The 61,544-nt window shown below is 29.0% G+C and overlaps 3 protein-coding genes across 3 annotated transcripts; 1 reads left to right on the forward strand and 2 right to left on the reverse strand.

Moving 5' to 3' along the window:
* Positions 1-1,387: 1,387 nt before the first annotated feature.
* On the reverse strand, positions 1,388-23,394 carry LOC107438835 (iron-sulfur clusters transporter ABCB7, mitochondrial). The gene is made up of 15 exons (XM_016051222.4): positions 23,059-23,394; positions 21,818-21,874; positions 20,640-20,843; positions 19,631-19,763; positions 18,917-19,103; positions 18,120-18,201; positions 15,269-15,357; positions 13,264-13,351; positions 12,995-13,169; positions 10,779-10,936; positions 8,275-8,435; positions 5,955-6,084; positions 5,708-5,879; positions 3,898-4,001; positions 1,388-1,896 (listed from the first exon to the last, which is right to left on the reverse strand). The coding sequence occupies exons 1-15, from the start codon at positions 23,233-23,235 to the stop codon at positions 1,678-1,680; spliced, it is 2,136 nt and encodes a 711-aa protein (XP_015906708.2). The 5' UTR covers positions 23,236-23,394; the 3' UTR covers positions 1,388-1,677.
* A 9,071-nt stretch (positions 23,395-32,465) lies between these two features.
* Positions 32,466-53,037, forward strand: LOC107438822 (uncharacterized). Its single transcript, XM_071181663.2, has 6 exons — positions 32,466-33,385; positions 44,557-44,693; positions 45,885-46,033; positions 47,405-47,506; positions 49,145-49,205; positions 50,992-53,037. The coding sequence occupies exons 1-6, from the start codon at positions 33,187-33,189 to the stop codon at positions 51,100-51,102; spliced, it is 759 nt and encodes a 252-aa protein (XP_071037764.2). The 5' UTR covers positions 32,466-33,186; the 3' UTR covers positions 51,103-53,037.
* Positions 53,038-55,907: 2,870 nt separating this feature from the next.
* Cluap1 (clusterin associated protein 1) lies at positions 55,908-57,813 on the reverse strand. Its single transcript, XM_016051192.4, has one exon. The coding sequence runs from the start codon at positions 57,661-57,663 to the stop codon at positions 56,440-56,442; it is 1,224 nt and encodes a 407-aa protein (XP_015906678.1). The 5' UTR covers positions 57,664-57,813; the 3' UTR covers positions 55,908-56,439.
* Positions 57,814-61,544: the final 3,731 nt, after the last annotated feature.

Consider the following 61,544-nt stretch of genomic DNA (forward strand, 5'->3'; position numbering starts at 1 on the left):
ATCACTAAAAGTACAATTGGAATACTAAAAATTCTTATTTCATAGGTCGAAAAGCACAATGTGTTAATTAAAAAAAATGTTCTTTTTAAAATTGCTCCTTTTTGAGAAATGTGTAATTTTCTCCTGCTCAAACAATGGAAGACATATATAAGCAATAGATATTTTTAAGGTAAATTCAAATTCCCGTTAAATTAATGATGGATTGACTTCGTGAATTTTAGCAAAAGTCCCTGTTATAAGATCAATCGCTAAATAATAGATTAAACAAAGTTATTGATAGAAAAAGAAATTAAGAGATGCGACTGGTTGTTAGGTGCAGTTCTGAATAAGATGTTTGAATGGAATGATCTTATGCTACCCAGAATCATAATTAGAAACAAAGTTAGTTTTTAATGCAGCAAAAGCGATTAATTCAACTTTATTAAATGCTAATATTTCACAGTTATGTCACAAGAAATTTTTCGTAAAGGTTTGAATAAGATGAAAAAATTTAGTATGCTGTATTGGATATGGAATTCGTTAAAATATAATTCTTTTTTGTCGACATCTTATATTCAATCTAGATTTATAATTTGTTTATGTATTCCAATGTAACCGTGATTATTTTGATTTAGTGTATCTCGCAACTTAGTTGCGTAATTAGCTTGTTTATGTTCAGCATGGTTTCGTCCCCATCATCCAAGTAGGAAACAAAATCTTGTCATATTTGATGGGCTAGGCTTACTCGAATTAGAAAGGAAATAACAATTGCTAATATAAACACCATGTTCCAACAAAAAAGCAGGATCATACCCTCTGATAACTTAGATGGCAGGTTTTCAATTGGATGTTTAGTATTTTGAATCAGCAATTTTTTCTTTGAGCAACAATTTGTAGAATTCTGAAGCAATTTTAAGCAAGAAAAATTACTCTTAACTGGAATTTTCATAAAAATGTAGAATATTTTTTTAATGCAGTACAATTAATTAATTAAAAAAATGAAACCTTTTTTTAGTACCCTATTTTTAACCCTATTTTCTAAACTTAACTAAAAGATACCAATAACATTCATGAAAAGGTTAATTTAGCTATTAAAATTAATTTTGTATAAAATGGTAGTTTTGAAGCAGATTTAGTACAACATTCTGTCATAAATAGTAAAAGATTAATTACACTATAATAATAACAGAACCTTTTTAATCAGTCTTGCCTCTTTTTTTTATATTAATAAAATATTTATATAGTAATAAAGTATACAAAAAATTTAATGTATTGAGTACAGTTACTATCACACATAATATTAAACTATTATATGTATGTTAAAATATTTTAAATAATTGATTAAAAAATATAGCTGCTATATTAAGTAAAATATTGAAAAACATTAGTGTAGAAAGGCATACATTTCTGGGACAAAATCAAGTTAAATTTAGTGTTTAGCAATATACAAAATTAAAATGCATACACAGCTACAACAGTCATCTAAATTATGCACACAAAAGTCACTAAACATTTTCGTCACTTTGTTTGAAAATTACTGTTATTTTACATTATAACTATTTTTTTTTAATTTGTTGAATTATAGCTGATGATGTTTATTTTTAAAATAAATATTTATATTGGGATACCCTGGTAATTTTATAAAGTTAAATTTACAGTGTTTTAACAATGTACAATGAAATAAATAACCAGAATAAATTAAAGACTAGATTGTGGAGGCAGCTGGTGTTGCTTCTGCCAAAGTTTAAAATAGAGGCTGTTTGGATTGGCAATTAAAGTCTTGTGTGTTCCTCGCTCAACCACTTTCCCTTTATCGAGTACAAATATTTCGTCTGCATTCATCACTGTTGAAAGTCTGTGAGCTATACAAATGGTTGTGCGACCCTCAGCAGCCCTCTGAAGTGCAGCAAGTATTTTCTAAAAAGAAACAATAAGAACAATCAAACAATGTCTGTCTAAACTAAGAACTCTCCCCATGCCATTCGTCTGGACCCGTAGCGGTAGCACGACGACATGGTAGCAGAAGGTTACAGAGTTCTTTCAAAAAGATGTTTATCTTGAAAAGTAAAAAAAATAATAATTCTTTTCTACAGAAATTTAGACATAATATTTGAATTACGCATTAAGATAATGACTTTTTGACGTGCTCAATTTACGCCGATAGTATTGTACATCGATGTAGTGTTTCGATTGTATTTTCGGCAGTTATTGATATTGATTTTCATGCGGATTTTAAATATCCTGATATATGTCAATTGATATAGAAAATTCAAATCTTAAATAAAAATATATTAGCCTGAAATATTGAAATTGCGAATAAGAATAAGACATAATCTGAGACACAAATTCATGTACAGTGAAACCTCGGTTAAGCGGACATTCTTGGTTCCGAAAAAATTGTACGTTTATGGGAAGGGTACCCTAATAACGAAGTTTAACACAATAAATTTTATTTTGAATATTTTCAAAGGTACATAAATAATTAAATAATCTTCAATAACTACCTACAAGGATATTTATTTAAACTTTAGAAAGTACTTTTTTCTGTGCAAAAAGAATATATGAAAAAGTTTAATATAAATACATTATTCTAGATGCAGCTACAGAAAAATGAATATAATTTTCCTATTAAAACACAGATATTCAAGTTAGTCATATGATACTGATCAGGAGCTTTAGTCGGTTTTGATTATTGGGTTTGCACCCCTAACACCTATCCATCATTTGATAGGAAACATGGTTAATACCTCCTTGAAAGTTAACCTCCCTCGATTCTCAGATAAAAAAGGAATGTATATCTGTAAGGCATGAAGACCTATGGAGCAGACACTTGATCAGCTATCAAGTGTCTGAATAAATGTTTCATTTATATGAACAATTCAAAGATTATATTTCTGTTCTCTTATTTTATCCAGCTGTGTTAAATACAGCCTTCAAATTGATAAGAAAATAAAAGAAATTTTCAGTGGGGAAGAAGCATTGCGAGCATTTAAGACTTCGTTTCAACTTGAGGAGTCTTATAAACCTGCATTGTCCAGATGAAAAGATCAAAAGATGCCAATGTCCGAATAATTTCACAAGAGCAGAGCAGTATCATTTCTCAACTTTCTTTGCAAAGAAAAGGCATGGTGACAGGAGAAAGATTGATTCTTTAGTAGTGAAATAGCTTAATATTTTTAGTTATGCATAAGGCAAAAAATTTATATGCTTTGAAAATGGTGAAAAGTTGAATTTTTTTCTTTTTGTAATTTAAAGCAGAAGTAGTTTTTTTTTTTTCAAATTTAGAAAAAGTAGAGTCCAGTTTGAAGAGATAAAAAATAACATTTCAGGGCAAAAATGACAGTCGGGTTACGTGATCGTCAGTTTTGCGGAGAATATACATAATGGTTTATTCATAGAATTAAAAATATGTCCATATTGAGAGGCACCCGTTTTGCAGAAATGTCCATAAACAGGAGGTTGATATTATAATCATAACAAGAAATGTTGCTTACATAATATTCATGAATTAGAAACAATTACAAATATGATGTATATTAATTAGCATATTTCAGTTAATTAATTTTATAAATGAGTTTAAAAAAATGGTTTTAGAATACATGCACTTTTTCAATGAGTTAAAAAATGCTCAATTAAATTTGTTATAAATTAAATGTCTATAATTTATTTTAGTAATATTTTTGTTCACATAATGATTATAAGTATTTGTTGAAACTATTTTTAAAAAATCTAACTTCTTTTACTACTTACACTATCTAGCATTTAACCAGTCAAGCAAATTTTTCCAACTTTGATATTATAGTTTTATGTTCAAAATCTTAGAGACAAATTGTGCATCCAAAATAACGTCTGATAGAAATAATTTATTTTATTTGAATTGGAAATTCAAAGCAACTGATAAGAAAGTCTTAAACATACCTCTTCTGTAATGGAATCTAAAGCTGAAGTTGCTTCATCGAAAATCAAAATGGGAGAATTTTTCAAAATAGCTCGAGCTATAGCTACTCTTTGTTTCTCACCCCCTATAAATAATAATATTATGATTATGTTTCTATTAATATTCCGTTTCTTAAATTTATATATCACACATAAGTACAGTTAGCAAAAGAAAACACCAGAATAACTTTTGGGTTAACTATTACAGGGCAAAATCAGGAAATTGTGCTACTGGTCAGATGTAGTTCCTTTCAAAAGCGATCACTCTTTAAAAAGTATCCATTTCAAAAAGTGAAAGTTTTAAACAATTAAAAAAAAAAATTTGATATAATGTATGTACATTTCACAAAATATAGTAAATATTGCAAGGTATATTTCTAAAATGGAAAAAAAATTAAGAAATAAGCATGGCATAAGTTAATTTTCAGAATATTTTAAAACATTTATAATAATGCCACATACATTTTATTTTGTTTTATAACCGTCGTTGAACAGCCAACTCAATTTTTTGGGTTTGCGACTAACAATGTTCAACTTCGTAGACTTGTAATTTTGAACCCAATCCAGAAGACAAGGGAACTCCTGCATCAGGGTGCGTAGCCAGATTTTTCATCAAAAAATAAGCAACTTTAAAGTACTTTTTAAGCACACCAAGAATATTTTTAATCACTTTCCGAAAAAAAAATCATAACTAGGATCTGTGCAGTAACAAATATTATTTTTTTTCTATCCTTTTAAAGTTCTTATTTTATAAACACAAAATCAATAAAATTCAAAAACTTTACATAATGATGAAAAAATAATTAGTTTCTGATAAATATTACAGAGAAAATTATAAAAATCATGAATTTTTTGTAATTTAGAACAACAAAGAAAAAATCACTTCTTAAAAGATAAAAAATTAAGCACTTTTTACAAACACCAAATAAAAAAGCACCTTTAAGGGCTTTTAAAAGACGTAAATCAAAAATAAGCACTTTTTAAAAATGCTACGCACCCTGTGCATCAAGCATTGGGTGGAATTCGCCTTCAAGGAGGACTTTTTGATACTAACCCACATTTGCGTGACATGGATAGGAAAACCGCAACAACTCTCCATGATTAGCTTCACAGTAGGGGTACTCCAACCCATGATCCGTCTACTACTGGGAATATTTTACTTCACATTATGGTCTGTGCGAGTCGAGTGCGAAATTCACATCAACCAGCTATTGCTGGGATTTTAACCTGGTTCACCTCATTGGAAGGCGAACGCTCTATTCCCTGAACCATCACAGCTCCAAGATATTATTGTAGTATACAATATGTCATTCTTGTAATTTTGAACCACTCCAGAAGACAACGGAAGTTTTGGGTGAAATTTGCCTTTGGATTCTGTGGAGGAAGTTGTTATGGAACTAGCCGCATTCGCATAGCATGGAGAGGAAAACCTTCCACAGTTAGCCTGACTTCAAGGAGACTAACCCATGATCTGTCTACCTCTGAGTATATTTTTAAGTCAACACTGTGGCCAGTGCAAGCCGGATGCTGAATTCATATCGATCAGCCACCGATGGGATTCGAACCCGGTTCACCTCATTGGAAGGCAAATGCTCTATCCCCTGAGCCACTACGACTCCAATTTAATATTCATTTTATAAAAGATAACAATTTTATGATATTTTTGTGCACTCACAACATATTAACAAATTTTGGCAGCTGAACCATGAGGATCATTATATTGAGTGTTGATTGTAATGTGCCCGAAAACTCTTATTGTAAAATCCATAATAACAGTAAAATAAAACAGTACCAGACAATTTGAGTCCCCGTTCCCCGACTTGTGTGTCATACTGATAAGGCCACTTTAAAATTGAATCGTGTAGCTCCGCCATTTTAGCAGCTTCAAAAACATCCTCTTCTGATCTGCTAAAGTCTCCGTAGTGAAGATTGTATTTTATTGTATTATGAAATAAAACAGCATCCTGTAAGGTCAACACACATAAATAAAGATGCATAAAATGATGCAGAAGAAAAAAGCAGAGAAAATGTATGTCTACCTGAGGTACGATAGCAATTGCCTTGCGAAGAACGTTGACATCCATTTCATTGATGTTTTGCCCTGCTACGTATATTTTGCCATTTTGAGGCTCAAAGAACTTGTATAATAATCTCACAATTGTCGATTTCCTGTGACAGGGAATTTAATACATTAATTATAATCTCTTTCAATCTAATAATATATTGATATTGCCTTTTTATTCATTAATAATTATAATTACTTCATACAAGATTTTGTGAATTTTACAGTATCCATTTATGTATTTTACTATCAGTAATTGAAAAACAGAGACAGAGAATTTATACATTAATTATCTGTGACAGAGAATTCAATACATTAATAATTATTACTACTTCATACAAGATTTTATGAATTTTACAGTATCTATTTATGTATTTTACTATCAGTAATTAAAAAACACAGACAGAAAATTTATTCATTAATTATCTGTTACAGAGAATTTAATACATTAATTATAATCTGTTTCAATCTAAGAATGTATGTATATTTCTTTTTTATGAATTAATATTCATTAATAATTATGATTACTTAATACAAGATTTATGAGTTTTACAGTATCCATTCATGTATTTTACTACCAGTAATACTAAACAATTTTCATTCTACATTAGATTACTTTCTATTAAAAGTAGCTAAAAGTATTTCATACTCATACATTTTTATTATGCATTAATGTTTATTTATATATATTAATATATATTATCTCAATATTATTGTCCATTGCTTTTTATCCAAAATCACAAAAACGCATTTTACATTCTTAATTTTTTTTACGCATTTTTATTTATTATTAATTATTATCATTATATTATTTCCTGAAATTTACAGCATTTATTAATGCATTTTACTAATAGTAATGATGGACAGTTTTTTACTCAATGTAGCATAACTTTAAATCAATGTTGTAAGAAGCATTTTTTTCCCCTCTTAAAATTCTTCAATTACATATTCTACTTTAAAAATGATCATTTAGGCATTTCTACAAACAGATTTATTTGGTATGTTGAAGCCACATAATTCAAGGAACTTTTAATATTAAGAATGTAATAATTGTTACAAAATATTATGGGCTCAATAAAACTTTATGCTTTTGCATACTCATTTAAATAAGAAAAGAAAGGTCCTCCAAAACTAAGGTAAGTATCCAATTCTGCGCCATTTGTGCTATAAAATGCCACCAAAATGTGAAAACTGATAGTTTGGGGTTACTAAAAATGGAGCACAGCATAAAACAACACATTATTACAGTAAAATAACGTTGTTTTATTCTTGTGATCATGAACAGTGATCATGATCAAAAATTTTGATCAATAAGACTATGATTGCTTTGAAAGATGAAATTTAGTGCAGCTGAATGACCATTAAAAAAGTGCTTGCGTAAAAAAAAGCTCACATTGTTGTTCCCTACTAAATCCAGTACTGTATACATCTTTGTACTAGAAATAATCACATTTTAAGTACTTATTAAGCACTCTCTGCATTAACAAAATAATTTTCACACGTTATATGATCATAATAAAATAACTAGTTTCTGACAAAGAACTCTTTTCTTGATTACATTAGCCCCCATAAAAAGATAGATTTTTCGGTTCAATTTCAGAAAGTGGAAAATGAAGCCTGAAATTGAGAATCTCTTGAAAAATACAGCAGTATTGCACATAAGTGGTCAAGAGTAATTCCCACTTAATGTAGCTCAGTATACGCAGATGCGGCCCCGCAAGTATTTCATGTAAAATTATTGTAGCTGTCATAGGCTATGGAACGACGGTCCGCCGAAATGCTTTGTGTCTGAGTGAATTGTGAAAACGTTGAATCAAACAATGTGAAGACCACGCTTTTGCATAATACTTGGCGAAAATTGACATGGTAAAAGGTAAAGAAAAAAAATCTCATTTTTGAAAAGGGAAAATTTAGCACTGTTTAAAAAAACTTAATAAAAAAAGCGCCTGTAAGCACTTTTTAAAAATGCTATGCACCCTGTGTATATGTTGTATACTTAATTAATCAATAAAAAACTAACAATTTGAAAAAAAGAGCAAGTTTTAAAAAAAAAATTACTTCTTGCCTTAATTCTGTGTTAGAAACATTTATTACGTTAGAACAAAAAAAAACATATTTGAAATTAATCAAATAAATTTTAATTTAAAAAATTTTTTACTTCATTGAATCTGTTTTTCTCTCTTAACTGAAATGTGAGCATAACAATATGATAAAAGGTCTGCGTGGGTCTCAAAGCATTAGTATTCAAACTACAGCATAGTCTATTATCCCTATAACTAAATAAATAGAACACTCACCCAGAGCCACTGCCGCCAACTAAGGCAATTTTCTTTCCAGCAGTTACTCTGAAACTCAAGTCGGATAAAATATTTTGCCCTTTAACATACTGAAAGCCAACATTCTCAAACACAACCTCTGCTTGCTTTGGTGAAATTTGAAAGAAATTTTCTGATGACTTCTGAAAATTTAAATACAAGCACATTTTAGAGATATTGCATGATTACAAACACTGAACTATTATTTAAATAGACCTCACTAAAATAATAATAATATCAAATACAGTAAAACCAGAGTACCTGGAATTCACCTAACAGGAAAGCTCGAGTTACCGGAGCTTTCAGAAATTTATGAAAAGATATCTTTAAACTCATTTATTAATTAGATAAATATTCATTTGAATTTATTTACACATCATATTTATCATTTTTCTACAATCAATGATTCTTGAAAAACTTTGGTTTTTATTATGGATGGCAGCAATTTTTACCATGTAAATATTGTAATATGAAAAACCAAATATTTTTGCATTAAATAATTGTAATTATATTTCTTATCTTAGGTTTCGTTTTCATTTTGAAATTTAAATTTTTATTTCGTCATTGACAACTCTAAATTTTATGAGCAATTATTTTTGTAATTTATTTCTATTTTGCAATTTTATTTTTCCCACAGATAACTTTAATAATTTTTTTGAACAATTGGATACCAGCAAACAACATATCTAATTATTCAGATATCAAACCTGAATGGCTACTGAATTGTGACATTCATTTATGCCCCGATTCCAAAGGCAAAGTCAGTTTCGACACCTGATGCAGCATTTGTTTTTGATTGAATTAAATTTTATCAAAAAATTGATTTGGCATGATAATAAACCAAAACTTAACCTTACAGTTATGAATAACTTTTACAAACTCTTAACAATTGTGAAAATATCAGGTTACAGCAAATCTTTTCATAACAAGCAATAATTTAATGAGATCCTAAATTTATTATGAAAAATTTTAAAACAGAGAATCTGAGAGTGATGGGAAAAAAATAATTAGACCACCGCATCTCATAGTGTGGAGTTTGCAAGAGTAAAGTTTTAAAATTTTTTCTAAAAATCAATAAGCATTAGTGATAATTAAACAATTACCATGGTTCAACCACCAGAAAAACTAAAATGCCAATGCAATCAGCGTAAAAAAAATAAATTTAAATGTAAGTTGTTTTATTAAATTTTTTTCGTATGTTATAGATAATTTGATCTATGCAAATATAATGTAATAGGGCAGAGTGAATTATGGTTGTTGAAAAAGTGGGCAATGCTTACCTAAGGCGCAAATCTTCTTAGTTCCATTTTTTTAAAATGTATTGAAAAAATAAAACAAAATTGAAAAATAAAATTACCCTTCTGAAAATTTTATATTTAAAATGAAATTTAAATTTGAGAAAAGGAAGAGTTGGAAAAAATTTCTTCAAGGACTTAATAAAATGAATCAAAACACAAATTTTCAATTTACGCAAAGTTAAATTTTTTTTTAAAAATTTAATTTGAAAATGCTACAGTAAGTTACAGTAAAAAACAATCCTTTTTTATTAAAAAAAAAGCATAGGTGGGTGTTGACAATAATTAAATTGCTAAAAACATCTTAAAAGTAGTCTCTTTATATGACCACAGGTGCTTCAAAAAAATATATATACAGTCAGACCTCCATATAAGGTCACCCTAAGGGACATTGAAAAAGTGACCTTATAAGCGGAGTGACCTTTTAACCGATTCATTAGCAGTTCGTAACTAAGCACGTAAATAGTACACATTATAACTCTTTAAAAATGGTAATACAAATGAAAACGATCGACCATAAATTAAATATTTAAGTCAATAAATTTTAACAGAATTAGTAAAGAATTAAAGAAAGTTAGATTTTTAGAAAATCTCTTAATTTAAAATAAAGCTGTTTACAAATTTCCTCAGAGTGTACATACATACATTACATCTTACCTTATTTAAAATAATCATTTATGTAGGTCTGTCTCGTTTTTGGTTTCATTTTTTGAACAATGTTTTCTAGATTTTGTAACTTCTCGAAATGTTCCTCAGCTCCCTCATGGTTTGTAAAAAAAAATTTCATAAGACATTTATTGCATTGAAGGCTTCCACTTGGGTTACAGCTACAGTCTCAGGATCACTGTCCACAGCTTGTGAAACAATTTCAGAAATTGCAGCTTGTTCATTGGCTGCAACATTTTCCTAGAACTCGAGAGGGGTAACATATCGAGAGGGGTAACTCGACATTTTCCTAGAACTCGAGAGGCCTTGTAAGGAAGTTAAATAGTATTTTGTTCGAAGCCTCGGATAAAAATGACCTTATAAGCGATAAGGATTTTTAAAACCTGACCCTATATCCGATAATCTGTAACAAAGAATTTCTATTCAGTGAGCCGGGACTTTGGAAAAGTGACCTTATATGCGGATGACCTTATATCGAGGTCGGACTGTATTATAATAATAAAATAAGGTAAGAAATTGCATTACCTGAACTGGAACCTGTAAACTGAGAATGGCAAACATGGTTTGCATATCAATGAGTGACTGTCTGATTTCTCTGTAAACAGATCCTAAGAAGTTGAGGGGGAGGGACAACTGGAAAATGAGACCATTCACCATCACTAAATCACCAACAGTCATTGTACCTGAACACAGAATAAAATGACTCAGTCATTAATAATATAATCCAAAAATAATTGAAATAAAGTGTTCTATCTCACAAAAATAATTAATAAGCAACATTTTTTATTCATTCATTTAAAACATTAAGGGTGCAGCTACCTGCCAACATTGGAGAAATAAAATAACGGAGATTTTACTAGCGATATTTTTCAGGGTACGAGTAAAGTTTTGATGCATCATGCATAATCTTGTAAGACAAAAAGAGAAATTTAAAATTGGTAATAATATAAGCACTTACAATTAGCAAAGTAAAAAATATGTATATAAATTTTAATCTGAAGAAGATTATTTTTAAACCATTATTTATAATTACTTAAACTATTTAATTTTATAACCGTTGTTGAACAGCCGACCTAATTCAAGCTTTAGGACTACTAATGTTCAGTTCCGTAGTCTTGTAATTTTAAACCCAATCAAGAAGACAAGGGTATTTCTGGATCAAGTATTGGGAGAAATTTGCCTTCGTGGAGGACTTTTTTATGGAACTAACCCAGATTTGTGTTACACGGAGAGGAAAACCACGAAGGCCTCCCATGGTTAGCCTGACGGCTATGGGACTCTAAACCAATCCTAAATTTGTATCGACCAGCCATCGCTAGGATTAGAACCTGGTTCACCTCATTGGCAAATACTCTATCCCCTCAGACACCACTCAACATACTGCAGTACTGGCAATAGTCCCATCTGTTGAGGAATAAGAGAAGTATTTTTGTCATCAGCGGCTATTTTATTACCTTTTTTTTTTTAATTCTTCAACAATTACGGAGAAATTTGAAAATATACAATTAAACAGGAGATAGTTGTAAAATACAGGAACCTACATTAAAAAACAGGAGACTTGGCAGGTACGGGATAATGTACCGAGGACAGGGGCTCATTTTGATTGAAGATGAATAAAACAGTCCTTAAGACGCCAAACATTTATTAGCAGAATCTTCCAGAAAATATAGCTATTTCTAGCACTCAATTCGGGGTATCTACTAAATCTAAAGTTTTTAAATCCATGACTTCTACCAAACATTTTCCATGACTTGAATGGGTAAATACATTATTATTCAACAAAGTCAAAAGAAGATCTAAACGAGTTTAAATTTTCCTCTTAAAAACAATATTGTTTTATCTTTGCACACTTTTTTAATAAGCCTATCTACTGTACAAGTCACACTCCTATATATATATAGACTTCACCATTAAACCCAAAAACTTTATAGACGATTCTTGCCTAACTCCGTAAATTTCCATACTATTGCTCTGAAACTCGAATTTTTCAGAACTATCATTTTATTGCACACATTATCTCCAAGTCAACAAAAATGTCGCCAAACTGAGTCTTACGTAAGTAATACACGAGGCATTATTTTCTCTCTAAATTATGTTAGAACTACGTGACTTTATTACAAATTTTTTAATTCAACTGTTTATTCATGGTCTGTCTGAGATATTTAGCCTCACGACAAAAGAATGTTCCTAAAATTATGCACACATTTACCAATTCGTAACACTATGAAACTTTGTCTTAGCGAACTCTCCGCACTACTGACAACAATATTTGCACATATACTTCTGACAAATTTAACAGCTAAGATAAAAGCAATTAAAAAAATAAAATACCTTAGATGAATTTAAAATCAAATGAAGTAGGCATAATTTTAATAGACATATTTAAAATTTAATTAAATTGAAATATTAATATAATAAAAACAACTAAATTTCCCATTCGAAATAAATATTGACTAGAACTTATTTCAATAAGCACATCCAAAAACAAAAATTTTTATACTATAAGCTGCAATATACTGAGAGCTGAAATAATAAAAATAAAATTGCCAATTATATGCTGAATTTTGTTGATTGCATATTCAACAAACATAATTTAAGTAAACAGTGTTTAAATATAGAAAAATCTGTTATAACACATTAATCTAAAAATTCAACACAAAAACATTAATATAAAATATGATCTGACATTAATATTATCAGACATATAGCTGCTTTGATTCAATGGACAAGCATGAACTCACCATCTATAATGCCATTGCTGGCCATGACCATGATGACTGTTAAGGCTGTGCTAAATATAGCATTCTGTCCAAAATTTAACATGGCCAGACTTGTAGTTGTCTTTAGAGAAGCCGCTTCAAATTTTGCCAAAGCTTTATCATACTGCTCAGCTTCATAAAGCTCATTGTTAAAGTACTGCAATAAAGGTACAAATTGAATTCTTTTTGCTAAAAAACAATTAAAAATATCATAATAATACACTTTTTGGAAGAAGTTTTTATAAAAATACCTTCACAGTTTCATAATTAATCAAAGAATCAATAGCCTTGTTACCAGCTTCATTTTCTGCTTTGTTCATGGTAATTCGGAAATGTGTTCTGAAAGTGCAAAAAAAAAAAAAAAAAAAATAATGATTGCTTAGCTAGGAAGTGTTTAATTTGATATATATTTCTGCAAGAAACCAACAAGTTAAATTTATAATCCAGTAAACTGACAAACTCAATTTCAATCTAAGTCTTGACCAAATTTTTCTAATTGTAGAAATTTTTTTTATCCAGAAACACAATTTTTTCTGTCATATGTAACAAAATCTTAACTTTTGAGATAGAATTGTAAAATATTTTTAGAATTAAACATAAAAAAAGAAACATTTTATATGCTTTGCAGTGCATATAGAAGCATAATATTATATATGTTCGACAATTAAAAATTTAACACTTAATATTATTAGCTATAATTTAAATATTACACCAAATTTTAGAACATGAATCTGAGTTCTGACTGCTCTCAGCCACTATAGCAAAGAATCATATTTAAAAACAATAACAAGCTTTGTATATATGCAAAATACAAAATAATATTTCACAATGTGCTATCCTTCTTGAAAAAGAATTTTTCCATTATTCTCCAAATAACATCCTTCAAACATAAATTAATTCTGACAAGTATGACAAAAACATATGTGTATATCTAAGTATATAGTACTTATACATATGTTTATGTGCATGTTTATATGCATTTCAAATAAAAGTACTTTTAATTAAAATACATAATACCTATATTACAACTAGCTATCATATATCTTGAATTTTAAAAACAAATTTAATCTGTATAGAGTAGCTTTATTTGCAAAAAAGAATAGTCATGCTTTACAATTTTATTGACATGGCCACTTAGAATACCATATGTTTCATATTTATTGTAGGATTTTTTTTCAGGTTTTGGAAAAAGTAAAAAACACATCCTTTACTTTCTTTCACTCATATTTAACTGAATGCAAGTTCCCAGACAATTACAGGTCTTTTCTGCCATTTCTGAGTAGTGAAAACTGAGAAAGAGAAGGAAAAACCTGCAATTTTAAGTAAGAAAATTTGGCACCTTAAGTAAGAAAACCTATAACCTTAAATAAATTGTAAGTAAAAAATCTACAGCCTTAATAAAGAAAACCTGTAACGTTAAGTAAGAAAACCTATAACCTTAAATAAATCTTAAGTAAGAAATTTTATAGCCTTAATGAAGAAAACCTGTAACCTTAAGAAAACCTATAACCTTAAATAAATCTTAAGTAAGAAAATGTATAGCCTTAATAAAGAAAACCTGTAATGTTAAGTAAGAAAACTCATAACCTTAAGTAATATAAATTTTAAAAAATGTATATTACTTAAGGTATATAATAAAAACATATGGTATATAATATAAACATATGGTATTCTAAGTGGCTGCATAGCCACTTAGAATACCATATGTTTCATATTTATTGTAGGATTTTTTTTCAGGTTTTGGAAAAAGTAAAAAACACATCCTTTACTTTCTTTCACTCCACTCATATTTAACTGAATGCAAGTTCCCAGACAATTACAGGTCTTTTCTGCTATTTCTGAGTAGTGAAAACTGAGAAAGAGAAGGAAAAACCTGCAATTTTAAGTAAGAAAATTTGGCACCTTAAGTAAGAAAACCTATAACCTTAAATAAATTGTAAGTAAAAAATCTACAGCCTTAATAAAGAAAACCTGTAACGTTAAGTAAGAAAACCTATAACCTTAAATAAATCTTAAGTAAGAAATTTTATAGCCTTAATGAAGAAAACCTGTAACCTTAAGAAAACCTATAACCTTAAATAAATCTTAAGTAAGAAATTTTATAGCCTTAATGAAGAAAACCTGTAACCTTAAGAAAACCTATAACCTTAAATAAATCTTAAGTAAGAAAATTTATAGCCTTAATAAAGAAAACCTGTAATGTTAAGTAAGAAAACTCATAACCTTAAGTAATATAAATTTAAAAAAATGTCTTACCTCCACTGAGTAACTGCCAAAGTGAAGGCTGCATAGCCACCAATACACCCAAGTGTAACAAGAGCAAATTTGCCGCCACATTTATAATACTAAAACACACATAAATAAATAAAAAATCAAAATGAAAAATCTCCATCAAAACACTTAAAACGCTCTTTTGCTAACATATTTAATCATTTATTGAAACTTAAGATGAGTTCAGGCCAGTGGTCGGAAAAAACTATATTTTCTTTGTAGCTAACTACAACTACTTTATTTTGATGCAGTAATATAATGAATATTGTAATTTGGTGTAAGGTAGTAAATGTAACTTGATCCTCGAATGTAAGTAAATTTTCTTTAATTTTGTTTCCAAAATTTGTAAAATTTTGTTTCCATTTATTTAAATATTGATTGAATTTTATGTTTCGATAATTTGAGGTAGGCTTGGTCCGGTTCAACTTTAAATTAACGAGACTCTTCTGAACAAGGTTTAAGAGGATGCCATACTGCGGAAGAAATTTTTCCTCGTAAATTCTCTTTCTCCTTCATTACTAATTTAAAAGAAAGAAAAATTGAGTTCAGGCAAACCTAGAGTATGTCATGAAGTTTCAATTGCTGAAAAAAATATTTCAAAATATTAAAATGCAAACAAGTTATTATAAGAGAACCTCTCTGTTGCGTAATCCTTAGTTATCATCTCATAATTTTTTTTTTATTTGTATATTTTAAAATTTTCTTTTCAGTATTTGAAACTTCATGGCTTACTCTAGGTTTGTCTGAACTCACTTTTTCTACATTTTAAATTAGTAATGAAGGAGAAAAAGAATTTGCAAGGAAAATTTTCTTCTGTTATATGGCGTCCTCTTAAGCTTACCCAAGAAAGTACTCACAATAATGTTTTTTTTTTTTTACTTTCACAAATTCAACTTGAAAGTAGCTAATAACACTGTTTAAAAAATGTTTTGTTTGTTTTATAAATTTAACTGCTCTTGGCAGATTTTTTATTCGATACAATTGTAATGATACTTTCTCTCTTGAATATTAAAATACAAAACATTATTAATTCGAATTTTTATTAATACATTGTTTAATCTAATAAATTAATTCATGGTCTTTCAAATAAGATACTTTAGCAATACTCTAAGCTCTTGATAAGATTGTTATACATATTCATGGGATACTTTTCTTATTACAGCATGCATTCACAACCGTAGTTAAATATAAGAAATATATTTATATAATTATATATATATATATTATGTCTTACCTGCAAACAAATTCCATAGCTTAGTTAAAAATAAAAGAGAACACCAATTTTGTGAAGAACTGCAATTTATGACACAAATAAAAAAAATAAAAAACTACTGGCAATGAGAAATTTAAATATTTAGCTATATAATTAAAGTAGAGTAAAATGAAAGCAATATTTTTCTAAAGAGCAAAGAAAACAGTTAGCATGAAAATAATACATACTATATAATACGAAAATCAAAAATATTACGTCTAAAAAGAAGATATTAAAAGAAAACTATATAATCGGTAGTAAAAACATTATCTGCATAACATTTTGTTCAGGTAAAAATTGATTTTCAAATTTTAATCATAAAAGTGTAAATCAGTCACTTAAATATAATTAGCTCAAGCTCTTATGAATCTTCCACTAAATCAAAACTGTTGTCACATAAATGTAATCCAACATTTTAAATATATATTTCAAAGATCATACTTGCTAGTTGCAATATTTGAATATTTTTTTAGCATTCTTTAACGCTTAAAAAAAAATTGAATTTTAAAAGCAAAATCTTCTAGGTTTCCCAAATTAATTGTCAATCTCAAAAATTCAAGGAGAAGAAATTCATTTCACTAATTAATTACAACCAATAATTAAGCTACAAAATTAGACCTAAAGATATTTTCCTTTATATATTCCAATATTTGAGCCTCCAGTTATGTAGAAAAACAAAAAATTACAAAATTTCTGAAAAAATGCAAATAATATTAAATATATAAATTATAATTACCAAAACTTTCAGAGTTTATTTATTGATGATAAAAAGCAATGAACCCCTCAAATCTAAAGATCCTGATTATCCCAAAACAGGTCTGGTTCTAATAACTTAAATTCCCATATATTTGTGCTAAATCTATTGTTGTAAATCATAAACAGATATATTATAACATAAGAGTTACTTTTCTTTGTTACTACACTTGAAGATATATCACAATATTTGAAGTTTTGTATTTACCATCTATTTTAAAATATTGAAATCAATCTTGAAATATGGTAAAAAGATGTACAATAAGATAGTAAATTTCATACAATATTGTTTAGAAGGAATTGTTTGAGACTTTTTGTGAGAAGTTTTTTTCAAGAAGTGGAGAAAAATTTACTCATAATTTTGTGAATAAGTGGAAATAAGTTGGTTTTTTTTTGGGGGGGGAAGGAACACAACAACAAATAACTTCAAGAAGTTTTAATTTTTAAATCATGAATTAGAGCCGTCATTAGAATTTTTTAAAGGAGCTGTTTTTGTAATAAAAATTTTACGAAGATTTTGTAATAAATTTTTTTTTATATTTTGTGAAGAGTTCTGCTTCACAATAAAAAGTTTTGGGAAGGATCCAAGTAGACAACCATTACCATGTACATTTAAATTGAATTTGTATATTCCTCAAAGTTAAATAGCTAAAAATGATGAGTTGATCTGAATATCAACACATAGAAAAATTTGTGCTATCAATAATAAATAAAAAGTAAAAATAACTTAAAACAAAAGTCTTAAACAAACTTGTTATCAAATGGCAAAAAGTCAAGAACAAAAAATGAAATGTAATAGATGAAATAAATTTTTAAAAGAGAAAAACTTACCAAAATACTGCTAACAAGAGCAACTTCAAAAGCTGTAGGAACAACGTTAAAAACTAAAGCTGACAGGACGAAGTTAATCCCTCTAAACAAAATTAAACATTGAATATATATATATATATATATATATAGCACAATAAACAAATACAAAAAGGACAAAAAAGGATTTTTTTTTGTGCTCCTCACACTATTGTATTGATATACTATTGATACAATATTAGAAAGCACACCTTTTTGCAGATATAATTGTGTGAGCTGATGAAGAGATTATATCTTTTCCCCCCTGGTTTTTTATATTTATTTTAACAATAATTTTTTTTATTCTCATTTCATTATTCTGTAATTTTTTGCATGTTTTCTAGAAATTTTGAACTTATATATAGATACACATAAAATAAATCACAATTTATGACAAAAAGTGCAATTTTAAAACAACAATAAATTTAATATATTTTTAACAAAATACATTTGATAGTATTTAGTTTTTTCTACGACAAAGTCTGAAAAAATAAATTAAATCTATCAGGTACAATTATAGCTAGAAAGCGAATTTTTTTTAACCCTGATCTACATACATTACTCCAGTGAACTCTACTTCAATTTTATAAATTTTATATACAATAGATTTCTGTCAGCTGTGATAAAAAGCGTTAAAGTCACTTACAAATAAATATATAAAAGTAGAAACATGAATATAATATACAGGCATTAAATCCATTGATAGGTATAATCTTTTCTAATATTCCTAATGTTTCAAACCCTTAAACATTATGAAACAACCGCCATCTCTTATGGCATACCTTGTGCCTCTATCAATAGCTTTAGACAAAGCACCAGTTTGACGTGACAGATGAAAACTCAAATCTAAATTATGAAGATGAAGAAAAACACTTTTAGCAACCCTTCTTATTGAGTCGTGAGCTACTTTGGCAAAAACTGCATTCCTTAATTCATTAAATAATGAAGATCCTGCTCTTGCTACTCCATCTAAAATAATAATAATACATAGTTTGAGTAACAATTTATGTAACGGTTTACAATAAATAAAACTAAAAACAGTTTCAAACACATGTTTGTTCTTCAGTGATGACAATTGTGATCATTTTTCTAGAGTGAGAATTCCTTTCACACTAGAAAAACGATCCCATGATTAAAAATACGATTTCAAATTTTTGCAAAGTTCATTAGTCAAATCAGCTTTTTGTTATCTTTATTACTGATAGTTAGTGTCTATAGATCTGAAATACATAATTAAAATATCTGCAACTTTACAAACATATGAGAATTTTCATTTGAAAAATCTGTTCCTCTTTATGTTTAAAAACACAGGCACAATGCAAAGTACTTTATAAAGCGAATAAAATAATAATAATAAAAAAAATATGAGAGCTTTAATTTGAAAAATCTGTTTCCTTCTAGGTTTTAAAACGCAGGCATAATGAAAAATACTTCATAAATCAAAGAAAAGAATTTTTTTGAACTAAGAATTTAGGAAGTAAGATGACTAAACTTACAGCCAAGAATAATAGCTGTGGCAACAGTGATAATGGTGGATGAAGGTGTATCAATATTGAGCCCTTGCCCAGCATGCAAGTTTAAGTAATCAACAGCGTATTTGAAAAGAAATGGCACTTCAATATTGAGAAGCTAAAATAAAAAACAAATACTATTAGTCAAATATCATTACAAATAGATGTACAATTTTAAAAAAATGGAAATTAGATGTTTAAATAATTAATATATATATATATATATATATATATATATATATATATATATATATTAGGGGTGCACAACCTATGGCCTGAGGGCCACATGCAGCCCGCCAACTGTTAATGCGCAGTTTGCGGGGACTTCTAAAAGCAATAAAAAATTTCCTTTCATTTGGTTTTTGTTTAAACATTATAAATTTTCTTTTACTAAAATATTTAATTCAAATTTATTTTACTCTATAAAATGCGTTTTTTTTTTTTTTTTGCACTTTTATTTTCAAATAAATTCAAATATAAAAGTATATAATTATTTACAAATATGTTAAATTTACTGATAAAAATATTTGGTGCTTAGAACACTAACGTTTAGATAAAAATTATCATATTTGTCGCTAACATGACTAAATATGCCTGCGGCCCTTCATTAATCTATGTACTGTGCAAGTTGCCCCTCACTCAAAAAAGTTGTGCACCTCTAATATATATATATATATATATATATATATAATTCAATAAATAATTAATAAATAATATAATTTAATAAATAGCGTAATTTACTTCTGTTATAAAAAATTAAAACACACTTCATTATTAAACAACAGTAAAATTTTGCTTAAAATAATAACCAGGGGGCCCATGACAGCTCAATGCTTAGGGCCCCTGAATTTGAAAAATATGTTAAAAGTCTTTCTCCTATTTATTGCTTATATATCAAGTGTATTTAAAAGATATAAACATGCCTTCGAAAATCAAATTTAAGAAAAAGAGATGTCAACAAGTAAAGAAGATATAAAGAGCAGAGATTGAATACCTTTGCCCCCACTAAGAGTCCTAAAGCGAGAACAACTCTTCTCCTTATTTCTGGTTTATCTTTTGGCCAGATGTAGTTGAACATCTTTTTGACAATCGTCCACCCTTGCATCTCTTTCGAGGGAATACCAACTTGTGATACAAGAAGAGTGGACGCTCCGGGATGGAAGCAAGGTCGAGCATCGTTTCTTGTTACTGATTTCAGCTGCAACAAAAATACTCTATTTATACTAAGTTTTGACAGAAGAAATTTTTTTTATATATATTTTACATTGTCCCTTCTTTATATACCTCAGTTTTATTACTCTCACCATCTTCAAACAGTTAAAGTTAAGAACAACACTTAAACCTTTGCTAATGTCACCTAAAATCAATTCACACAAATCCCTCACAACAAACTTGAAATGTCTGAACAACGTTCATATCTTTTTGATTCCGAAATTAATATTTTTCTTTGTCAGTTGCTTAATAAAATGCAATTCACTGTAATTTAAAAATATAGAAATACAAGGTGTTATTTATCCAGGGTGTGGTATAGCCAAAGCATTCAACAAACAATAAGCACCATTTAAGTACTTTTTAAGCACTCAAAAATATTTTTAAGCACCATATACATTAACAAAATGCAAAATAATTTTTTAAGACTTTACATGATCATGATAAAAGAGCAAGTTTCTGACATAGAAATCTTTCGCTTGATTATATATGACACCATAAAAAGATAGAGATATTTTTTGGTTCGATATCAGAGGGTGGAAAATGAAGCCCGAAATTGAGAATATCTTGCAAAATGCAGCAGAGTTGCACACGAGAGTGCAAGAATCTCACCGTATCCATCTCTGTAGATACACATGCGAATATTTACAATTATTGGCGCTATTATATGTTATAGAACGAGATCTGTCAGTTTCAGGAAAAATGAACACGTGACATACATTTATTAAGATCATGGCGTTTATCATTCAATGGCTAAAAAATTTAGTCGTTTAGCAGTTTTAATACTTATTATTTAGGAAATTTATTTTTAATGTGCACAGTTAGGAACCAATTAAGTGTTTTGATATAAAAATTTAACGAAACTCAGAAAATGGAGTGAATTGATTTAGCAAGTGAAGTATTCAATCAAACAAATACTTTAAAAAAATGAATTCATTTATTTTATTCAATATAAAAACATACCTTACTAAACAAAGAAGATTTTGAAGCTCCATTATTTCTATAACTGTAATGTCGTACCTATTTAAAAATAAAAAATTTATTTCAGATTTATTTTAAATCCACATACATAAATATACTTTACTTCAAGGTTTCCTTTCCTATTTTCTAAAAATAATATTTTATATAATTATTATTCAGTCAGGGGTACCCACAGGGAGGTAAAAAGGGAGCAAGGCTTCATAGGAATTTTCGGGAAGATACCTTTTCTTTTTTAAATATTTTATGCAATTTTTCAGTTTTAAAACTGTGAATTAGATATTTAAGACCATTTTGATTCCTTAACGGGTCATTTTTAATTAAATAAGCCTACTAAATAAGTAAAATTTCAAGTATTTTGAAATTTATAATCATATAGTTAAACATCAACATTGAAATTATAAACTCATAACTGTAACTTACAGTTAATTTAATTTTGGCCTCTCATTATTAATTTTTTGTACTTTCCTTAATTTTTGCACTTTCAAATCTTAGTCATTTTGAGAAATTTTGACAAAATTGGGTATCATGGGGAATTTTTTATTAAAATGTTCATTACAGCATACGCTAACACTTTAAATAAAACGAACAAGCTAATCAGTTCAATGCCACTTTTGATAGATAATATATATTAGCAACTTTGTTATGGTTGTCTTTGCAATTAAAACGGTCTATTGTGAGTCTATACATATAATTAGTTGAACTGTAGAATTTATTTGCACACAGGTAACAAAAAAGTACCTAAATTTAAAAATAGGACTTTTTACTTTTTTCGCCTCTTAAAATAATGACAAACTCACAATGATGAAATATCTGTTCCAGTGATTTTACATATTTTGATAAATTCTGAAGAAAAAAAATATATTTTTCTCTGAGACATATGAGAGAACTGTAAAATCAGCAATTTTAAATCAATGATTTATTTCAAAGAAATTTATTAATTAAATATTTATTAATTAAACATCATATATAGATACTTTTAATACATTTTGATCAATTTTAATAACTTCAAATTTAGTAACTTTTTTAGCACAATGGAAACCAAAAATTAGATTTAATTCATTAACAAGAGAATAATTCTGTTGTAAATATTGTAGAATAGAATTCACATGAAATATTCTAATTACAATGGTAATAGACGTTTGTAAAAGCCTATACCAAATAAATTATATTTTAAAAAAAATCGCAGATATATAAGATTCATATACAGATATATATTTAGAGACCTGATTAAAACGTAAATCTCGATAATTTGATCTTCTAGATAAATACAACAAAGATTTGTGAAATAGTTTACTACAGTTTTTACTCTTAAAAAGATTGTAACATAGAACTGAATTTGTGCAGTATAACTTTGAAAATTCTGTTCTCAATTTAATATAACAAGTGATAGAGGCAGCCATAATTCTGTATGAATGTCAATAAGTAAACATCCATCGTTCTTAAAGAAAACACTTTAAAATGTTTGCGTTCTGTTCAAAAAATCGATAATTTTTGGCACACTTAAAATAAGTAACTGAAAATACAGTTTAAATGCTTTGATCTCATAAATCAGTAGGTATGATAGTCTGAACAAAGTTTGATAATTTTTTTTATGAAAAAAACAAGCTTTTAGCTTTATTTGCAAAAATATGATAAAATCACTCTTAACTGTAGTTTTGGCAACACGAAAACGAAAGTAATTTTTATGTTTTTGTTTTCATGTGTTGTCGTAAGCAGATCGGTGTGTTCTTATTGTTGATCTTGTGAGCAAGCTGATTCTATTTCCTTAAAATTCTTTACGAAAAAAATTAGTGTTTCTTGAATTTTATCTTGATAAGTATAATTTGAGAAAATGTCCTCCATTGGAAATAAAGGTATTTCTTAACATATTCTTAAATTTAACACATACAGGCTCTGCTGAAATTTTTGAAGCTCGTTTTAAATTGTAATAATATTTTTGTACTTAATTTCACCTTTATTTTTTAAATGAGTTTTATAAAATTTACCAAGCTACTAATTTACTAATGAACTTTTATTGTAGTTGATACTTACTTTAACTCCTATGATTTATTGCTGTTATTTTATGATTTGTGGAGGAACAATTGACAAATATAAAATGTTTATTTGCGAATGTAGTTTAAATGTTTACGAGAATGAGACAATTTATTGTAAATAAAAATCTTATAATCAAAGTTCAAAATACTTTCCTTCATTAAACGAAGATTAATTAAAAATTAAAAGAAAATTATGATGCCTTGCAATTAGTCAGAATTTCTTAAATTTTGTTTTGTTTTATCACTGTTATTGAGAGTTCAATAACAAATGCACAGCTCATATGTATGCATAGATGCCAACTCTACTGGATTTTCCAGTGGACTACTGGAATTTGCCAGTTTCTCCTGGTCTAATTTAATAAATTTAATAAAATAATTTACTAATTTAATAAAAATTCCTGGTTTTTGTACATTCTAGAAATTTCCCTAAAATTGAAGATTCCTTAAAAAATACCTATTGAAATAGAATTTTTGTTCAGATTGCTTGCTTGAATATTTAAATAAGTGTCACTAATACATAATGAAGCAAGCCTTATTCATAAAGTTCAGATAAGTATCTTAATGAATTAAATGCCTATTCCTATTCATAGTTATGAATAAAAATTGTACATAGCATTTCAAGTTCATTTAATGTGAAATGATAACTGGAAAGTATTGCAGTTTTTCTATTTTGATAATTGTAAAAATCCCTAAAATTCTCTATGTGTAAAATATTTAGTATATTTTGCAACTATTACCATGAAATTTGGATTTTTTCATAAAATCTACTGGATTTTTTCCTATCCATGTTGGCAGCTATGTGTATGTATTCGAGATTTTATTTTATTTCTGAAGAAAGAATTCAGTAAAAAAGTAAGTTGTCTCTATATTAGAAAACAAATACTTTTGTTGGGTATCCTACTGTCCTGTCCATGCAGATGTTTAGTAAGACAATTTAGTACTTATACAATAAAGGAACTGTGTGATTTCCAGCTAATGATATGCTGCTTTGTGATATTGCATTAGGTACGGTATAATTGGTTTTTCTATTGAATCAGATAGCTGCCAAAAGGAAAATTTTACAATATACAAATGAAAATAAATTATCAGGGTGCGTAGCGTTTTTAAAAAGTGCTAAAAGGTGCTTATTTTTTATTTTTAAAAGCCCATAAAGGTACTTTTTTGTTAGGTGTTTTTAAAAAGTGCTTAATTTTCCCCTTTTCAAAATCAGATTTTTCCTTTACTGTGTTGATTTTCACTTCAAAATATGTAAAAAGACATAGTTCACATTGTTCTTTCAACCTTTTTCATAATTAATTCAACCCCAATCTATTTTAGCTTATAGTCAGTCCGTAGCGTATGAAAAAGCCATTCGTTTTACATGATTCAAAATTTCATGATTTTTGACATTTGTCAGAAACCAAGAGATTTTTTTTTGACATGACGGTTAAAACAAGTTAAAACCGATATTATTTTTTTAAAGTGCTTAAAAATATTTTTTTAATGCTTAAAAGGTGCTTATTTTTTGTTAAATAATTTGACTTGTTTATGAATTGATTATGAGAAGATAACTTAGGATTCAGCAACTGTGAAGTTCTCTTCTAATAATTTGTTTTGCATTTTAATATTTTGAAGTATATTTTTCAGCAACTGAAACTTCATGCCGTACTCTAGATTTGCCTGAACTTATTTTTGCTTTCTTTTAAATTTTGAATTAGTAATGAGGGAGAAAGAGAATTTGCAATGGAAATATTCTCCTGCGGTACGGCGTCTTCTTAAGCATAACATAAGCGGAGGGATACACCGAAAGTTTTCTAAATCTCTTCCGGTTTTAGAAAGTTTATTATTGTTTACATTCAGTCAACCATCCTTGGCGAGAAAAAAAATCCATTAAACCGAGTGCAAAGTGCAGACGTATATCAAATCAGTTCCTAATGTACTTTCAAAAATTGAACTTTATTGAATTTCTATTAATATATCATAATCATGTTTTCTTCCTTATTCATTAACCAAGTAACAAATTTAATGTTAAATTTTACTTTTCTTAATTTGAGGCACTATCAATAACATAAATTGATATTAATATCATAGTAATTCATAACAATATGAATTTAATAAAGCTACTCATAATTATATTATTATGAGTAATTTATTATTATTTTTTCTATTTACAACTATGGCATCTAAACCTTTGAATTGTAATTTTAGCAATGTTTCACTATGTTGAAACAGCTCCTATGATACAAAAGAGATAAAAAAAAATTTATATTGAACGGTGAATAAGATTAAAATCATTTTAGAACTGGTACTCTTAAAATATTTCCAGTATTTCTTAGTAAAAAAGTAATGATTATAGAACACAAGTATAATTATAGAATAATTATAATCGGGGTACCAGAGCAGTGGAGCCGTCATCTCTGCAGAGGATCAAAATTGGTATGGTATGTCGTCAGATCCTCCTAAAGGATGTTTTCCTGACCATCGCCAATAGCCCACTGTGCAGCTCTAGTGCAATGTATATGAAGTACCTACCTTTTTTAGTTCTTATTTATGTCTGATGAGGAACACGTTGTTCAATTTTGAGACTTATTAGTTAGTAGTGTGTCAAAGGATTACCATCAATTAGGCTAATTACTCCAATAATTTTAAAATATCAAAATGAATCTTTCTTATTTAGGATTATTATCAATTAGGCTGATTGATAGTAAAGCTAAAGAATCACTCGATAAATACAAAATATCGAAATGAAACTTTTTTAGTTTTTTTTAATGATCGTAATATAAATAATTAAAGAAAAAAAACACATATTCGAAATTTTAGCTTTTCTACCTTCATGGAAAGTAGAAAAATTAGTGAGTAAATGAGCGCTTTTCATTTTATGTATATATACTGATTATTTATTTTTTTTTTTTTGTAAAAAAATCATTTTCGAAAATTTTAATTATTAGAAATTACACTATTGTAAACTCTTTTCTTTTAGTAATGGTGCATTTGCTTTGTGCAGTGCGTCTTAAATTAAGGATGAAAATTTAAATGAACAACAACATAGTACAAATTAAATTTGAATTATGTCATTTAAAAGAAAAAATTACTTTAAGGTGTGGCTCATATTTGTAAGTATAATTTGAAATTTAAAGATTTTTCACTATTAAAATAAATAAAAAATTATAAAGAAAATACGTTTTCTTAAAAAGTGCTTTATTTTAATAAAAAATATTTTTGAATTACAAAAAAAAGAAGGGAAAAAAATTTAGATCTATTTTTAAGCAAATTTTATTAGTGCAGCATTTTTTTCTTAAATTGTTCTAGAGACATGACGAAATATATAAAAAGTGAAATTACATTAAAGTGGCCGAATTTTCAACCTCTTTCCTGTTTATAGTTAAGATATTTAAAAAGTGCAGCTGTCTTCCATATTTTGAGAGTCTTGTGTCTGATTTGGTAAATTAAAAGTGTTTGCCCAAAATTATTAGAATACTTAAAAATAGCACCTTGAAGCTTAAGATAGCGCAAAAAATCAAATTAACATTAAAGGGTCCAAACTTTGAAGCACTCTCCTGACCAAACTATTGGAACCGTATTTCCCGTATCGCTGCTATCCTCTATATATTGGGGGTCACAAATCCAAATCTGTCGAAAAAAAGGTATGTTAATTCAGAGAAAACAGGTTTATTTGTCTGATTTCGTAACTTGCAATATCGTCTGAACTTATTAATTTACATAATTGAGATTCCCCTCTAGTCAGTAAGATTTAGTCCCAGGACGTGAAAATCCGATCATTAGATCAAAAGTTATTCAAATTTGTCCTTTTTTTTCTGGCACACTGTACATGAATATTTCTAATAAATCTGGACTCTAATATGTTCCCTGATTAGTAAAATAATTACAATTTACAAAAAATATAAATGTTTGTTTGAACCAGTTAATAATTTTTTCAATCAGACAATTCAAGGGTTTAATTTTACTATAAATATTTAGAACAGTTATTAGAATACATTTCTTAGTTACATGCTATTTTATTATTTTATAATAGTTTTAGTTCGTCTACTTTAAAATGGTAGTAAATAAAAATTGATTTTACATATAATGAATAAGATGATTGTTTTTGTATCTTTATTTTCAAAAATTTTGCAAATTAACGGATTGGATAAATTGCAATTTTACACATTTTTATTTATAATTATTCAATATTTTCTCCACCTCTCCATGAATAAATTTGGGTTTTGGACAGTAATTTCCAAAAAAAAAAAAAGTTTTTTTTATGTCAAAATAATTCAAGAACATAATTGATTGATCACCTGTAATGTTTTTATGTATGTTCATTTATAAATACTTTTTATTTATAACAGCTGATAATTATTCTTACACCAAAAGTTTGGGTTTTTGACATATGTCAAAAAGTTATTTTTGACATGACCAAAAAAACCATGGTTCAAACCCGGTAAAACCGTTAATTGTCAAAAACTTACCAACCTTGTTTTCTGCTCTTGCCTTTTACCCATATCTAAGCATTTTTTTTTATAAGTATATATTAGCAAACCTTTTATAAATGAAGTAATAACTGGAAAACTTTAAATTCAAATAAAGGGGAAATATAGAAGAATTGACAAAGTTATGTTCCTAAGAACAAGCATTGAAATGGGATTTAACGTACTAATGAAGTCTTTTTAATTACTATTTGTGTACCTATATGAAATTTAAAAAAACTGTTAATAAAAAATTACAAAATTTGTTTTATTGCGAAGAGTTAAAAATCCCTAAATGTTTGTATTTAAGTCTGTCACAAAACTTTCAAAATCTGAAAAGCTTTATCTTTCGATTAATATTCAGTATATTAATTGTTAAATATAGGTGAATTACTAAGCTTTTACTCTTCTCATTGACTTTCGCAATTTTGTTTTAAAATTTAAAAAAAAAAAAAAAAAAAACTTATTACCGAACTTTTCTTCAATGAAATTTAAAAGAAATCCTGATGAATTATTTCTGTGATAGATGTTAAAAAGTATTTTCCTTTTAATCTTATTTACGATAGGCAGTAATAGAATCAATGAATAGTCTGAAAAGGAAGAATTTGACTCAAATGTGCTTTAAATGATATTCAAGGTATGGTAAATAACTGTTGATGGTAAAAATTTATGGTAAATATCTGTTGAGTCTATAACTCTTCACTCAAAGGATGCTAATTATGAACAAAAAATTATTGATATTCACTCAAATTCAAGTTAAAATCCTGCACTCAAATGATCCTAATAGTCTATTAAAAAGTGATTGATATTCTCTCAAGTTCGAGTTAAAGTGAAATACTTGAAAAATGATGATTATTAATCAAAAATGATTGAAATTCACTCAAGTTTGAGTTAAAATTATGCACTCAACTTGAATTATAATAGTTGTCTCTTTGACTCGAGTAAATTAAACTAAAGTTGAGAAGGATCCTTTTTTCCAGACTCACGAGTGAAATTCAACTCAAGTTGAGTTATTTTAACGCGTTCATTTTAAGTGAGTACAGGTGCCCAATTGTGCGAAAAGTGTATTAATGCTCTGAAATATTTGGACCTAGGCATTGTATTAATATAATAGGAGGTACCCTATTTTCTGAATTGCAGCTTCTCCTTATAGTCAAGATTCTAAGACCATAGACAAGAATAAGTATTTTTTTTCAGCGGGAGAACGCTTTGTGTTCTTTTCCTCTACTTAAAAAATCTGTACAAACGAAAATTAAGATGTTCCGATTTTTTTTTCTTTTACACTGAACACTAAAAAAAAAAAAGAATGTTTAAAAATCTAAGCTTTTCTTCTTTCCTTCTCTGATTTGTGCTTATTAAGATACATTTGAAATCAACTATGTATCATATTAGATATTTGAGTTAACATTTGCACTGAAAATATAAGTAGCCGTCCATGATTAATCAAAGTTGTTATCAGAGATTGCTTTGTACTTCGACGAATTCTGATTACTCTTCCATTGTGTTCTTCCTCCTTTCTTTTTCTTTTTGTTCTTGTCAATCTCATTAAGTTTTCATTCCAATACCCATACCCTTGTAAATCTTGGTAATTTCCTGTTTCAAAACATATAAAGTGTGTGAGCGTGTGTGCGTTTTTTCCTCCAGTAGTTTTTTTATAATTCATCTTGGGATACATTCGAAAATAATTTTGATTATTTTCCATTAAAAGAAATTAAGTTGATTTCTTTTTACTTTCTGAGAAACTTTTTCAGAAGTGAGTAAATTTTACTCTGGCTCTTTTTATTTTCATTACATTTTATTGATGTTGAAAATTACTGATATATCTTCGTTTCTTAATAAGACATTCAATTTATGTTCAAATAAGAAGTATTTTTTGGTATTTATAACAATAATCGATTTATTGAAATTAAAAATTCTAATTCATGATTTGTTTGAAAATCCAAGCAATTTTTTTCAGACTATTTATGAAACTATTTGATTGTCTTAAAATTATTTTTTTATTCAGAATTTTATGCTATGTTAAAAATTTTTTTTTTTTTTTTTTTTTTACTGGAAACTTGCTTTTTCTTTTACACATATTTCAATAAATGCTGTTCAAATCTTAAGACATTTTAGAGATTGAATTCTTTTTTTTATTCAGAAAAGTCGTCCCTCTTTTTATGCGGATTTTTACTATGTTTTGCTCAGATTTTAATCTTTGTTAGAAAAAAAAATTTTTAATTACAAGAAGCGCTTTTTTATTTCATTTATTTATTATTTTTTTTAGCTATTTTAATACGTCCAGCTCGTTCTTCTAATGCATTTTGCCTAGATTGCAAAATTTATTGAAGGAGCAAATAATAAATATTTTCAGATTTTTCACACGTTCTTCTAATATACAGGATACTTCTAGTATACGCAGACGATTTTTGCTTAAATCAAAACATTTAGCTTAAATTTAAAGATGGAATCGAAAAGGTTGTTGGTTTAACAGCTTTTCGATCGCGGATTTTCTGCAGCTAGTATCTTTAAGCACTTAAAATCTCTTGAGTTTAATAGAACATTTATTTATAGAAATATAAATCGATTATCGGATACTAATAGCTATAAAGATTGACCCAGGTCTGGTTGCCCACGCTCAGTTCTTACAAAAAAGAGCATTAAAAGAATTCGTGAAAAGATCGAAAAATCCACAACGCTCTGCTAATAAAATGGCTGCAGAAGAGAACAAGAGTCGAAAAAGTATGCAAGTTATATTAAATGAAGACCTTGGTTTTCGCCTTTATCGCCAAAGGTTTGACAACTGCACAAAAATTAAAAAAGTTACCAAGATGTAAGAAACTGCTGAACCTGCACGGTAGCATAAGTGTTGACAGAATAATCTTTTTCTGATGAGAACAAAGATGAGATTTTGCACAGAACAAAGTTATAATGCTAAAAATAATGTTGTATGTTCAGCAACCTTCGATAACATACCTGAAAGAGTAAGAACTGTGCAATGTTTTAAGAACAAGAATTTTGTAATTGCTGCAGTTTCAAATAACGGAAAATTTCGTCTGAAATTCATTGATAAAGGGGTAAAAATCAATGCAGAATATTACAAAAAGGAAGTATTGGCTATACATTTATTGCCAGATGCTGACAGATAGTTATCTAAAAAAGAATGAATAGTTCAGCTCGATTCTGCACCGTCACACCGAGCCGAGTTCCCGAGTCCGAAATTTGCTAAGCAAGAAGATTGGCCCCCTTCTTCATGAGATCTAAATTCTTTAGACTAATGTGTTTGGGGTATTCTAAAGTGTAAGCAACACAGAAGCTTGGACTCCCATAATGCCTCTTTATTGCGTGAATGGGACAAATTAAGTCTTAAAATGATTCGTGCCGCCATCGGATACATCATATTTGTGTATTTATCATTTTCTATTTAAAATCTATACAGCAAAATGATTCGATATTTCTAACAGTATTTTGTAGCCACCTTGTTGATCGTCCAGACTTTATTTGTAAGATTTTTTTTAAATTAAGAGAAACGACTTTTAATATCTGTTAAAGATAACCTTAAGTTTTTTTTTTCTAATGTTAACACGCGTCAACTTTTTTTCTTCTTCTTCTTCATTATGACAAACTTAGTTTTTATCGGTTTTGTTTTATCATAATTTTACGTGATAATAATCTGAATTTTTTTTTTTTTTTTTTTTTTTTTTTTTTTGTCTTCTTGTTCTGGAAGATAAACCAATTTTTACATTTTAAACTAAGTTATTTTAAATGAATATCAGACTAATTTTTAATTCTCGGCTTATAAATTGACCCATACTTTTGATTATGAAGCAGCAAATTTTTGCTGTGTTGGGTGTTATAAATTGACATCTAAAAAAAAATCTAACATGTAAATTTTTAAAATTAAAAAACATATTAAATGTTAAGTCTACAAAATTTTTCAAGTTAAAAATATTTTAAGAGGACGCCATACCGGGAAGAAAATTTTCGTCACAAATTCTCTTTCGCCTTAATTACTACATTAAAACTTCAAGTGTAGGCGTCCTCTTAAGTAGCCCTTATGTACCAGGGGATTAGGCGAATCTTGTCTGTAAATCTCTTTCATTTTTATCCATCCAAAGGTCCGTTTCTTTCTTTTCCTTCTAACGCTCCAATTACAATGTTTTTTCCTTCTAGTGACGACACCTTGCTCTCTACCTTCTGTTCAAACATGAAAGATAAAAATTCGGCGTGACGGTATTTCATCTCTTTCTACCCAAGAGAGAAAAACACGGTCATTGTTCACCGGCTAATGATGACTCACAAGCAAAACAGGTTTACTAAATAATAAGTTGCATTTTCTGCGTGATCTCCTTCCTGATTCAAATTTTTTTGACACTTTGCTGCGTTGGCGATTTTGTTTACTTTCCATTTGGTTACTAGCAATGCTCCACTCATAAATTTTTTTTTATATTTTCTTCTCGGTATTGACGGCTCTTTGCATACAATATCTATGTTGGATTATAAATCTTCTTTGCTAAGACTTTTACTAAAGTGACCTAGTTTTGAGTGTAAAGGAAAAGTAGAATTTTCAACTCGTGAATATTATTTTCTTAGTGATATTAACATATTGATGATGTGAGTGATATTGGCTCCTAACATACAATATATGTGTTATAGGTATGCAATATATGTAACATACAATATATGTTGACTCTTAACATGCAATATATATATATACAATAGCTGGATTATGAATAACTTGTGCTGTTCTTATCATAAGTAACCCATATCTGAAAAACACTTTTTGTTTTGATATTATCGCCGTTGTGGACAAAATGTGCTTCTCAAAGTTACCTGTGATTTAATCATCAGGAGATGGATTAAAAATAATTATCACGTGATGATTGTTTAAGTAATGAATGGTCTGAAAATGCGGAGCAGAAGTGCTAGCTTAGAAGAGGATCTCTACGCACCTGATGTGGAGTTCGCTGACCACGTTGTCAAAGACTGTAACGGTACTGTACTGAGCGGTATTTTGTACGGAAATGATAAGCAAAATGCTGATTTCCAGAGATTTTGCAGGATTGCTTCAGGTCATGAGTTGGAGTCTTTTGGTATGCACGTATACGCGATTTATTGATTTTTCATTTTAATTGTGTGACAATTTTATTTGATAGTTATAATTAATTGATTTACTTTGGATAATTTAGAAAATTGCACAAATGATTCATTTGAAATGCGAGCATAATTGTATCATCATCATGCAGGATGTTAGTGACCTAAAAAAAATTTAAAAAGTGAAAAACCATTGAAAATTGCAAAAAAAATTTTGAAAGCGTCTTTTATTTTCGATTTAAAAATAGATCGTAACTTGAATTAGTAAATTTAATAAAAAATATGTTACTCTATTTTTAATTTTTACAATTTTAATTGGTAGTTATAATTTATTGATTTAGCACTTTGGATGATTTTGAAAATTGCTCAAATGATTCAGTTAAAATGCGTGCATAATTGTATCATCATCCTGCATCATGCAGGATGTTATTTATCTAAAAAAAAATTTAAAAGTGCAAAACTATCGAAAATGACAAACTTTTGAAAGCGTGTTTTATTTTTGAGCTAAAAATAAATATAAATCGTAAGTTGAATTTGTAAATTTAATAAAAAATATGTTAATAATTTAAATAAATTTGGAATAAAATAAAATATAAGTAAATACTGATAGATATAAATAAATTACAATCTTCATGAATATGAGAATTCCATTTTGTTGTCAATTGGTTTTTGATATTTTTAAAAATGAAAATTTGCTTACTGTCCAAAGGTAATTTCAAACACATATTTTAAAAGAAAACTTTATTCGGCTTCAGCACTTGTTTTCGAGTAATATTTCAATAACAAGATGGAACTCAAAATTTACTTTTATTTACTCTTTTGAAAAAATTTAATGATCTAGGCTCTAGAAATGAAAAACATCATTCAAAGATTCATTAAAAAATTATGTAAAATTGGAAGAAAAAAAATCAAGACAAGACAAAAAATTAACCCCAAAAAATGACTTATGATATATTTACAAGGTTATTAACAGTTGTGCAAATTGGTAACTTTTCTGAAACTGAATTTCGGCTCAAAACTGCTGTAAAATGCTCCAAAACTTTTGCAATGTTCAATGAGCAAAATATGTTATCCTAGACCACTTAGACGCAGAGTTTCCGCACAAAAATTTGTTTTATTGCTCCAAAACAGCAAGCAATTTTCATTTGGACTGATGTACCGTGCTAGTGGGAGGGTTGACCTTCGGCCAGTTCAAGTCTGGGTCCAAATATTAATTTAATAATGTGGTAGAAATTTTAAATTTGTCTGGAAAATAATGAAATGGTGAAAGAAACTAATAATTTTCAGTCTGTTTCTTACCACCCTAACCTCATTAATCGACTAATACCCTCTGTTGCAACAGTTAAAGGTTTATTTCATTAGGCTGAGAACAAAAGCCAGGGAATTAGTTCTGACTGGCATGCTCTTCCCCTACTGCCAGGATCCGACTTAGCTTAATTGGGACCCCCTCTACTTTACTGTTTCAGTAATGAAGAACCAAACTTTCTGGAGGTATTTAAATTTTTCACCTCATTATACATATAAAACGAGAAAATTGAGTAGAACCTCCAATGGTCACCCACCCCCTCGATTGGTCAGACGAAATATCGTTCTGTCTATTTTATTAATTTTCTGACGATTCTATGTCCGTGCAGAATGCAGTTTTCTGATTGTTAACTTTGTCATCTAGCTACGTTGCTGTCATCTGCTTTGTCAAAAAATTCTTATCTTTGCGGGTCCTTGCTGACATTAGGGTGGAATTTAGCTAAATTTTCGCAAATACGATGGCTCAATTAAGGCAATCAGAAGCCTGTATTTTTGTAAACATATCGCATTTGGCGATGTTGAAAAATACAGGCTTTTGATTGGCCAAATTTGTCCATCGTAATTGCGAAAATTTAGTTGAATTCCGCACTAGAGAGCCATGGATTTACAAAATATAGATTTTTTGTGTTCATACGATAGATTAATGATGAAGCTAACATAAAACTGACGGATTTTACATTGTACTGATATTTTGTTTAAGAAAAGTGCATTAAAGAAGGAAACCTAAAATAAACTTTCTATTCGAATTTGGGACCTCCTCTGATGTGGGACCCAGGGCAACTGACACGTATGCCCCTCCCTTTCTCAGGCTCTGCCTACTACTCAAACTCATCTTTATCATTGAATTCACTAATTTCAAAGACTTGTGCTTACAACCCCATGAAAAATTTTATGACATCTTCTCAAAAACACTATATATATATATATATATATATATATATATATATATATACACACACACATATATATATATATATATATATATATATATATATATATATATATATATATATATATATATATATATATATATATATATATATACACACACACACACATATATATATATATATATATATATATATATATATATATATATATATATATATACACACACACATATATATATATATATATATATATATATATACACACACACATATATATATATATATATATATATATATATATATATATATATATATATATATATATGTGTATATATATCCTACTTATAATAAATTTTTTACAAAAATAAGTACGATTTTAAAAGTTCTATAGTACTTTCTTTAAATTTTTATTTCATGAATACGAAAAAATTATTTTTCAAAAAATTGGATGTAGTATTAACTAAATAATCAGATCTCACAACAACCAAATAATTAAACAGTATCGACTAAATTATTTTGTTAATTTTTATTATACTGTTTAGCAATGATTGGAGATAGAAACTGTTTGAATTATAAGGTTTAAAAAAGTTAACATCGTGTTAAACGAAATCCAATGTTTCAACGAAATCTAATGAAACCTTCTGAGGGATAAATATTTAAAAGAACGACTTTAATTTTTTGTTTCTCATGAACCACTCAACTGATTTGATTCGAATCAAATTTTTCATGTCGCTATTTGAAATTGCATAACGTGATGTGAAAATTATGTTATCATTCAAAAAAAATTTTAGCGTTATTAAACGAAATAATAAAAATTATGATTGTTAAATAATTTTTACACTATTTTTTTTTTCTTCAGTTAAATGATTTTAATAGCTATATTAAAAATATTTTAAGAGGCGAAATTAGTTTCAGGAACCAATTAATTTGTGCTGAAGATCATTATGGAATCAAAATAACAATAGATTTTGTCTGAATGAACATAGTTTTTTTTACAATAGATTTTGAATCTTGACTCTTTAATTATGGTAATTAAGGGATGTGACAAATATTCGGCAAAGTATTTTTTGGAAAAGTATTTTTCGACTAAGTTCTCTTTTTTGGGGGAGGATTTGAATGGATTTAATAAGGAATAATTTAAAATCGTGTTTTTTTACAACACATTATTAGAAATAGTTTTTACGCAAATTTGTCAAATTCTAAAATTTATTAATTTATGTTCTTAAAGACGTAAGGAAAAGCGTAAGTTGGAAAAATTGAAACTAGATTACTTTATTTTGATCCATAAGTTATGTACTGCTGATTTTTTTATAAAAATTATAATCAATGGAGTCTATTTCGTCATTTTTTCAACACTTTTTTCTTCTTCAAGAATTGAGATTTTTTTTTTTTTTTTAAATTTGTTTCGTTTTTGCTGTTTTTCTATTCTTATTTACAGCGCAGCATTATAACGGAGCGTTTTTTATAGACTTAATATTTTATTGTCACTTTTTTCCTGTTTGGTAAGACAGATAACAGTTTAATCCAGGGAAGTGTGATTTTCAACGTTAAGTTAAATTTCAGAAATTCATAAATTTTTTTCTGTTTTTTCTATCGTTCTAAGATTTTTGATTTTTTTTTCTGTTTTTCTATTTTTTTTTTTTTTTTTTTAAAACATATGACAATGTGAATAATAAAAAATTAAGATTTTTAATGTCAAAATTTTTTTTTTGGTTTCTATCTAGTTTTTTTTTTTTTTTTTTTTTTTTTTTTTGAAAAACATTTGTTTTTCTTTTTTAAAACATTTGTTTTTTCTTTTATAAAGTTTTTTTATTATGACTTGGCAATTAAGAGGGTTTCTATTAAACTTCATTCTTCAAATTTTTTTTGAAAGTTCGATAAGTGGAAAACTGAGTTGTTCGGCTTAAAAATTTTCTTTTAAAAATTAAAATCGATTTTTATTTTTTACTGTTTTCCTTATATATATATAATCTTCTTTTATGGGCGTTTTTGTGATGGCACTGTATTTTTATAGATTATATCTTTTTTAACGTTTTGAGGATATTTTTTTTTTCGATTTCCTTTTTTTCAACTTTACCACTTTACTTTTTTAAATAGTACTCAGTTTTTTTATTTATCTTAAATATTTCTAATTATCTTTATTATCTTAAATATTTTTTTATAGTTTTGTTTTCTTTTACTTCATACCAATAACATAGCTAAGTTGTGATTATTTTTCAATGAGACTAAATTTATTTATGTACATAAAACTATTTATACTTATTTATATATATACAAAAAAAAAAAAAATCATTAATAATATTTATTAATGATTTTTTTAAAACGAAAAAAGATGCCGTTCTGCCACCGGATGTTCCTTTTCTTCTTCTTTTATATGTATATGTAACGTAAAAAGCTTCAATTAATCCTTTTCTGAATATCCTTTTCTTATCTAATTATTCAAAACGAAATGCTTTCTCACACTTTTAAATTCACATCCTGTCCTTTAATCTATTTTTGGCTGAAGTATGCATATATTCAGTGCCGTAACTTCACCCCTCGGGGCACTGGGGCAAAAATTTTTGGCGGAGGCCCTTTCAAAAACTTTCACTACTCCATCTCTAATCGTGCTTTAGCTATTTATGTATCATGTTAGCAAATATGTTTATGAAAACAAGTTATTTGTTCGCATATAAATTGGATAACAAAACATTGTAAGTTTTCCACATGGCAAAATACAAAATTTCAGCCAAATCGATTAATCCTGAGAAATTAAATTTTAAAGAAGTCGTACTTATAAAACTCAATTTCTCAAGAACTAATCAACCAATTTCGCTCAAATTTTGTATTTTCCATGTGGAATTAGATACTTTAAAATGATTAAAAAAAAAAAAATTAAAAAAAAATATGCCTTGCGATTTAAAAGTTTTCAGATTATTATTGTCCCGCAGTGGACTGATCGTTAAGACACGGTTCCCAGTAGATCACCGAAGTCAAGCCTCACTGGCTGCTGTCAGTGTGCAGGTGTGTGACCACTTGGATCAGTCTGCGTAGGGACCGAGGGTGTGCGGTATTGGTCCTCGTTAAACTGTTCTAACATAAAATGCTCGACTTCACGTGCAGGTCGCCAGGCTACCGAAGCGGGGGTGCCATCCCCTCTGCAGAGGATAAAACCTCAAGGGATGTTTCCCAGACCGTCACCAATAGCCTATTGTGTAGCACTAGTGCAACGTAAATGATCAACAACATCAGACTATTATTAAATAAAAAATACTAAATATTTACTAAAAGTTATTTTTTGCATGGCTCTTATCTAAAGATCCATGCTCCATGCAAAAATTAGATAAAAGAATTTTATAATAGTGTGCAAAAATTTTTCAATCCCCTTAACATTTGGGGGTCCAAACTTTGGGTAGCTCACCCGACCCAACTATTGGGACCATATTTCCCAGATTACAGCTACCTATATTACGGGGGTTAGAAAATCGAATCTGTTGAACAAAAGTTATGTTTATTCAGGGAAAGTATGTTTTTGTGTCTGATTGCGTAACTTAAAATAAAATATCGTGCACTAATTAATTTGCATATTTGAAGTCACACCCTCGAATTATTAAGATGGAGTCCTAGAACGTGAAGATCCGATCATCAAATTAAAAGTTATTCAGGATGGTACGTTTTTGGTTCACTGCACGTTAATGTTACCAATTTGCGGCACCTCACCGAGGAAATATGACTACGGGGGAAAAAGGCTATTCATGTTGTCTCCTCTTGTCTGTCCCCCATGCCCACAGTAGCCTCCTTTTCCTCTAAATATAATGCTAATCATAAAATACCAATTTTATAAACCTGTTGAATCCGGTTACTATACCGGATTCAACAGGTTTAGGAAGGTCTTTTCAAGACAAAATCATTATAATAATTAAAATTATTTTTTAATTTCAAATCTAAAATTTTTTGATCGCGTTATGGAAACTGAAGGAAATTATAGACTTTTTTTTCTATCGGCACATATATCCACATTTTAAGAAGTCCTAATTGAAAAAATAAACAGAAATTTTTTCTCTATATACATCGATTGACAAAAAACAAAGTTGCTTTACTCCAATATGGACAGGTCCCTAGAAAATATAGCTATATTTTGAAAAGAATTCGTTCTTGAATATTTGGCCTATGTATTCATGACGCCATGTAATCATATCTCTGGTTCAAAACTAAAACGACACTTCTGCACTCACTTCTCATTCAAATAACATGAGTGCAGAAGTGTCGTTTTAGTTTTGAACCAACGATATGTGGCAAAATTATGACAAAGAGTAATAGTTTTTTTTTTTTTTTTTTAATGAAAGAAAAATGAGAAAAAAATCAAAGCATATTTGCTAATTAAAAAAAAAATACTTTTTAATGGTTTGTCATGGCAATGAATTTTAATTGCTACGGATTTCTAAGCTGATGTTCATAGCTTTTTTATTAAATTAAATATGATTTTTTTTTATATAAAATAAAGATTGCATTTCATTTTTTAATGAAAACAAAGTTGTTAAAAACCCTAAAAATTCGAAGTTCCAATTTAAAAAATATAAAATCAGAACAAAATCCATGCACACAATAAACAGTAAAATTATCAATTAAAGTACTATACAAATCAAATTTTATATACGAACATAAAAAAAAGCAATTTTTATGTTACCATTCTTATAAAAGAATTCTAACAGTATATAAATATAAAATTTAAATGTATTAAATGAGTTAATGCAAACATTCACTTACCTCCTTATAAATAAATTTACATTTGGTTTTCTTGTTTTCCAAAGAAAATTTTTATTAAGAATGGGAATTATTGATATCACGATTTATGTTTGAAAAAATGAAGTTGCAAATAATTTAAAAAACTCTTAATTGAAGTTAAATTTTAATTTCAAAAATTGAACAAAACAAAAGGTAACAGAAAATTTATATCTCAATTAAAAATGGTTAATTTAAATGACGCAATTAAATGAGTTAAAAACTGGAATTTAACTGCAACGTTTTACGTTTGTCTCAGAAAAAATCTCTTGACAAAATGACCTAAGTAAATGTTAACAAGAGTCATCCCCTTGGATCCCTTAAAAACTTACATCTGTTTTCCTAGAACATCGAGATAATTTCTAGTTTAAGACAACTTAAGGGACATATAGATGGTACTGTAAATATATGACATTTTATAAAAGCACAAAAGAGCCCAGGGTCATAAAAATGATTAAGGCAATTTAAAGAAGGAAAAGGTCATTTTCCCATGGTGTAAAAAGAGATGGCTATTTTTTGAGGAGTCAGATAACTGTGGGTCAACTCTGTGGGGGGGGGGGGGGGTATGAAGGTTTTAACACCTTCATACCACCCACAGTCAAAAGATGCTTTCGTATATCTATTAGTCTCAGTGTAGAATGCATTTTTCAGGATGCAAAACAGTGGTGCTTATTTTAGTTTTCTAAACACTTGTTATGTTTTTTTATGATGTGCTCCTCTTCTCTTTTAGTGATTTTGCTTTGAATTTTTTTAATAAATTAAAAGTTGTAATATGTAGAAAAAAATTTAAACAAAACCGAAGCATTTTTCTTGGGGGGCGATTTCTATTTCAATTTGAAAAATAGCTATCAAATTGGGAAAAAAAGTAATTTCTTTTTCTGAAATTCTCAATTCTGTTTTACTTTATTATTGCGAATGTCAAATTTTCGGAAGGGGAGGCTAAAGTTTTCGATTTTGGAAAATAGCTTTAAAGTCGAAAATAAGAGTTAAATATAAATTTCACTCGACTTCATTCTTGCGAATGTCTGAAATTCAGAAGGGGTGAAGTATATTCTTCACCTCCTCACTTTAAGAAGAAAATAAAATTTTCTTTTTGAAAAATAGCTTCAAAGTTTTATTTAAAAAAAAAAAAAAAAACAATTTTACTGGACTTTATTATTTCAAATGTCTAAATTTCTGAAGATACAAAATGTTTTTAGCCCCCCTTACCTTATATCAGAAGAAATTAAAGTTTTATATACTATAATTTAAAAGGAAACTATACTACTTACTATAATTTAACTACTTACTATATACTTTACTATATACTACTTACTATAATTTAAGAGGAAATTTTTATTTGGAAAATATCGTCGAAGTTGTGAAAGAAAACAATTTTTTTCTTCTAAAATTTTCAACTTTACTTGATTTTATTCTATTAATGTCTAAATTTCAGAAAATGAGAAGCAAATTTTTCGCCCCCTTACTTTTATTTCAGAAGAAAATAAAGCTTTCTATTTGGAAAATAGATTCAAAGATGACATTTTTTTTTTTAGTTACCAATTTTTATTATTTTTTAACACTTTGAAATTTCAGAAGGGGCGAAAAACTATGTTCGCCCCCTCATTACTATTTCGGTAGAAAATGGAGTAAAAGTTGGAAATAAAATACTTTTTCTACTTTTACTTTACTTTTTCAAAAGTCAAAAAACATATTAATCGCCCATAACAGAATAACTTGATGTATATCTTCAAAGCTGAAAAAGAATAGCCTTTTTTTTCCTCTAAAATTACCTATTTTACTAGACTTCGTCTTGGCGAATAACTAAATATCAGAAGAGGCAAGACACATAAATGTTAGAGGAATATAAAGTTTTCTATTTCAAAAATAGCTTCAAAATTGAAAAAAATCCTTTTTTTTAAATTACTGATTTTACTTGACTTTATTTTTGTGAGTGTCTAAATTTCAGGAGGGGTGAAACGCATCGTTTGCCCCATCATCTAAATTTTAGAGGGGCCCCTCTGCCACTGGGTCTGACGCAATCAACTACATGCAGCTGTGGCCTTTCCCCTTCTCTGCAAAGCGTGTTTGTTCTTTTAAGAAAGGGAAATAATTTGTCAAAAGGTGTTTTACCGTTTTTTACCCTTCCCTTTATGTTATAGTAGGTACGCTATCACAAAAAAGAAAATTTTCATCAACACTATCTTAACACAATTTCTTTCCTACATATATATAATTAGAGTGCTTTATTTTGAAGAAAAAAAAACATGATGTGGTCTCTTCATATGAGGCCCCCTTGACCGTCGGGGCCCCGGGGCGGTGCCCCGGCATAGTTACGGCCCTGCATATATTAAAAGTAAGGCATTTTTCGTGTCGACTTATAATGTCGTTGCCGAGTGGAAGGATTGAAACAGGTCTTAGGCAGGGAAGGAGGGTACAAAATTTATTTATTAATTATTGGACCGAGATCAGCTATAAAAGTGGTCACGGAATGTTGTGCTTTTCATTATAAGTTAGGGAAAATCTTGCAAAGTAAATCCGTAAAACGTTTTAATTTAGGGAGAAAGGGAAATCTTAGTAATTGTTATTGGTTTATCAAATAGGTCGCGCGATTACCACAAAGAGCAAAGGGGAAAATGCGTTATTTTTAATGAATCCATACTTGAGCCAAAATTAGGTTAAAGGACAGGATGTGAATTTAGAAGTGTGAGAAAGCATTTCGTTTTGAATAATTAAATAAGAAAAGGATATTCAGAAAAGGAATAACATAAAAGGATTGATTGAAGCTTTATTATGTTACATCCATCGTTAAACAGCTGATCCAATTTTAGGTTTACGGCTATTAATGCTCAACTCCGTAGCCTTGTAATTTTAAATTGGCTTTCTCGAGGAATTTTTTCAAAATTAGTTATCTACCAGCAAGTATTCCAGTTTTTTGTTAATAGTACCAGTAGATTTTTTTCTTAGCTATCTAACCTTATGAAATTTAGTCCAACCTTTCATTGAGTGCCTTCTTGTTGGTTGTTTAGTATTTAAATCACTTTAGCGATACTGAATTAGGAGTAGAAAATACTAGTGCTAAAGTGTCACAGCCTGGAGGCATCTCTATTTATAAACTTGACCAAAAGCGTTATGAGAGTCTGGAGAGAAAAAATGGCCAGTGCTCAACGGCATTAGTATTATCTCTTTTGGAAGAGGGAACACTTTTAGTTCAGTTTCCAAAAGAGTGCAATATTGAATTGATAGATTTCCATATGGATTAAAACAAGAAGTAGAGTGACAAAAATTTGATTGAGATTGGTTCCTAAAATAAATTATTAAGTGACTAAAATAATTTCTCATTTAATGGTTTAATACTTATTGTTTGAGAATTGTGTTTTGAACTCGGGAGTGAGAATTCTGTTTTGAATTCGGGAGTGATTTGATCTCTTTGGAAAGTGAAGCATTCTCTTATAAGTGAAGAATTATACCTCACATATAATTATTAAATTTCACAAACACTTAAAAATAGCGAAAAGGTTTGAAATTATACAGCAATTTTTTTAAAAAAAATCATTGTAGATAAAAAAAAAATGTATCATGCTCTGTTACTTATCATAGTGCGTAGCGTTTTTTAAAGGTGCCTATTTTTGTTTCTTAAAATCCCTTAAAGAGGCTTTTTTTTTATTGGGTGTTTTTAAAAAGTGCTTAATTCTCTCTTGTTGAAAATGAGATTTTTCTTCTTCTTTACCTTGTAGATTTGGGCCACATATTATGCAAAAGCTTGCTTTTTCACATTTTTCTATTCATCGTTTTCACAATTCATTCAGTTCATAACGTATGAAAACGCCAATCATTTTACATGTTTGATTAAATACTTGAGAGTCCGCATATGGGTATACTGGGTTGGGTTCTTGCACTCTCGTGTGCATTTTGTAAGATATTTGCAATTGCAGGCTTCATTTTCCATCCTCCGAAATCGAACAAAAAAATCTCTTGATCTTTTTATGTTGGCTAATATAATCAAGAAAAAAGTTCTTTGTCAGAAACTAGTTATTTTATCATGATAATAATTTTGCATTGACCTTTGAAAATAATTTTGCATTTTGTTAAAGTATACAGTGCTTACAAATATTTTTTTAGTGCTTAAAAAGTTCTTAAAAGGTGCTTATTTTTGTTGAAAGATTTGGCTATGCACCCGGCTTATGTAGTCTGTATTTGCATAATTATACTAATATAGATTGTTCTTGTTTCAGATACATTTTATGATACTTCAGAGGAAGTAGGAGAATTCGCTATGTCATCTCCAGACAGTGGAGTGCATGATCTATCGCAGATGGATCCGGAAGCCAGAGCGAAGGCTTACGAAGAAAAGCACCGTGAATTAGCTAAGGTACAATTGCCAGTTAATTTTAATCTTGCCCTGTTTTTATATCTTCGTTTCTTTCATAGAAAAAATTATGTTGCATTTTCTTTTGAATTTATTATTTAATTTGATAGTTAAAATGTTAATAAATCATATGTTTAAGTGCTGTAGCCTTATTTATTTTTAAAAACTAAATAAGACCCATTTCAAATATTAGGGGCTTAAAATTAACTGTGGGCTTTCAAAACCACTTAAAAGCTCAGACCAGCAATCAATGTAATGGGACGATATGTTGTGTGTATTTTGTTTTTGATATCGTGTTTTACTCTGTGAGTTTTTATATCAAAGTAGATAATTTCATCATAATTGTGACATTTCACATTCTGTAAAATGTAATTTTTTATTTAAATTCTCTTTCTTAACATTTAAAAAAAAAAATTCTAATACAGTACAGAACCCGTTATCCGGAAATCGGAAAACCAAAAAACCGGAACGAAATTTGATAAATTTTCCCGCTATTTTTAAAAAAAAATTTTTTTTTTTTCCTCATAAGATTTTAGGATTTTTCTTTCTTTTTTGAAAGATGTTTACCCTAGCATCATTTTGGAAATAATCATTAGTGTATTACTTCGTTTTTTTCAAGATTATTTCCAAATATTATTTTTTTTAGTTAGGTTTAACAATAAAAAAAACGACTTTTAGTAGTGATTCAGAAAACCGGAAAAATCAGTTATCCAGAATAGCGATGGTCCCGATCGTTCCGGATAATCGGTTTCCTCCTGTAGATACATGTAAACGAGCCACAAAATCATTATAGTCCTTAGAACCACTGACAATATTTTCTTATTTACTACCCCTTTTATGTAACATCAAAAGATACCTGTTTCTGAACTAGTAAATTGTATATTGTAGTGTGCATAAATTTTTTATAATTTTAACTGATTTAATTTGAAAAGGTATTGGTTTTTGTGAAACTGTTCTACCTTAATGTGCTCGACTTTAAGCTCCGGTTGTCGGTCTACCGAAGCAGGGGAGCTATCCTCTGCAGAGGATCAAAATTGTGATGGCATGTATTCGGATCATCCTCGGGGATGTTTCTCAGACATACGCCAACAGCCCATTCTGTAGCTCTAGTACTAAATAAAGTACCTACCTATCTACCAACTTAGATTGAAAAATCATTGGGAAAAAATGAAAGGGAATATTTCTGTTTTCTAGATTGAAGAGGAAATCAACACTTTGCGACAAGTACTCTCATCTAGAATTCGACGTATGCAAGACTTAAAGAGAGAACTCGGTATCACGGTTTGGAAAGAGTTTAAGGATGACATGGAGCAAGGAATAAAAAACTTACAAGAATCAACTGCGTATGTTGCTTTTTATTTACAAATATGTTTGTTATGTGGGTATTTTTTAATTGTGTATTATTTGTTTTTTGATTCCTTTATTTCAAATTTCTTTTCTTTAAACTTTTTCAAAATTATATTTACAAAACTGAAAACTGAATTTTTTTTTGGACAAAAACTGAGCTAAGAAACCCTGTAAAATATTTAAAATTCCTTAAATTCATTGTATTGATTTTGCAAATTGCCAATTTAAATAGATTTCATTCAAAAAAATTACATGCTTAAAAAATGCTCATGCTTGAAAAAAGTAATGAACGAAAAACATTATTTAATCAAAAACATCTAAAATTCCATTAACTGGAGTTTATACCAATGAAAAGAGATATAGTTCAATCATCAAACTCTTTTGCAAATCTTGTTTTTAAATTAGTTCAAAGCTTATGATTTCAATTGTTTGAGCACACAAACTGCAAGTTATAGTATTGAAAAGAAACTAGAATGACCTCTAAAGCTTATGATTTCGATTGTTTGAGCACACAAACTGCAAGTTATAGTATTAAAAAGAAACTAAAATGACCTCTAAGAAACAGAAAGTTCAAGTAAAAACAGTTTTGATTGAAAAGACAGAATCAAATACAAAAATAGTAGGAAATAAACACATTTACATAGATCATTTTCTTACTCAGAATGTTACCTTGTGTTTAAGGGAACGAGTTATCAATATCTCTATTATTATATTTGCATTATTTCTTAACTCTTGTTTTAATATACTTCATTGATATTTCTTTTATTAAATTTTAAAGTTAAAACTTTATAATTACTGAAACAAATTTATTTCTAATTTGTAGCTAAAGGGTATGGTAGATAACTTAGATAGTAATAGAAATTTATGACAGTAGAAGAAGTCTTAATGTTTTGTATATGTTTATTTATTATTATCATTAATCCTCTGAGTGGTAGTCCCAGAATTTTTCTAGACTTTATAACTTTTCTGATTCAAAAACCAGCTTCTTCCAGTGCAATTTTACCCCAGGATTTGCTTGCTGTATGAAAAGATCTCATGATTTATTTTATTTTATAACCGTCGTTGAACATCCAACCCAATTTTTTGTTTACGATACCAATGTTTGACTGCGTGGCCTTGTTAATTTTGAAACCAATCCAGAAGACAAGAGAATTCCTGAATCAAGTATTGGAAGAAACTTCGCCTTCGTAGAAAACTTTTTGATGGAACTAACCCGCATTTGTGTTACATGGAGAGAAAAACCACGGAAACATCCCACAGTTAGCTTGAACTTAATAACTTAGCTTAACTAATAACCTAGCTTAACTAATAACCTAGCTTAACTAATAACCTAGCTTAACTAATGAACACATGAATTTTATTTTTAGATACCAGAAGACAAGCCAAACTTTGAAAACTGCCTCTGAGAAAACATCTGAAGCCTTTGGAACCATTGGAGCTAGTATGAGCAAAAAGTTGGAGGAAGTAAAGTAAGTTAACCATCAACAGTGGATGTCAAATATTTTTTCTTTATTACCTACGTTTATTTGTGGGAAATGCTGTGTCTAAGACTTTTAAACAACAATAACATTAAATTTTAAAAAAATTGAAAAGATAATTTAGTTTGCATAACGTTTAGTTTAGTTTGCAGATAGTTTAGTTTGCATAAAAACATAACCAATTTGAATGTTGCCTTTTGTTGCATCACTGCTTTAAACTTCCTGACTCACCCAGTCAGGGTGTGATTCTACTCCCTTTTCCATGGAAAATATTAAAGATTAATGAAAAGAGAAAAATAAAAATTATTAAAATAAAATATTTAGAAGTCTTTTATATTATATTTTATTTTAATAATTTTTTTTCTTCTCTTTTGATTAATCTTTAATATTTTCCATGTTCTCTCGATATTTTAAACTTCAGTGGGTTGATAAATGAGTACCAAGCATGTTTGAGAACTAAACAATGGGGGTTCCGCATACGGCTGACCACCTGATCGGAACATCTGCTCCTGCACCCCAAAGTCAAAAGTCGAGAAAACTGAGATGGGCACAGTAGGCCTTGACCCTCTATGGGCTGTCGCGCTACTGAGTTTAGTTTACTAGACTAATTAATTTGTGTCATCAATAACTGCTCTATCAGGGTGCGTAACATTTTTAAGAAGTGCTTAAAGGTGCTTATTTTTGATTTACGTTTTTTAAAAGCCCGTAAAGGTGCTTTTTTTTATACTCAGTTTGAAAAAAATGCTGAATTTTGCTATCTTTTTAAAAGAGATTTTTCTTTGCCATGTCAATTGTTGTTCTAAATTAATAAAAATGCATGGTTTTTGCAATTTTCTCTGCAATATTTATCAGAAACTATTTATTTTATCATGATTATGTAAAGTTTTTGAATTTTATTTTTATGAATTAAGAACTTTAAATGATATAAACAGGGCTGATTGTGCTCTGGAAAAAATCCGGATTTCCGGATTTTTTGCAAAGTTTTCGGAGATTGAAGGTCCAGACATTTAAAGAAATCATTGATCACAGAAGTTTCCGGAAATCAAATTTTCAAAGGTGGAACTTAAAAACACAGTTTATTTTATTTGTTTGTAAGGGAGAGCCAGAGAGTTACTTCATAAGATTATAATCATGATTAATATTCATTTTTTATCAGTAAATAGTTGTTTTAATCATAAACTCAAGAAAAAAAGGCATATTTGTAAATTTTAATTACCTCTCCAGGTTATCATAGTTATGTGTAAAATTGTAAATATATTTTAAGTTAACTAAGAAATATTGAGAAAAAGGAAAAATAAACTTGTTTAAATTTTTTTCAATTTAAACTTTTTTTTAACTCGAGCAATTTTCCGGAATTTTGGTTTGACCTCACAATCACCCCTGTATAAAAATATAATTTTTATTACTGCACAGATCCTAAATATGATTTTGTTTCTGGGAAGTGATTAAAAATATAATTTGAATGCTTAAAAAGCACTTAAAAGGTGTTTATTTTTTGTTGAAAAATCTGCCTATGCACCCTGTTTATTCATTTTTTAAACCTTTATAAAACTTATTTACATTTTCACTATTTTTGTGTGATATAATTTTTTTATATCAATGTATCTTATTAGTGAGTAATTTTTGCAGGCAATCTTCTACTTTCAAAGCCCTTGAAGAAAAAGTAGGCACTGCTTACACAAATGTCAAGGTAAATAAATAAATAACTTGATTGGACCCTCTGTTACTCCATATCCGAGCGTGATAAGATGTTTGTGGTGTCGGAGTTATTAAATGAATTTCAATGTGTCTGTAGTCTTCAAAATTGTGTTGTTATTATACATTGATGTTTAACCTCTGTTTATCTTTAAATATGTCAAAATTGTTTGTATGCCAATGAGTCATTATAGCCTTTGATCTCTTTTGTGTGACTTATGTATGTGTTGTTTAAAAAAAAAAGTCTTTTTCCTTTTTACAAAATACAACTCCGTAATTTTTTGCATTTAATAAAATATTTGTTAAATTAGTGCACATTTTAAAATTTTGACAGGATTGGTTATTTGTTTTTTAAATTCTGAATCTAAATTTTTAAACATTGTTTCCTGCAATGCAATTTTATATAAACATTTAAAAAGTTAAATTTTCTAAAGTTTTTTTTTAATGTGTCAAATATAAGTCAGCTAAAAAAATTTGAAACATTTTATAGAACTTCGGATCTAATGATTGAACTTTCATTTACTAAGATAAAAATTTTATTGATTCCAATGGCACTCTTTAAATCAAATAGTTATTAAGTTTAAACTAGCAACTAAGTTACCAAATAGGACAAAATTTACTTTATGCGAAAAAGTTAAATCTTTTTGTCTAAAGGACTGATGTTTTTAACTCTTCGGATGTGTGTTTAGCGGCAATACAAAAGCAGGTGATCAAAAGTTTTTGCATTTGATACTCTCTATTTCTAGAATTATTGCAGCCAGTAAAATAATAACGATTATAAACGAGAAAAAAAAATTATGACTAATATGTAATTTTAAGTGCTAAAATTTAAAAAACAAAAAGTTAAGTAAGCAGTCAGCTTTAAAATTGTCTTTTCATTCAAGCTATTGGACTTTTTCATTTAAAATTTTGGTTTTAACATATAAAGTTTCATTGTTTAATATAGTATAATAATGTTAGATAATAAGTTGGTAATTATTATTAAATTATGTAATATATTATTTGAAAAATTATGTTATAAGTACATGATTTTTAAAAATTGGGAGAGTAAAATATTTTGATTTTATAGTTAGTTAAATTGATATAGGTAAGTATAAAGATATTAGCAGTAACTTAAACCCTTCGTCTTAACTGAATTATTGCAACCACATTATCCAGCTGGCCAATTGAAGTTGGAAATCATTGTCAATTCAGAAAAAAGTTAACCTCTGTTTACGCATTGCTTGACCATACTAAGTGTACATAGTGATTATAGTTTATCTAATTATGGTGTCATGATCACTGCAGATAAAATATATCCCTTCTCTGATATACCATCACTGTGATATACCATACCTTGTAATATCTTCCTTTTTTTTATACACTTATAAATAAAAATGATTAAGCCAAACTGTTATTTTTTTATATTTATTAATTGCATATGTAAATGTATTTTCTTGAAAAATTGTTTTAACTAAAGCTGGCCTTTAAAGGAGCATGTGGTAATATTTATAAATAAATATTTATTAATTACTGATAGCATTCCTTAATTTGATAATAATTTCTTAGTATCATATATGTTTAAATTTTTACTACTTTTTGCAGTATATGTTAGATAATCAGTACAATTAGTATAAAATAAATTTAATTTATGTTTTAGTAAACAACAATTAATTGCTACAATAAGCCAAGATACTGAGATAATATTTTTTTTTGTACATTTTATTTCCTAATGTTATGTAGAAAAGTATAATTTATTTGATATTTCAAACAAATAAGTGTTTCAAATCTAAATTTTCTAGACTAAAATTAGTGGGACCAATAGTAGCGACCTGTCTGAAGAAAGTGGAAATAATGGACAGCCTCTCATTGCAAATACAACCCCGAGTGAAATTTCTGCTGAAAAATCCTAAAAAGGGGGATCTTTAAAAAAAATCAATCATGCTAAGGGTATTGTTTGCACTCTGGGTGGTACTTACTTAAGCACCATTCATTTTTTTTAAAAAAAATTGTGTGAATTTTATTTATTTACTGTTCAAGAAATGTGCTTATTAATTCATTTATTTTTATTTGCTATTTTGTTACATGAATAGTATCTTGTGTATTGTATGTATCATTTATTAAAAAGGACCTTTTTAATAGTTCTTTACAATGTTTAATTATAAATACTCAGAGGGGGTAATGGTGGGTAATAAATAACCCCAGGCATCCAATTCATAAAGAAAGTTTCTATATTTATTGCTCTTGTTTTTCTTGTGAAATTTAATTTCTTTTAACCTCTAAATATTTTTTATGAAGAAAATATCAAATAAATTTAATGGTGAAGTTTTAAGTCATTAAAATTTAAATATTCTTCACATTCAAGGAGATAATTAAGGATATGTTGTTTGAAATGGAAATTTTTCCCTTTTACATTTAAAATAGGGTTTTATATTTTTATAAATATACGTTTTTACTAGTATTTTTTTTTTTGTCCCCTTCAGTGGTTTTTATATTTAAGGGCTTCTTATACACTTTTTTGCCACCCACTCTGAATATTTAATTATCTGATGTTGCAATTTTATTTCATATTTATTATCCTGAAGTAAAATAGTGGTTTAATTCTCCAAACTGTATAATAACTTCGAAATGTTTTTTTTTTTTTTTTTTTTCAAAAGTAAAGAATTCTCATACCTATAGGTATAAGCATGGTGCGTGGAGTTTTTAAAAGGTGTTTAAAGGTACTTATTTTCGTTTTTTAAAGGCCCTTAAAGGTGCTTTTTTTTATTGGGTGTTTTTAAAAAGTGCTTAATTTTCCCTTTTCGAAAATGAGAGTTTTTTCTTTATTGTGTCGATTTTCGCTACGTATTATGCAAAAGCGTGCTTTTCACATTATTATATTTAACGTTTTAACAATTTATTCGGCCAAAAACCATTTTATTTTACATTTGGTCCATAGAGTAAAAACGCCAATCATTTTACATGTTTTATAAAATACTTTGGATTCCGCAAGTGTGTCTACTGAGCTGGGTTTCGGTGATAATATAGCACTCGCATGTGCAACTCTGCTGTATTTTACAAGATATTCTCAATTTCAGGCTTCATTTTCCACCCTCTGATATCGAACCAAAAAATCTCTTGATCATTTTATAATGGTTAAAGTAATCAAGAAAAAAGTTCTTTGTCTAAAACTAGTTATTTTATCATGATCATGTAAAGTCTTTGAAAATTATTTCAAAGCAAGCTCAGTATATAGTGCTTAAAAAGTACTTATTTTTTATTGAAAGATTTGGCTACGCACCCTGTATAGGATTATATATAATCATGAAATTTTAGAATTTTTTTCAAATATGGCTGTTTAAATTTAATTTCTGTTCTAAGTATATAAAAACCATTTTCTTGTGAATTTGTTAACCGAAAATTAATTTTACGTTACACTTGAAAAAGTATATGAATATTCAGATATTTATACTGATTTTAAAGAAAATTGTTTCGATCATTTCCATCGGAAAATGTATTGGAAATAATTTGTGATAAGTGCTTTTCAAAGGTTTTATAAACATATAAAGTTTATGTTTCAAAATAATATATTTCTGATAATTTGTTTTTCCTATAAATGTACATTTGTCCTTAAGTAAATGTCTAGTCTTTTTATATCACTTATTGATTGATATGCATGTTTCTAAGATATTTAAATGGAATAGCTTTAACTTGTTATTTCTTAAGGTGAAATTTATAACGACGTATGAAGTGCCTATTTCTATTTTCGGAAATATTTGTACGAGATTTTTTTTTATTAATTAAAGCATTATTTCTGAAGCTAAATATTTGTCTTTTTAAAATGAAAAATAAAATTGTATTTTGAATGATTTGTGTATTGCATTTTATTAATAAATACACTAACATTAAAAATCAAAGAACTTAGTTGTCGTGATTCATCATTTTTAATGTGGTTAGTTGAAAAATTTCTTGTAAAAATGGATGGAAATATATTTTGTTAGAAAAAAAATATCTTGTGGGTATGATAACAGCTGTAGTTTAATGAATAACTCATAAAATGTAAGATCTGTTAAATTTTTTTAAAAATTTCAGCAATAATAATTTGACTTTCATCACATTAATACATTCTACTTGATTCACTTGCTATAAAAAAAATCACTAACTGTTTCACTTCAAATTGACACAGAAACCATGATAAGGTATGTAAATTCAACAAATTCTTATATGGGAACTGTGAGGGCTCAGAAGATAGAGCGCACATCCCCCAATGAGGTGACCCGGGTTCAGATCCCAGTGATGGCTGGTGAATATGAATTCCACAACCAGCTTGCATCAACCACCGTGCTGACTTAGAATATTCTCAATGGTAAACAGATCATAGGTCAGACTAACCGTGGTAGATTTTCCTCTCCATTAATGCAAATGCGGGTTAGTTCCATCAAAAAGTCCTCCACAAAGGCGAATTTCTCCCAATACTTGATAAAGAAGTTCACTTGTCCTCTGGATTGGCTTCAAACTTACAAGGCTACAGAGCTGAACATTGGTAGTTATAAACTCAAAAATTGGGTCAGCTATTCAATGACTTAAAAATAATCTTTAGGAGATTGTTTATATGTTAGAAATTATATTGAAATTTGGAGCTAAATATACCATATCAGACCCTAGTGTTTTCATATTTAGTTATCATATCATTAATCCTAGTGTTTTCATATTTAGAAAAATGACAAATCAACTATTTAAACTATCTATGTTGATGATTATTGGTCAGAAGCCCAAAGCAATTACTGAAACATCTTGAAAGAAAATTAGACAACAAACACAATAAATTTGTAAAAACATTGTAAAGGGGATAGAATTCGAAAAAAAGGCAGATAAAATTTATCAAGTCATAAAGATTTCATATTGCAAAATATAAACTTAGTCTCCTATCGATGTAAGCATTCAATTAAAGAATCCTTGTAACCCAAATTTACCTTATTGAGAACTAATTAAGGGTTTAACGTATTTAGCAGTTAGTACTAGATCTGAGAGACCTCTAGTTGAGCGGTATCTCCTGCGAATGCTGTGCAAAGCGTTGAGGTAGCGAATATGCATCTTGCTGTTACCCTGGATGCATATTCGTGACCGTCGTGCTATCATGTCTTTCCATTTGACAAAGGCGTATAAGCCTAAAATTGAGCACACAAGCATGCAAATGTATGTAATTCCAATAAATTAGATCTGATATTGCTTAGTTTACTTAAGGAGTAAACTAAGACAATACTTAACATGTTTTGATAGAGCACATTGGATAACTGAAAAAAAAAACAATTTTGAGTACCTAAATAAAGCTAAAAATTATGTACTATTGTTTAATGATGAACAAATAATAGGTTAGACTGATTCGGCTAACTTTAAGGATAATAGAAGATCTTCTAAAGGTTATCGTTTTAAACTTAATAATAGTTTAATATCATAGGAATCTAAATACTGTAGTTTTATTTTCAACAGAATCTGAATGCATGTCGTTAACAGAAGTTTTAATTTAATAATGGCAAAAATTTAGTTAAAAAATATTTTAAAAATTTAATAATAGTTTAATATTATGGGAATCTAAAAAGCAAAGAACTGTAGCTTTGTTTTCAACTGATTCTAAATATATGTTGTTAACAGAAATTTAACTGTACATTTGCAAAAACTGTTAAAAGAGCTAAATTTAAATAAATTTTGTAATATTGTTATATTTCATAATTCTGATGCTTTAATACTATCTGAAAGACTATTATACCATAATTGACCAGAACATATAGATATTTGAAACCATTTTGATAGATAATCTCTCAAAAATCACAAATAGAGATGGCAAATTCCTATACTTTTACACAATGATGCATATAGATGATGTTCACATGCTAAAGTATGGGTAATCTGCCACGTGCCCTTTCAGTGCGTAGCCTGCCTGTATTGACAAATTAGAATATTGACTAAAGGACTAACAAAGTCAAAACATTTTAAATGTCTTGAAATTATTGATGGTTAATCATTACAAAAAGGGAAATGAACTCCAAAGCTCACATTGGGTATACTTAGAGAGCCATCTTACGAGCGTAACTCGAAAAACATACACCTTCACTTACTGTGTTGTCATTTGGATTTTGAATAAACCGCACATTATTTTATTTACTTCTTTATTTTGTGTTTTCATACTATTTTGTGCCATTTTAATAAGTATTTTAAATGGACTTGATGTTAGTTATTTCACTGTGCTTTAAACAGCAACACACTCTGCCCGATACAACAATTAAGAGGGGGCACAAGGGTCTAATTGTAATGTCAATAATTCCTATATAATGAAGTGTCTTAGTATCTAACTCATGACACCTAACTCCCCACCAATTATTAAACTATTATTAAATGCCTTTATTCATGGCATATGGGAGTGTCTGGAATAACATAGGCATGCAAAAATTCTGACTGTCTACAAAAATACATCAACCGATTTAGCAATTATGTAGAGAAATATTTTCATATTGAGTATTTCAAATGATTTAAATATTTCAATAATAAATTCAATATTTTAAATGACACAGATTTTAGTAATCCAACAAAAAAATTAGAAAACTTTTAGAAATTTACTTACAGGTTCAAAATTGCATAAAAGATCCTCTTAAGGTACATAATTGCTAAAGTTTAAAATTAAATAATAAAAAATGATAGTTATTCTATTGTGTGTAAATCAAAATCAGTGATGCAAATCAAATAAAAAACAATAATTTATTTCATAAAGCAATCAATAGCAATACGAGCAGCTCTTCAACTGCTGAAATTTGCCAAAATCTGCACCATCTTCCTCTATTTGGGTTTGGTAGAAGTGCAGGAAAACAAGGCCGCACAGATGCACAAGAGGACACGTCAACAAATTTAACCGATCAGAAATTTAAGAAAATGTCTGTTTTGATTATAAAAAATAAATATTTTTATATGACAATTTCTTTTACAGTACAAAGTTCAAACTTTTCAGTTTAGCTAAAAACATAGTCTAACAAACATGTTCAGAAAGTAATTATTAATTATGCATAGAACTCGTTTTTATAAGTTCAGAGGTGAAAAATCAAAATGAATTTATTGCTTTAAATAGTGTATGCTTGAAACAGCATTATATACTAGTAAAATTGCAGTTTTTTAAAATAGCTTCTAATGATAGTGAACTTAGATAATTGTTAAAAAGTCCAACAGTTCAGTCTTTTACATCAGAAAATTCGCAGTAAATATTTCCAAATTATTTTTCAAACTCAAAAGTCATTGTCACTATCACCATGAGGCACTACAATTCCAACTTTTAAATCAGACAGATTTTCTAAATCTTGATCATCACTTACATCTGACGCATCATCATCTTCACCATCTAAGTCTAAATCAGAGTCAGTATCTAAATCATCATCTTTGTCCCCACCACTCATCGACCCGTAGACACGCCGATGAGGATCCCGCCTGACACCCGACGGTGCGGGTTGAGGACGCTTCGGTTTCTCTCGCGGTGTATTTCCAGATGGATCATTCACCACCAAGAAATTGTCCAGATTACCACTTTCCTCACTTCTCAACAAATCATCTTGGCGAAGTTTCTCTACCATGCGTTTTGTAACTTCCTCCCGTTGCAATACGAGCTCTTGTTCTAGTCTTTCGAGTTCTTCGAGCTGTTGTTCCAGATAAGCGAGCCAGGTAAACTTCATGACATACGTCTTGTAAAGATCCTCCAATTCCAATTCTAAGCGCTCATACTCATCCATGAAGGCAGGTCTGACCGACTTCAGAGTTTGAAGTCGTTTCTGATTTCGTTCTAAATCCATTTTCCTCTTTTCAATTTTAGCCTCCAAATTAGCTTCATCAGCTGCTATGTTCTCGATCATAGTATTTGTCTTTTCTATTTCTTCCTCCAGGCTCTTGGTGGCGTTTTTTATTCCCTGTTCAATTTCTGTTATGTCCAACTGTTTGGACAAAACGACAGATCGTTTGTCGCGCAAATCCATTTCTTTCAATAATAAATCGTATAGTGTGGCACCTTTAACAGTTATTTCGGACGCTAGATGGCGGGTAACTTTCAAGTCATTTGACTTAGACGAAATATCGAAACTATGATGCATGTGAGAATCTTCGTCAATAGACTCGAGATCATTTTCCGTTTTAGTTTTCATTGCTTCGTACAAAAGAGAAGTGATCTTTAATAATTCCTTCACAGCATAACCATCTGACATATAAAGTTTTTTAGCATTAAGCTTAATGTAAGCTTTCACAGCCATAAATTGAACGATTGATTTGATGAATATCACTCTGTCCTGTTCCGTGTCTACGTCATCCGGCAACTCAGCGTTAGGGTCATATCTCTTAACAAGCCACTGCAGAATCTCAGCTACTAAAGTAAAGTTTGGATAGCGAAAATTCTCCAAAGAAATAAGTCTAGGATACCCAAGGGCTCTCATCATTTCAGTAAAACATCGAAGATCCTTGAACGACATTTTTGTAGTCGAAGTAAGAAATAAACATAATCACCATGACAACCACTAATGTTGATGATGTAGACTAACGGGCAGGTTTGGAGCTCTCTGCAGTATTTTGCTTATAGCTCGCTTATTATTGAGTGAAAAATAGGATGAAGTTTACGAAAGATGAAACGATTGCAGTCTGTGATTGTCTGACGAATGAAGTGATCCGAATATCACGATTCGAAACACTTCATAAAAATCAGTCATTCAAATCACGTGATTCCAATCAGTATATCCGAACAGCAGGATTCGAATAAGTCATCCGAGTCACTTCTTATTAATCAGTTATTAAAATCACATGATGAATCAGTGATTTGAATCACTGATCTGAATCACTTGATTCGAATACTGATCAAAATTGCGTGATTCGAATCGCTGATAAGAATCGGATTCGAATAGTGACATAAATCACATGAATTGAATCAGATTTTCGAATCATTGATCCATAGCTCATGATTCTGATCATACTTCTGATTTGAATTGTGATCCGAATCACTTGATTCTAATTAGTGATCCAAATCAGAATAAGAATCAGAAATTCAAACCATATGATTCAAATCAGGTTTCAGAATCATATGATTCAAATCAGGTTTCAGAATCATATGATTCAAATCAGTGCTCTGAATCACTTCATAACAATCACTCATTTGAATCACTTGATTTGAATCAATAATCCAAATCACTTGATTCGAATCATTGATCCGAATCATTTGATACAAATTATTGGTACAAATTATTTGATTCGAATCAGTGATGAGTCACTTGATTAAAATTCGATCCTCTCACGGCGTTATTTTAGCGCAAACCGAGTGTTTCACTGTAATTTGTTTTATGTACCAATTTTGATTTTAAAAAAAATATGAATTGCATAATCACAAAACTAGTACAGATATAAACGTAAATATTTTTGAATATAAAATGTAATATTAGAACAATCGAAGGCAAAAGTATAATATAATACGCCATCTGGGGAGAAGACCGATTCTAAGGCTTGACTGTTCCATCTCCTCTTCTCAGTTGTATAGGAATGTTTGACGATATTTTCCCTTTTCTTAATATTTTTCGAATTTAATTGCCAAAAACATTTTTTAAAATTCCCTCGACGCTTTCTTTTAGAACTATGTTCAATGTAGTTTTCATTTCCATATAGTTTCCTAACTTAAAAGTTTATAATTTATTTGAAAATGAAGACAAAAATTAACGTATTTCCTTCTCCTATAATTCGCCACACGCTAATGGTGAAAGCATACGAAGTGTTGCCATATGTATAGAGTTCTGCTCTACGCATCCTGTGGCCCATTACCATCGCCAATATAAAGAATTAAAGATGAAAAGTACAAGTCATTTTTTTTAGAAACAGCACTTACAGAAAAAAGAAAAGTAAATCAATTGAAATAATAAACAATAGAAAAAAGAAAAGTAAATCAATTGAAATAATAAACAATAAACTCTCTAACGTCATCTAAATTAATGCAGAGTCTACTGTCTGCGATCAATCCCCTTCTTAGAATTTACTAACTAAATATGTTCCACTATTCATAAAAAATGTTCCACTATTCATAAAAAAGTAAGACTAAATATATTAGTATCAAAAATGTCATTTGAAAGTAATTACAAAAGCAATTCGCGGGTTGGTGAACGCACCGAGCAGAAAGGCAAATACAAGTAATAATTATGATAGCTTTTTTAGGAGACAATAAAATGATGCTGAGGCATATCAATACTGCAGAAAAAATGTAAAAAAAAAAGTCAATTTAAAGTCAATTTTATAATAGATTAATAATTTTTATCTTATTTTTTATCAATTTTATTATCCAACTTCTCATTGATTTGAATCAGCAAGTCATTTGAATCCGAATGAATAAATGATTCGAATCAGTAAGAGATGATTCGAATCATTTATTCATTCAGATTCAAATCAGTTGTTGATTCGAATCAGTGAGTGGTTGGATAATGAAACTGATAAAAATGAGATACTGATTCGAATAATCAAAATGAACTGATTTTATTGATTCTAATCATTTGATGATTTGTTTTGCCTCTGCACCACATATATCTGTTAGGCTCAGATTCTTCGAGATGGCATTTAGTTGTTGTTCATTTACGTCGCACTAGAGCTGCACAATGGGCTATTGGCGACGGTCTGGGAAACATCCCTGAGGATGATCCGAAGACATGCCATCACAATTTTGATCCTCTGCAGAGGGGATGGCACCCCCGCTTCGGTAGCCCTACGACCTGCACGCGAAGTCGAGCACTTTACGGTAGAACAGTTTAACGAGGACCAATACCGCACACCCTCGGTCCCTACGCAGGCTGATCCAAGTGGTCACCCACCCCCACACTGACCATAGCCAGTGATCTGCTGGGAACCGTGTCTTAACGATCAGTCCACTGCGGGACAGTTGGCATTTAGAATTGAAAAAATAAATTTTTTTAATAGTTCACAAAAGAAATTAAATATTTAAAAAATTATTTAAGGGGCATATACACCTAGGTAGGTCGGAAAAATCGATTTTTCCCCATCTAATTATGTTCTTCACTGTTTCAAGAATCATAATCCAAAAGATTAAAACGAAATTCGTCATAGTTTCATTGTCTGGTTTAACCAAACCTAAAAAACGCATTACATTTATTATTTAAAGATTTTGAATACTTGAATTATTTATGTATTGTTCATTATGAAAAAAATAAATGAGAAAACTAGCATTAAAAACCCCATTTTTTTTTTCAAAAAAAATATTTAAAAAAAATTAGTTGTGGGGGGGGGGGATCTGAGTCTATGACCCTCCCCAGGAAAAATTTCTGGATCCGCCCCTGTCTTTAGGTTTGTACCTTTAAAAGGAAGATGAGAATAAAGGAAATAGTAATATAGATACACAAATGTCAGTGTTGACGTCATCGGGATGACGAACCAGATCATGTCATTTCTTTAAGTTCAAACCAGGTGGTACAGGTCATGGTACTGCAGTATTAGTAAATTGGAAGATGCATCAGTGATCTGATTCCCTTCATTCGAATTGTAATTTCGAACATTTTATTCGAATAACTTGATTTGAACCATTCATTTCTCCTCCAGTTCACGTGCTCAGTAGCCCACTTCTGGAGTCAAGCATCGCTGGCTGCGGTCAGTCGGAGTAGGGACAGAGGGTGTGCGGTATCGGTCCTCGTTAAACTGTTCTACCGTAAAGTGCTCTAATTCGCGTGCAGGTCGTAGAGCTACCGAAGCGGGGGGTCCATCCCCTCTGCAGAGGAGCAAAATTTTGATGGCATGTTTTCAGATCATCCTCAGGGATATTTCCCAGACCGTGGCCAACAGCCCATTGTGCAGCTCCAGTGCGACGTAAATGAACAACAACAACAGTAGCCCACCTCCTGCGCGCACAACGGTGCCTTGCTGTTAACGTGACACAGAACATTTGTCGGGAACATACAGATCTACAGAGTGACAGTTAATATCGAAACTGTGGTGCCAGTTGTCGAACGAATGTGTTGTTGTAAAAGAGGGGTATTTATATTTCAATGTCTCCGAGCCGTTAGCGTAAAATAGCTGTCTTCATTGCGCGTTGTTACATGTCTAAGCCCTTGCCCTGATGCTCCAGTCTCCAAAAAACAGCTCCAGATCCTGGAAATCACACTATCACACTTTGTAAAACTCCAGTGGCTTCTGCTACTTCAGCTTGTGTTTTGTCCCCCTAACCTGCCAACAACTCTTCAAGCTTCCGATTCGATAAAATGATTTCGAAGAGACATCGCACTCATCGAAAGAAAGTGCTTACCGAATGTCGATCATTCCTTTCAGCTTTGTCTTACATGAAAATCAAATCAAATTAGCTGCCGCTAAAGCGTCGTCT

The sequence above is a fragment of the Parasteatoda tepidariorum genome, chromosome 4, assembly GCF_982258835.1.
Source record: "Parasteatoda tepidariorum strain Cologne lab strain chromosome 4, Ptep-v5.0, whole genome shotgun sequence".
Lineage (NCBI taxonomy): Eukaryota > Metazoa > Arthropoda > Arachnida > Araneae > Theridiidae > Parasteatoda > Parasteatoda tepidariorum.

Coding starts and splice junctions, on each gene's coding strand:
- LOC107438835 (XM_016051222.4), bottom strand. CDS start 23,235: ATGGCTGCCTCTATCACTTGTTATATTAAATTGAGAACAGAATTTTCA. Junction 13,352..15,268: donor TTGGCAGTTACTCAGTGGAG/GTAAGACATTTT, acceptor TTGCACTTTCAG/AACACATTTCCGAATTACCA. Junction 8,436..10,778: donor GTTTACAGGTTCCAGTTCAG/GTAATGCAATTT, acceptor TTAAATTTTCAG/AAGTCATCAGAAAATTTCTT.
- Cluap1 (XM_016051192.4), bottom strand. CDS start 57,663: ATGTCGTTCAAGGATCTTCGATGTTTTACTGAAATGATGAGAGCCCTT.
- LOC107438822 (XM_071181663.2), top strand. CDS start 33,187: ATGAATGGTCTGAAAATGCGGAGCAGAAGTGCTAGCTTAGAAGAGGAT. Junction 46,034..47,404: donor AACTTACAAGAATCAACTGC/GTATGTTGCTTT, acceptor TTTTATTTTTAG/ATACCAGAAGACAAGCCAAA. Junction 47,507..49,144: donor AAAAAGTTGGAGGAAGTAAA/GTAAGTTAACCA, acceptor TAATTTTTGCAG/GCAATCTTCTACTTTCAAAG.